Source organism: Lathyrus oleraceus, chromosome 4 (genome assembly GCF_024323335.1).
Source record: "Lathyrus oleraceus cultivar Zhongwan6 chromosome 4, CAAS_Psat_ZW6_1.0, whole genome shotgun sequence".
In the NCBI taxonomy this organism is placed as follows: Eukaryota; Viridiplantae; Streptophyta; class Magnoliopsida; order Fabales; family Fabaceae; genus Lathyrus; species Lathyrus oleraceus.
Genome location: NC_066582.1, coordinates 284,282,960 through 284,355,048, shown reverse-complemented (window position 1 = coordinate 284,355,048; position 72,089 = coordinate 284,282,960). Strand labels below are relative to the sequence as shown.

The 72,089-nt window shown below is 37.1% G+C and overlaps 4 protein-coding genes and 1 pseudogene across 4 annotated transcripts; 4 read left to right on the top strand and 1 right to left on the bottom strand.

The window, feature by feature from the left end:
• Window positions 1-4,625: 4,625 nt before the first annotated feature.
• LOC127077234 (uncharacterized) lies at window positions 4,626-4,725 on the bottom strand (annotated as a pseudogene).
• A 17,067-nt stretch (window positions 4,726-21,792) lies between these two features.
• LOC127135449 (probable serine/threonine-protein kinase PBL28) lies at window positions 21,793-23,908 on the top strand. The gene is made up of 7 exons (XM_051062156.1): window positions 21,793-21,869; window positions 22,137-22,239; window positions 22,328-22,515; window positions 22,688-22,886; window positions 23,022-23,185; window positions 23,252-23,356; window positions 23,445-23,908. The coding sequence occupies exons 2-7, from the start codon at window positions 22,170-22,172 to the stop codon at window positions 23,802-23,804; spliced, it is 1,086 nt and encodes a 361-aa protein (XP_050918113.1). The 5' UTR covers window positions 21,793-21,869; window positions 22,137-22,169; the 3' UTR covers window positions 23,805-23,908.
• Window positions 23,909-27,577: 3,669 nt separating this feature from the next.
• On the top strand, window positions 27,578-28,685 carry LOC127135450 (probable serine/threonine-protein kinase PBL28). Its single transcript, XM_051062157.1, has 4 exons — window positions 27,578-27,773; window positions 27,909-28,072; window positions 28,139-28,243; window positions 28,326-28,685. Exons 1-4 carry the CDS (start codon window positions 27,593-27,595, stop codon window positions 28,683-28,685), a joined length of 810 nt encoding a protein of 269 aa, XP_050918114.1. The 5' UTR covers window positions 27,578-27,592.
• Window positions 28,686-33,162: 4,477 nt separating this feature from the next.
• On the top strand, window positions 33,163-34,551 carry LOC127137130 (uncharacterized; the record flags this gene model as incomplete). The annotated part of the gene is made up of 1 exon (XM_051063615.1): window positions 33,163-34,551. A coding segment is annotated over exon 1 (1,389 nt), but the record flags the coding sequence as incomplete, so codon positions are not given.
• An 11,309-nt stretch (window positions 34,552-45,860) lies between these two features.
• On the top strand, window positions 45,861-46,895 carry LOC127075129 (MLP-like protein 423). The gene is made up of 2 exons (XM_051016575.1): window positions 45,861-46,267; window positions 46,419-46,895. Exons 1-2 carry the CDS (start codon window positions 46,081-46,083, stop codon window positions 46,688-46,690), a joined length of 459 nt encoding a protein of 152 aa, XP_050872532.1. The 5' UTR covers window positions 45,861-46,080; the 3' UTR covers window positions 46,691-46,895.
• The last annotated feature ends 25,194 nt before the right edge of the window (window positions 46,896-72,089 follow it).

Genomic DNA, 72,089 nt, shown 5'->3' with positions numbered 1-72,089 from the left:
TTTTTTGCATGAGATGACCTTTATATGTTAGGTTTCACCATGAATTTTTGTGGATTTAATTGATCCATTTTCTAATTGATTTGGATTTTTGATTGCTGTTTAGCATTTTTGGACTATGTCTTGAGTAGCAAACTTACATAGCTGGTGAAATGCTCATTTCTTATCCCATGAATATGAAAATTGATGGAGTGCTTCCTAACATGTATGGCTTTAATTTGGCTTTGGTCCCACTCATTTCTAATTTGATTTCACTGTTTTACAATGGATTGAAGTTGATACTCATTTGGTGACTCAATTTGGTTGTGTTTTTGCATGCCTTAACATGTTGATTTAATTGACATAGCTCCACTAGTCCAAATGGCATGAAAACTGATATGAAGCTTGTTGAATGTCCTCTATTTAAGATATAATTTTTGTGGAATTTACTGTGTTGTTTTGATATTTTTTTGATTGAAATCATTCTGGTTGTCCATATGTGATTCAACATTGCTTACTTTGCCTTGATTAGTGCATAAAATGAAATTAGTGCATAGTTTGGATATGAGACCAATTTGGATCTCTTATTATTTGAATTATCTTGACTTTGATCATGATTCACTTGCTGTTTTAAGATTTTTTCCTCCTTTGGACCCTAGGCTTGTCCTAGTGGTCTTGTTACTTATGTTTGAGCTTGACTTTGACTTTTCAGGTTAAAAAAGCTAATGCCTTAAGGAGGTTGATGCATATTTGAGTTGAATTCATTTGACTAATTGTTTGTTTTGTAGGATGCTTAGCTCATTTGAGCTTTGAGCCTTGTGCTTTGCACATGTTTGATTGTGATTGACTATTGGTTTATTACCTTGTCTGTTTTGTTTATGCTGGGATGCTGATTATATTTGATTGATTTCAGGTACCCTTTAGTCGCTCAGTTCTCTTAAGAACTTGCATTGCTTTGCTTGTATAAGCATTTGCATTGAGGTAGACTCTCTTGTCTCCATGTAGTCTGGAAGACCTGGCTTGTTATTTAGCCAGGCAACTGTCTGAAGTCCTCCTTAAGAGGCGATGTTTGTGATTGTTTATGTTTGTCCCTAAGCAGGCAAAGACCTCATGTGAGGCAGTTGGTGGATATAAGAGATATGTAGCCTATCTCCCACTATTCTGTGAGTCTTCTCCTTGCTCCCATTACATGGTTGTAGCATTGAGATCCAAACCCAAGATCTATCGAGTCTAATTTGTGGAGAGAGTTTCATCTTTTTGAACTCCCACACCTTCTGATATTTAATACTCTCCCTGACCAGGGATAAGAGTGATGAGGCACACCCCTTATATCCTTTCATCTGCTTCACCTTAGCCCCTCAATGGCAAGGTTAAGAGCGCCATTCACCTATTCCAGTGGACTTTTTAAGTCAAACCCTTTGATTGAGCCTCCTTGTTTGGTTATAGTGGGTGTTAGATGACTTTGTTTGCTTAATTGATTGTTGCATTTGTACATGCTTACTTGCCATTGTGCATTCATCATTATTGATTGTTAATTCTTATATGATCATTATTGTATACCCTTGTGGTTTGTTTGTTTACCCATTGAAGACAATTGTAAGACCATATTGATTGGCTTTTGCTCCCATGATATGGAAGGATAGAGTGTAAGACCTCATTGGTCACTCATATCTCCTTTGCTCTTATTTGTTGTATGAGAGGATGTAATTGTAAGTCCCTGTGATGTGGCATTTGTATTCCTATGACCATACTTTGGAGGTTGGTTTAAGTCCAGATAGATTGGCATCCGACTTCCAAGTTTTGCTTTACTTTAGGAGGTTGGTGTAAACCCAGTTATTGGTATCCGACATCCACTTTTGCTTTTGTGAGATCGGTATAAGACCATTGATGGCATCCGGTATCATTGTTTTATTTTAGGAGGTCGGTGTAAACCCATATATTGGTATCCGACATCCGCTTTTGTTGTGAGATTGGTATAAGACCATTGATGGCATCCGGTATCACCTTACCTTGTTTTGCTTATTTTGTTGCCTCACTCCTAAGGACACACTTGAATCATCTTCTATATGATTTCAAGAGGTGAACTTCTAGGAAGTTTTACACTTCATCCACACCCTTTTTGTTTCAAACCCTTTTTCACTTGTTGACTTTTTCAAACTTGTAAATGCATGTTGTGCAAACATTTCACTCTTTTCAACTTAGAAACTTCGACCCTGATAACATGAAATTATATCACATTTTAGGACTTAATTCAATTAGATTATATTATCATTTACTTTAATTTATCTCATTTTATCAGATATTATGCGGTATTTCCTTTCTATTTATGTCAGGTATCCATTTTGAAGCAAAAGTGAAAAAGGGAAGAAAAGGAGGTGTAAAAAGGTATAAAAAGGAAACAAATAACAAAGACCAAGCCCAGCCCAAAGAAAGCGCAAGTTGTGCCTGTGACGGGCGTCACAAAGGTTGTGACGAGCGTCACACTAAGCACACTCCTGTGACGAGCGTCACAAAGGTTGTGACGAGCGTCACACTAAGCACACTCCTGTGACGAGCGTCACACATGGTGTGACGGACGTCACACCGTTTCCCTATATTTTTGGCACTAGGAACGCAACTGACCACGTTGAAAGCTATTTCCACTCTTGACCCTCGGAACGAAAAGATCGTGTATACGGAAACCCTTGGAAAGCAGTTACACAAGTAGCAGTATAAATAGCAGCTAATTGGGAAAGCTCGGGGTTCGGAGATTTTCCACGCCTTTTGCCGTTTTCGCATTTTTTTCTTCCAGCAGTTTAGGCTCATATTTTTATAGTATTACTTTGCAGAATTTTTATTGTTTTACCTTTTTGCAATTCTATTTTCCTTTCTAGCATTTAATTAATTCTTTTCGCACAATAGTTTCTACACCGGAAACTATTGTGCAACTTTTACCGGATCTAACCTTACGTTAGAATCTAGTTTTTATTTCCTTCGTTTTAATTTGTTGTTTAATTGAAGAATCCAAGAACAAATCCTACCGGCTTGTGGTGGAGTGTTCAAGACTATTGTTTAACGCATTCAGGTTCTTAAATTATTATTTAATGCTTTATTTTATTACTTATTTATATTATCTGCCTGGGATGAGTCTGTTTATGCATGATATATATTTTTGTTTGTTTAGTATGTCTGGCTAATTCGCCTAGATATCGGTATGTAAAGTAAGCGGAATAAGGGATCAAGACCTAGTCGGTCTAATTAAATTTAAAATTAAAATCAATCTTTTTACGGTCTCAATTTACAGGTTTAATAACAAATTTTTTTTACAAAAGTAAAAGACATAAAGAAGTTAAAATCAACAGAGCGAGAGTTTGAGGTTTTAACTGGACAGTGTAAATTAGGCATTAATTCTAGATCAGGGCGAGAGCAAGTTTTAGAGTTAATTAAATTCTGACCTTTTCCAAAAAGTATTTTTAAAGATTGAATGTGAGGACGAGAGTTAAGCATTCGGGTTTAATTGTATAACCTAAGTCAACAAAGCGAGAGTTTGAGATAAGGGTGTTTAAAACGGTCAGTGTTTTCTTAAAAAGAGTTTCTGCAACTTTATTGCTTTCAAAAAGTGGTTTTTGACTTAATTATAAGTGACAGCTACATTAACATAAAATCATGGTTTATTCAATAGAGCGAGAGTTTGAGATAAAACCTTTAATCAATAAAGTTAACTGAAACGATTTATTTTAAAAACCAAGAAACCGACAAAGAATTGATTCCCTAATTACGACGAACTACATACCGATATCCGCTTTATTAATATTTAATCTAGATCTTAGTTTAGTTTTTAGCTTCGCCCCGAAACAATCAACCATTATTCACCTTAGCTTTACGAAGTAACCTTAGATAACGGTATATCGATTCATAAGTCCCTGTGGGATCGATATCTTTTAAAACTACGCGATAGAACTGTGCACTTGCAGTTTGTACCCCAATTTCGACTCATAAAGTCGCGATCAAGTTTTTGGCGCCGTTGCCGGGGACTTTTTTATTTAATCGATATCGTAACTCTTCCGTTACGCTGTAGAGACTAAGGTTTCTTTTTCTTCTATTCTTTCTTTCGTTGATTTGTATGCCACGCACTCGCTCACAAGGCGAACCGCTCTATTTACGAATCAACGATATCGAGCTATATCTCCGAGTCTTACGACGAATTCGGGAATATCGTGCTGCAAACAATCTCCCTCCTATAGAACTTCCTGATTTCAAAAACCTTTTTCCTTCGATAACCGAGATGGCAGAACCAGCTTGTGCTCTTAGAGATTACGCCGCTCCATCGCAAGATGAGCCGCATTCAAGTATTTCTCCGCCCGCAATCGAAGCAAATAACTTCGAACTTAAACCTTCGCTGTTGCAGGCAGTGCAACAGAACCAATTCTCTGGAAATCCTACCGAGGATCCAAACCTACATTTATCCGTATTTGTCCAATACGCTGATACTGTTAAAGCTAATGGTGTCACTTCAGAGGCAATTCGACTTCGTCTTTTTCCTTTCTCATTAAGAGATAGCGCTAGAAGATGGCTTCAATCTCTCCCTTCCAACTCAGTCACCACATGGAACGAGTTGAAGAAAGTTTTTCTTGCCCGATACTTTCCGCCAAGCAAAACAGCTATGTTAAGAGCCCAGATAAACGGATTTAAACAGAAAGACAACGAGTCTCTTTTCGAAGCATGGGAAAGATACAAAGACATGATGAGACTTTGCCCACACCATGGTTTGGAAGACTGGTTAGTAATTCACACATTTTATAATGGTCTCTTATACAACACAAGGTTAACAATAGACGCCGCTGCAGGTGGTGCATTAATGAACAAACCTTATGCTGATGCTTACCAGCTTATCGAGAGCATGGCCCAAAACCACTATCAGTGGGGAACCGAACGAACAACGGTGGAAAAACCTCAAACGAAAACTGGCATGTACGAGATAAGTAACCTTGATCACGTTAACGCAAAAGTGGATGCTTTGGTCCAGAAAATTGAAAGTCTAAACGTATCACCTCCAGCCGCCGTGGTTGCTATAACTCAGAATTGCGAGGTCTGTGGAATCCAAGGCCACACTCCTACGGACTGTCAACTCTTGACAGGAATCCAAGCAGAGCAAGTAAACTATGCTCAAGGAAGCCCCTATTCGAACACCTATAACTCAAATTGGAAGAACCATCCAAACTTTTCATATAAGAGCAATAACGCTTTGTACGCACCTGGACAGTCTCCAAATCAAGCCCCAGCTATACCTCCGGGATATCAGAAACCGAACCCATCCATGCCTAACAATAACGCCCCTAGGAAATCCAACTTGGAAATCATGATGGAAAACTTTATAGCTTCCCAACAACAAACCAATAAAGATTTCTTAAACCAGAATGTACACACTGGCGAACAACTTAAACAACTAGCAAGCAAAGTAGATGCCTTGGCTACCCATAACAAAATGCTGGAAACACAAATATCACAAGTAGCCCAACAACAAGCACCTACTGCTGCCCCAACTGGTACATTCCCTGGACAGCCCCAACCTAACCCGAGAAGCCACGCTCATGCAATTATATTAAGAAGTGGAACGGAAGTGGAAGGACCGTCTGATCCAAGGATAGAAAACCAAAACCCTAAGAAGTCAACTGAGGGAAGTGAACCTAAGGAAAAGGAAGAGAGTAATAAGGAAACCCTAGAAAAGAAGGAACCTTATGTACCTCCACCACCTTACAAACCACCTATACCTTACCCTCAAAGGCTTGTTAAAACCAAAGATGCGGGCCAATTTAGAAAATTTGTTGATCTCCTTAAACAATTAAACGTTACAATTCCGTTCACCGAAGCTATTACGCAGATGCCCTCATATGCTAAATTCTTAAAAGAAATCCTTTCTAATAAGAGGAAACTTGAGGATAGCGAAACCTTTACACTCCCTGCCGAATGTAGCGCTATAATCCAAAACATGCCCCCTAAACTCAAGGATCCAGGTAGTTTCTCTATACCCTGTCACATAGGAAAATTTGTCATTGACAAAGCCTTATGCGATTTAGGAGCCGGAATTAGCGTTATGCCTTTATCCATATGTAAGAAACTGGAAATGGGAGAATTAAGACCAACCAAAATGTCTGTGCAACTAGCAGATCGTTCCATCAAATATCCTGTAGGAATCCTTGAAAACGTTCCCGTACGCATAGGTCAATTCTACATTCCCACTGATTTTACAATTATGGACATTAGAGAAGATGATATTACACCCATTATACTGGGAAGACCATTCTTAGCAACTGCCGGTGCAATCATAGACGTAAAACGAGGACGACTCACCTTCGAAGTAGGTGAAGAGAAAATTGAATTCATTCTTTCCAAATTCTTGAAAGCACCTGCAATAGAAGATACATGTCACTTCATGGATATCATCGATGAATGCATAAAAGAAGCAGAGTTAGAAGAAGACAGATCATCTGACTGCCTTGTAGAAGATAGATCTAACCAATGTTTAGCAATAACACCGGATCCTACGCAATGTCTTAACAAACCAACCCCTGACCTGAAAACACTTCCCAAAAATCTGAGATATGAATTCCTAGACTTAGAACTTGAACGACCTGTGATAGTTAATGCAGACCTAGGAAGACTCGAAACAGAAAAACTCCTACATATCTTAAGGAAGTATCCAACCGCACTAGGGTACCACATCACCGATCTTAAAGGAATAAGTCCTTCTATTTGTATGCACCGCATCATGTTAGAAGAAGACTGTAAAACCTCTAGGGAACACCAGAGAAGACTAAATCCGATCCTGAGTGAGGTAGTAAAGAAGGAAATAACCAAGTTATTGGAAGCAGGTATTATATATCCTATATCTGATAGCAAATGGGTTAGTCCTGTGCACGTTGTACCAAAGAAAGGAGGCATAACCGTTATTGAAAACGAAAAAGGGGAAACTATAACTAAACGAATCGAATCAGGATGGAGAATGTGCATTGATTATAGGAAACTAAACAAAGCAACCCGAAAAGATCATTTCCCTTTACCATTCATTGACCAAATGTTAGAACGATTAGCAAAACATTCACATTTCTGTTATCTAGACGGTTATTCAGGCTTCTTTCAAATACCAATTCACCCTGATGACCAAGAAAAGACAACGTTCACGTGCCCTTTTGGTACCTTCGCTTATAGACGAATGCCGTTTGGTCTGTGTAATGCCCCTGCAACCTTTCAAAGATGCATGATGGCAATTTTCGCCGACTTTCTCGAAAACATCATGGAAGTATTTATGGATGACTTTTCTGTATACGGACAAAGTTTCGAAGAATGCCTTGAAAACCTGGAAAGAGTTCTTGAGCGATGTGTAAAAGTAAACTTAGTACTTAACTGGGAAAAGTGCCACTTTATGGTACAAGAAGGAATTGTTTTAGGACACATCATCTCGAACAGAGGAATTGAAGTAGACAAAGCCAAAATAGAGGTAATCGAAAATCTTCAACCCCCAAGAACCGTGAGAGAAGTACGAAGCTTTTTAGGACACGCCGGTTTTTACCGACGATTCATCAAAGACTTCTCTAAGATAACTAAACCTTTAACCGGACTGTTGATGAAAGATGCCGAATTCATATTCGACGATAACTGTTTAAAAGCATTTCAAACGCTTAAGCAAGCATTGATCTCCGCACCCATAATGCAGACACCAGACTGGAATGAACCATTCGAAATAATGTGCGATGCCAGCGATTATGCTGTAGGTGCTGTTTTAGGACAACGAAAGGATAAAAAGCTTCACGTTATATATTACGCAAGCAGAACCCTGGATGAAGCGCAAATGAATTACGCCACTACCGAGAAAGAACTCCTAGCAGTGGTATTTGCGCTAGATAAATTTCGTTCTTACTTGGTCGGAGCTAAAATAATAGTTTACACTGATCACGCTGCTATCAAGTACCTTTTAACAAAAAAGGATGCTAAACCTAGACTCCTAAGATGGATCTTGTTGCTACAAGAATTCGACTTAGAAATCAAGGACAAGAAAGGAACTGAAAACGTAGTAGCTGACCACCTCTCCAGACTTGAGAACCTTGAACCGGAAAGAACATCAATTAATGATGATTTCTCGTATGACAAACTTATAGCTACTTTGGAAGAGAACAACTCCGACATGCAAGTAGAAACTACCTTAGCTATATCTGCCACACCATGGTACGCTGATCTCGTCAATTATTTAGTTGTCGGAATAGTTCCACCTACTTTATCTTACCAGCAGAAGAAACGATTCTTCTACGACATAAAACACTATTACTGGGATGATCCCTTACTTTTCAAAAGAGGCCCCGATGGTATTTTCCGTCGATGTATACCCGAAGAAGAGGTAGAAAATATAATCCAACACTGCCACTCCGCTCCTTATGGTGGACACACAAGTACATCCAAGACCTGCTCTAAAATCCTACAAGCCGGCTTTTATTGGCCAACTATATGGAAGGACGTACATGCGGCTATTAAGGAATGTGACAGATGTCAACGCACGGGAAACATATCTAGACGTGACGAGATGCCACAAAAAGGTATTTTGGAAGTAGAGATCTTCGACGTGTGGGGAATAGACTTCATGGGACCTTTTCCATCCTCTTTCGGTAACAAATACATACTCGTGGCAGTTGACTACGTATCAAAATGGATCGAAGCTGTAGCCTCCCCAACAAACGACACCCAAGTAGTAACTAGACTCTTTAAGAATATAATATTTCCGAGATTTGGCATCCCAAGAATAGTAGTCAGTGATGGTGGATCGCACTTTATATCCAAGGTACTCGAAAAATTATTATTTAAATATGGAGTGAGACATAGGATAGCGACACCTTACCACCCTCAGACCAGTGGACAAGTGGAAGTATCTAACAGAGAAATCAAGCAAATACTAGAAAAAACGGTCGCCACTTCAAGGAAAGATTGGTCATTGAAATTACCAGAAGCTTTGTGGGCATACCGAACTGCTTATAAAACCCCCATAGGGACGACCCCATTTAAGCTCATTTATGGAAAATCCTGTCACCTCCCGGTAGAATTAGAACATAAAGCCTATTGGGCTATTAGAAATCTGAATCTAAACTATAAAGCCGCCGGTGAAAAGAGAATCCTTGACATAAACGAATTAGAAGAACTCAGAAGAGACGCCTATGAAAATGCCAGAATCTATAAAGAAAGAACAAAACAATGGCATGACAAGCGTATATCAAGGAAAATCTTCAAGCAAGGCGACGCCGTCCTTTTATTTAACTCTAGACTAAAGTTATTCCCGGGAAAACTACGATCCAGATGGTCAGGACCTTTTCATATCACTAACATCTTCCCTAGTGGAGCAATAGAAATTAAAGGCAAATCCACAGAACCGTTTACCGTAAACGGGCAACGTCTAAAACACTATCATTATGCGGAAACCAATGGAGATTCGCAAATCCTACACTTAGACGAAATGCCCCCAGGACCTATAGATTATACTTAACAGTTTCTTTGTCGAGCTTGCGACATTTAAACAAAGCGCTTAGTGGGAGACAACCCACAATTATTTTCTTATTCTATTATTATCATTTTCCTATTTTTTTTTCCTCAATTATTCTTTTAATTTCTGTTTAGTATTAATTCCTGATTTATTTTAATTCAAAAGAAAAAAAAAATATATAATAATTTTTTCTTCTTTCGGCATTTGGCCAAATCCTGACTAAAACTCATGTTTTCTTTTCTCTAGCTAACACTAACCAGATGGGACATTTTGATCGTATGGGTATCAAATTCAGAGGAATGGCTCAGAAACAAAAGTTTGAAGAACTAGCCACTAGAGAGATGCTACCTAGTTTATATGCTGATGATTGGGCTATGACTGCCCTTGGACTTAGACAAAGTGTCCTGTATTTGCTGAACCAGATAGGATGGGAGACATCCCCTATCCTGAGACTTTTCACCACCTACCGGAGACTCACACTAGAATTCCTTAGCTCATTAATCTATCTACCCAGCCATGGAAAAGGAATTAGCAGAGGTTTTATCCAGTTCAGAATGTTCAATATGGAGTACCAATTTAATATTAGAGACTTTACCAATCTTTTGGGTTTTCCTACCTCCTTTGACACATTCACAGTAAGCCAGGAAGAACTTTTTGAACATAGAGAACTTGAACACTTTTGGGGTAAGCTGACTGGAAATGATGAGCCTAAAGAACATGAGTTTCTCTCTGGAAACATACACAACCCGGCCTTTCGCTATTTCCATAAGATCCTGACCCACACTTTATTTGGGAAGAAGCCAAATAGTACTTCAGTTTCACGTGATGAACTCTTCATCATATTTTGTTCTTCCCAGAACCGTCCAGTAAACGGTGCCACTTTTATGTTAGCTAATTTGGACCACCTTATCCAGGATGAGCGAGCACCCATTAGAATAGGCGGTTTGATAACTATGATAGGTAATGCTATTGGATTACGTCAGCCTATGCTCGACCTAAGCCCTTTTTCTGGCATTACTACTATGAGTATACCCTTCCTCTTCAACACTATGTTTATAGCAAACCTAGGGTCTGACGAGTTTGAGCTTATTATTGATAACCAGGTTCTTTGCCTATTCACCATGCCCGATCCTAGGACTAGCATTCATAACCGCAGTAACTGGCTCTACAACCTGAACGAAACTCCCACTCCTGCTAGATCCACTGAATCCATCCAGGACTATGAGATTTGTGATGACTATGAGACTTATGATGACCAGATCCCTCATGCTGAATCTGACCCTCAGACACCATCCGGCTATTATGATATTGACCCTCCTCCTCAGCCTGTTCAGACCGAAGAATCAGCCATACCCGACCTCCGGCATCATATGCCCGGAACTGATTATCACACCGCCATTGAAGCTTTGATGTCAGAACAAGACGCCCTTAGAGGAGAATTTACTAACATGAGACACGAAGTTCTAGGATACATGAGCAGTATGACAGATCAGTTTCACGAGTTGATACATCGTGTTAACTCTTTTGCTCCTCCGGCCAGAGATCGTACAGAGGGATAGAATTTAGTTATTTTTCTAAGTTATTTAGTTTTAAGTTAGATCATGCATTAATGTTATTTGAATTCATGTTCACATTTATTTCTCTTTCATTTCATTGTTTTCCTTTCCTGTATTACGTTATGATCATTTTATTGAAGCTGTTTATTTAATTTTATTATGCAATAGCTATTATGCTCTACTGTTGCTACCTACGACTTATTATTATGCAAAGCAGATTAAGCGTGCACGATAAATTAAATTACAGAATAAACCAATCATAAGCAAAACAAAACAAAATAAATAACAAAAATAAAATCCTTTACCAAAGTGATTCTATGAAACGCTACTGAAACCTTGCCAAAATGGAATGTGTGACGAGCGTCACACAATCCATAACGGACGGCACGCTAAGTGCCTGTTACGAACGTCACACCCCTGTGACGAGCGTAACGCCCTTCAGACTAGTGAACGTTAAGGAGCCGTTGGAGACGAACGCTACACCTTTTTACTTTTTACCTTCCCCATTAATTTCCATTCAACCACACTTAATTACTTTTCAACCACTTTTTCTTTCCAACTTCCAAATTCTTCTTCTATAAATACCCCTCCAAACCTTCCTTCATTCACCACAAACCATTCTCTCCTACCAAATACATTTCTTTTCTTTCCAAATCACCCCTTCAAAATTCATTCATCACAATGGCGGGAAATCAGAATTTTGGAAATATCATCTTCCGATCCGAAGATGAAAATTATCAAAGGGAGCAATTCGAGCGTTTCTAACAGCGAGGCGTCGTTTCCACCAGGTACCCCGATTTAACTTGTTTACAACAATTAGGATTACTCCAAGGTATCGAATGGATGCTCCGTCAAGCCAACTTAACCTTCCTTTGCACTCATAATCAACCCACCTACCCATCCCTAACCTTAGAATTCTTAAGTTCATACGACTACACCACTCCCGCCGGTGAAGACGAATTTTTAACCGGTACCGCAACCTTCCGTATGTTTAACACCGAGTACTCCTTAACCCAAAACCAATTGAGTACCATGCTACAATTCCCCATAGAAGGTCTGCTACACCCCAGAATCCCTCCAAACTCAAACTGGAACACAGTTGACGTTTTCGGCCTTTTTAAGAAAATTTCCGGTATAGATACCTACAACTGGGAAGAGCTCCTTCTCTCCCATATACATAACCCCACTATCCGGTACTTTATCCGCATCTTGCAAAACACAGTTTTTGGAAGACCAAACAACAGCAAGGTCAACTCAAAGGAGCTATTCTTCCTCCAGTGCGTCTTCGAACCAGATACTCAGGTAAACGCCGCCTCCTTTCTATTTCATCATATCCGCACCTTATGTGCTAGAGGCCGGCAACCTTTTATAATTGGTGGATTAATCACCACCATAGCACTTGGCCTAAACCTAGGGGATAAACTCCAAACTTTAGAATCTCTACCTCCCCTATCTATGGATATCAGCTACTGTCGATCCAGCCGCTTGATTAAGAACAGAGTAGGCGGAGGATATTATCTTATGGTGAACAACCAGGCAGTCCCAAGCGTTGTTCTACCAAATATCGCCCTAACTGATGTCACAAACCCCGACCGCCACCTCTATGATCTAAACGCTCCCGAAGCCACCGAGCCTTCACAAACAAACCCGCACACAGACGAGTTTGAAGCAATGGAGCAAGGTGATCATCCGCCTACACAACAGTCAGTCCAGCTCAACCCTTCCGGCAATGCAACTGGCCCATCCTCCCAACGTCGTCGATGAAGAAGGCCTGCAACCAACGACGATATCATAGATGCTATTGAGGGTATGCAGGCACAGAATGTCGAGATGATGCAGATAATGCATCAAATGCAACAACAACAGGATGCTAGGAATGCCATAACCGACCAGCGGTTTACTGAGTTGTTCAGCAGGTTCGACGACTTAGACTTACGTCAGAGATCACCAGGTCCAAGAACCAGAGGCGGAAGACAACCTTAGTTGTAGTTTCTCTTTCCTTTCCATATTGTATTTCATTTCCTTAAAACATTGGGGACAATGTTTAGTTTAAGTATGGGGGGGAAACCATGTTCTTTCTATTTCCATTTCTTCAAGTATGTACCTTTCCTTTCATTGCTATTTTAATTATTATTTATTTATTATTACTTTAAAAAAAAAAATCTATTATCTTAAGTTAAGTCCCGAGTGTGAAAAAAATTTCCTATCGATCTTGAGTCGAATCAAGACAAAGACTACTACCGCCAAACACTCTAAACGAACCCAACACGTTAGATCAGGATAAGTACCTATTATACCAATCCCCTGAAGTTTTAGTTTTATAGTAACCCCAAGTAGTTTATACGAGAAGTCAGCACCATCTTAATAGCAAACTACGTGGAGAGCCGATGAATATAAGTGAATGTTTCCCAAAGTAACATAAAAAAATATATATCAGGAAATGCACTAATTAAGTTAGGTGATCCTTACCAGATCATTTAATCTAAAGGTTGCAGATCATACAAAAGCATAATATGAAAGATCCATTATGAGTTGGTTCAGCAGGTATCTGGTACTGAACTTGGTAGGGCGGACTACGGTTCGATCCCCCGCAATTTGCAATGGGCTGAATAACGAAGTTATCCGATTTATGTACCAGAACTTCCAGCTAAAAGGGAATCATAATCACTAACCGGTTACTCCACTATGTGCGCGAAAAGATAAAGGGCTTAATGTGATTTCGCTAGAATGAAAACGGGTGAAATAAGAGTAAAGGAACTAGGATAGCTATCATAGTGTACTTGAACTGATTTGCATAAGGTGGGGTTGTCTAGGTTGTGACGGTAGTTGTTGATATCGAGATTTAACTCAAGTTGCTTCTAAACAAAATCCACTTGCAACCTATTACGAATTGATGTGTGTTTTGAAATTTCATCTGGCTAAATTTCTAATACGAGTTCTATACTGAATTTTGCTTGAGGACAAGCAAAGATCTAAGTATGGGGGAGTTTGATAACATGAAATTATATCACATTTTAGGACTTAATTCAATTAGATTATATTATCATTTACTTTAATTTATCTCATTTTATCAGATATTATGCGGTATTTCCTTTCTATTTATGTCAGGTATCCATTTTGAAGCAAAAGTGAAAAAGGGAAGAAAAGGAGGTGTAAAAAGGAATAAAAAGGAAACAAATAACAAAGACCAAGCCCAGCCCAAAGAAAGCGCAAGTTGTGTCTGTGACGGGCGTCACAAAGGTTGTGACGAGCGTCACACTAAGCACACTCCTGTGACGAGCGTCACAAAGGTTGTGACGAGCGTCACACTAAGCACACTCCTGTGACGAGCGTCACACATGGTGTGACGGACGTCACACCATTCCCCTATATTTTTGGCACTAGGAACGCAACTGACCACGTTGAAAGCTATTTCCACTCTTGACCCTCGGAACGAAAAGATCGTGTATACGGAAACCCTTGGAAAGCAGTTACACAAGTAGCAGTATAAATAGCAGCTAATTGGGAAAGCTCGGGGTTCGGAGATTTTCCACGCCTTTTGCCGTTTTCGCATTTTTTTCTTCCAGCAGTTTAGGCTCATATTTTTATAGTATTACTTTGCAGAATTTTTATTGTTTTACCTTTTTGCAATTCTATTTTCCTTTCTAGCATTTAATTAATTCTTTTTGCACAATAGTTTCTACACCGGAAACTATTGTGCAACTTTTACCGGATCTAACCTTACGTTAGAATCTAGTTTTTATTTCCTTCGTTTTAATTTGTTGTTTAATTGAAGAATCCAAGAACAAATCCTACCGGCTTGTGGTGGAGTGTTCAAGACTATTGTTTAACGCATTCAGGTTCTTAAATTATTATTTAATGCTTTATTTTATTACTTATTTATATTATCTGCCTGGGATGAGTCTGTTTATGCATGATATATATTTTTGTTTGTTTAGTATGTCTGGCTAATTCGCCTAGATATCGGTATGTAAAGTAAGCGAAATAAGGGATCAAGACCTAGTCGGTCTAATTAAATTTAAAATTAAAATCAATCTTTTTACGGTCTCAATTTACAGGTTTAATAACAAATTTTTTTTACAAAAGTAAAAGACATAAAGAAGTTAAAATCAACAGAGCGAGAGTTTGAGGTTTTAACTGGACAGTGTAAATTAGGCATTAATTCTAGATCAGGGCGAGAGCAAGTTTTAGAGTTAATTAAATTCTGACCTTTTCCAAAAAGTATTTTTAAAGATTGAATGCGAGGACGAGAGTTAAGCATTCGGGTTTAATTGTATAACCTAAGTCAACAGAGCGAGAGTTTGAGATAAGGGTGTTTAAAACGGTCAGTGTTTTCTTAAAAAGAGTTTCTGCAACTTTATTGCTTTCAAAAAGTGGTTTTTGACTTAATTATAAGTGACAGCTACATTAACATAAAATCATGGTTTATTCAACAGAGCGAGAGTTTGAGATAAAACCTTTAATCAATAAAGTTAACTGAAACGATTTATTTTAAAAACCAAGAAACCGACAAAGAATTGATTCCCTAATTACGACGAACTACATACCGATATCCGCTTTATTAATATTTAATCTAGATCTTAGTTTAGTTTTTAGCTTCGCCCCGAAACAATCAACCATTATTCACCTTAGCTTTACGAAGTAACCTTAGATAACGGTATATCGATTCATAAGTCCCTGTGGGATCGATATCTTTTAAAACTACGCGATAGAACTGTGCACTTGCAGTTTGTACCCCAATTTCGACTCATAAAGTCGCGATCAGACCCTAAGTCCATGACTTTTCAAAATTCTTTTCATAACACTTATTTGAATCAATTTAACCATACTTTGACCATCCCTTTTGTGAATAATCATAATCCATTAATCCAACTCACTCAATTGTTTTGTGGCTTTGTCCATGCTTGCTAAGTTTTCATGCATTAGCCGTAGGTTTGATTTATCCTAGTTGGTTGATGTTAACCTCACCTATTTGTCCTTAGTTGATTGAATTGTAAGTCTTCCTCGCTTATTATAGGGTTAACCCCTCACTAGCGAGTGGAAGCTGTTCTCACATGGTGGACGTGTTGTTTCATAAGGTTGAGTTTTCTCCCGTGGATAACGTAAAACCTTAGTGCTATTGTTTTAAAATGAACTCACAAATGTTTTGGAAATCTTTTAGCCGAACTACGGCGTTTTGATCCTTACCTTTGATGGAAGGTACGTAGGCAACGGGTTCATCCGTTCGAACACAAAAATAATTAACTTGTATATTCTTTTCTCATCATCCCACTCATGTTTGCACAATATGTCAAAACAAATAAACATTTTTATACAACAAGTGTGAAAAGGGCTCCCTAGGAGTACCTAGGACGTGATGGGTGCCTAACACCTTCCCATTGCGTAATTTACCCCTTACCCAGATTCTCTGATCTTTTTCATTAGTTTTCTACGTGTAAAACTTCTTAGGTTTTTGTTCGCTTTTTAACCAGTCCTTAGGATAAATAAAAGTGCGGTGGCGACTCGAAATTCATTGTATGCTTTGCTTATGGTTTAACCAATAAATCATATAGCGACGAATACACCGCTACACCAACCCCTTGGGAGTTCTGTATATAGTACATATTCCGACATATGGGAAGTATAATTGGGCCTATGTAGGCCTATGTTAAAAACATTATGGGCCATGATTTTTTCAACCATGGCTGCAAGGTTATTTTATCCTGCCAGATTTTCTTGATGGACTATTTGGTCAGCATACTTTTTTCTATTAACCAATAAAACAGGTGGATTCCCTTGTTCGACACCCACATGTATCTATTGTTCTACAAATTGAGGAAAAAATTGCTAACCTTGGTTCACTATGTTTTCCTCTTTGATTATTCCTACATTCTGATTTGGCCTCACCATCTAGGGTTGAATTTGACCCTGAAGAGCACCAAAGAAATCAGCGATTCGAGACATTTGAGTCGTTAACTGCTGATAACTATGAATCATATTCTGAATCAAAGGGTTAAACATAATACCTATTTATAGGTTGAACATGTTAACCATTTCATGGTTACTCTCGTTCTTTTGTGGTCTCATAACCATCATAGAATTTGTGGTTATTCGTAGCATCACTGGAGGGGCGAACCCTGTTCTTAGGTGTGACTACAAATTTCGATTGGGATTGCTTATAGTAGACCCTGATGCCATATGAGGATTAACATAAGGTTGCTCTTGATTATCATATTCGATTTCAAACTCTCCATCATCGTTGTTGGCATACCATAAGGTTGATCTTGAGTAAACATAAACAATGTTAGACTTGGGACATACATTCTAAAGTCACTTGTCATAGATTGTGTAACCCCTGGTATTGTGGGGATACTCAACACTATTGATAGGGGAATTATTACCCCATCTTGCACAATTGAACGCGTGTTCATCGTACTTGTTATGGAGGCATTTTCTCCAGTCGAAGGTGCAGAGACCGTGCCTCCGGTCGTAGAATCAGATGTTCGTTCTTCATTAGTACTCGTATTTCGGGGATTTTCCATTCTAACGTATCTTCTAGTTGGAATAAGAACTTTTTTATAGCTTATTTTACCACTTCTCAATCTCATACATACAAGACATTGAAAAGTTTAATCAATGAAGAACTTTGCTTAGACAAATGTATGAATGAGTAAAGAAAGAAAAACACAAATTTCGCACAAAAAAACGTCCCACCGGGTGTGCTGATAAAGATAGGCTTGAATGTATTTCACGTCAGTTAAACGATGCTTCCATTGTCTAAATAGAACTACTTATGGGGAAATATTTTCTACTCTTGAAAAGAATCCATTTAACAGGAACTAACGTTTTCGCGTATTCAGAATCGAGTTTACCCTTAAATTAAGGCCTTTTATTGTCACTTATAAAAGGTGCGCAGAACGCTAAAGTAGTAAACCTATTTTTAAGAAATAAGACTCGTAAACTTAGTTGAAAAGTGATTTTGATTCAGAAAGTTTACCCAAGGAGTTTCCTGATTTTAAATCTATCAACACGTCCAAAAACAGTTTCAAAAATCGTTTTTCCTTAAAGTGATAAAAATTCCTAGTTAACTAAGCCAGGGTGCTTTCGCACTCCTTGAGTAGTTAAAACTAACCAAGTTTGTTTCAGAAAACTCGAATTAAAAATCAAAACAACCCCTAAAACATTTCTACAGATGCAATATGTGAAACATCTCTTTAACCGCGATCCTTACATTCTAACCTTTGAAAGATTTAGCCAGACATGGTAATACAAACAAATACAATGATATTGAACATGTTGAAAATAAGTTTAGAATGTAAGGCGTGAAGAACAAGTAAAGCGTGTAAAACAATTAAAACGATCAATAAAGATAATGGCGAGAAAATTAAATAAAGTAAAGACAATGGCAGGAAATTAAATAAAGTAAAGCATGACAAGAAATTAAATAAAGTAAGGCTTGGCAAGGAATTAAATAAAGTAAAGCATGGCAAGTAATTAAATAAAGTAAAGCATGACAAGTAAAATAAAAAAGCGATTAAATTAGAACCTGCTCCAAACGGAGGCTTTAAATCTGGTACAAGGAAGTAAATAAACCTTTGACTTTTAAAATAAAGACGACAGCAAAATCAAAGTGCTCCAACTTAATTACACTAAGGTGCGATAACCCCTCGATGTGATGAATTATCGCTTTTACAGATGATATTATAGTCTTAGTGTTGTAAACTAAGTTGGATGATTTGGAAATGAACTAGAACGACCTATTTATAGAGGAACTTAACAACATGCAAAAACCAGGATGCCCTTCAACTTCTCTTTAGTGGGAATGTGGAATTCAAAGGTAGCGCCCGCCACCCCTCCATGGCGCCCGCCATGTGAGTAAATGGGGAAATTCATGGGATCGTGGCAGTTTCCTCCTGGTTGAGGGCTGATGTGTCATGGCTTCTCCTATAGCGGCCGCCATGCAGAACGCCATGAGTACAATATTTGCCGAAAACCCTAATTTTTTTGTCTTTTTGCTTCGTTTCTACTAAAAAGGTCTTGAAAGAGCTAAATACCTAAAAACAACATAAAAGAGAGCATAACACAAGCAAAATGATAATAAAGACCTAATAAACATGTGTAATCGAGTCAAATATGCGGTGTTTTTCAGTGTGATCATGTGACAACTTGTTTACCGTGAAATTTGATAAACAAAGACAAGTTTGATTTTACTTAAGGGATTAAACTCGAAAATATCCTGAGACAGATTTGTGCAAAAATTGTATGTTTTGAAATATTTTGACAATTAACGTAAAAAACATTGAATAACAAAAATAGTGCAGTAAAGTGAATGGGTAAAAAGAAAAAGTTCGAGGAAAAATTAACTTTATAAATAGAACGCAAATACATACATCAAAAAATCGTTTCTCACTTTCACAGTTGGGTACTTTGAGTGTGTAATGCATAAAATTATGGACCTCTAAATCTACAAACAAACATTGCTTATATACTAGTCCTAATACAATCGTCTACAACGACCAACTTAGTAAAACTTGACACATCTTTGTCTTCATGCATCTTTCGTCTTTGACAGGTTTCCACGTGTTCTTGAATAAGTATGATCTTATCCATACTCTCTTCAATAAAAACATCATAGTCACGTTAATTGGAAAAACTCCCCAAATTTTACTAAGTCTTTTAACTCGGCTAGGGTCTTCAATGGACCTCTTGACTATCTTTCCCAACCTACTTTGATAGGATATGCTTATCAAATAATTAAGTGATCTTCTGGTCGAAAATGACCATTTTGACGATAGGTGAAACCTTAAATCCCTGTCAGCCAAACTTGGTCATGAATTCTCATCTTTATTACCTGTGTCGAAAATATGAGGTAACAAGTTAGGAGGGGAAATTCTCAAGTGGTTCAACATACCCTCCTCGAAGATAGTGAAGGGAAACTTGAATCCCAGCTTGGAAAAAAGCATTTGAAGAAGGGTATAAAGCACCATCCAAAGGAATTACATACCCTTTTTCTGAAATCGACATAGGAAATAGACCAATAAAAGGACAATCCCATATATCTATAAGAATCTTCCTATTTCTAAGTGTTGTTGAAGAAGGAGATTGTTCCTAATGACTCCACCTTAACCTAGTGTTATTAAGAAATATCAGTATGCATGAAGATACCTTAACGCTCCTTTTGAACCTTGTATTCCCAACTTTCATGAAAGAGATAATGCTTGTCATGAATAAGGGAATGGTTCAGAAGATGAGGTGATCCCTAACCTCCTTAACACCAGACTCTCGTCCGTTTAAAACTTAAAAAATTAATGGAGAGATGAGTTCCTAGTTCATCCTGGTGGGTTTCAACAAGATCAAGAGAATAAAGGCCATTGTTAGTATCCCTAATGAAGGGCCAACAGAACCATTCATATTTTCACTAGGATGGGAACTCGAAGGTTCACTGTCATTTTTGATAAAAAAATCATGAGAGCCAGAATTGTCACTAAGAACAACAGGGTTTGCAATTGGTCGACTAATTGCTAAAGGGACGAAATTTGGTATTTCTGGGTTTACTATTTCAGTGCGAGATGAATCATCACTCACATCACTGGAAATTTCTAGATCATTTGCAGGGTCGTCTCCTACATTAGTCATGACCAAAGCAAGGAAGGGAAAACAACAACCAGTAAGGAGAGAGAGAAAGGGTACTTGAAAAAGTTCAACCTTGAGGAAACAATTAAAGAAAATAAAAGTCATAGGAACGCGATGAATCGATAAAATGCATAGAAAATATAGGACCTAGAGATGAAAAGAAAGATATATAGAACACGAGTCATCGAAGCTCAAGGAAAAGCAATCGAAGTTCGAAGAACAAGAAGAAGAAAATGATTACAATTTGCGCTAAGAGTGGAAATATGGCTAGGAAAGTGAAATATCCTTTATATATTGGGTGAAGCAAATAAATCAGCGACCCCAAATAAAAGGAAATGTACATATTAAGAACAATAGTTAAATTTGTCTCGATACTGAAATGATATTCGAGTACAGTTGAGCACCCTAAAGAGAAGTGACACCCCCTAGTCTAAGGAATTAGGGTCATATGTAAAAGCAATCTTACAAAACATTTCAATGATGCCGACTATGAAACATTTCAATGATGTGACACGATAAGTCTTGGAAGAAACAATACAATCCTACTATGAGCTCCACACTAAACCCTCATCATGAATCACTACTTACCATTAGATGTCATCAAACTGTCTCTCATACTCCACGGCGAATTGGTAGGGAACTTTCATAGTCGGCATTTCTATATAACACATTTTTCTCGTGAGACTTGCAATATCTAAAATCATTCATTATTTAAATCTTCATATTTACGTTAGAAAATTAATATCTGATAATGCCACACGTATATTTTAATGATTTAAATGGATGAGAATATCTTGTAAAATTAAGTTTGAGATTATTCACAAATATAATAATAATTATAGATATATATCCAATCATAACACGTGTTGTAAGCAAGAACAAATCATAACATACATATGCTACACTAGAAGGATTAATATTTTAGGTAAAATAAAATAACAAATAAATTACCTGGTTATGTTGCCTAAATGAATCTCCTTTTTAAGACAAAGTTTATAATGTGACCTAACATATTCATTGAAGAATATGTTAACTGACCGAAAAGACCCTGCATCTAGATTCATTGACCCTAAAATAAAATTCAAAATCGCATTTAATTTCTTATGATGACAGACTTTAATAGTAACAATGACCGTTACACCATACATGATACAACAGAAAGATTTAGAAATCATAATTATTATGAAATTGAAAAGTGTCTCTCAGCATCTTCCAAACCAAAGGTAATCAAACAGTTTCTACTTTTTTTTTCTCTGCTTTTTCTTTTCTTAAATTCTTGTTTTGTCCTTCTCAGGAAAATCCATGTTGTTAAAGGATGTGTTATGAAGTATTCTTCTAATCTAACTTCACACTTTCTCTATACTTACTCCATACAAGATTCCCATACATGCTATAAAATGTACTTTTATAAATTATAAGAAAATAACTATATCAAATGCATACAAACTATTCTATTACAATGTCATTCACTTCATGTTTTTGTCTTGAAGAATCAAACACATACCATACAAGATAGAGTCACCATGCCGTTCGGTTTGGTCTCGGCTTGGAACAAGCGGCGACGAAGCAAGTCTCAAGATCATTCCGACCCTTGTAAACTTCCCTCTATCTCTCTTTTTTTTTTGTAAGGATTTACTAAATGGTGTGTCATTATAGATTTTGTACATGCAATGTCTTTCAGGGATTTATAAACCTGCAGAGTTTTGGCAACTTGAAGATCAATCACCGCAATCTACTAATAGGATGCATGGATCATCTGTTTTCACACTCAAGGAAATGGAAGATGCAACTTGTTCATTCAGTGATGATAATCTTGTTGGAAAAGGAGGATTTGGTAGGGTCTATAGAGGCATTTTGAAGTCAGGAGAGGTAATATGGTTTTAAATTGCGGTTGCAGAAATTTATTTACAGCAAAATTTCATAATTCGACTACAATTGCGGTTGCTGACATAAATTTTATTAGTGCGGCTACAATTGCGGTTGCAGACAGAAATTTTAAACTAGTGATAACAATAATATACATTGTTTTTTTTCCATGAAGGTTGTAGCTATCAAGAAAATGGAGTTGGAAGCAATTAAAGCGGCAGAGGGAGAGCGCGAATTTCGCGTAGAAGTTGACATATTGAGTTTGCTAGACCATCCAAATCTTGTTTCTTTGATAGGTTATTGTGCTGATGGAAAGCATAGATTCTTAGTATATGAGTATATGCATAATGGAAACCTGCAAGATCATTTGAATGGTTTGTCATGTACCCAAAATCTACATGATCTTATAATTTCTTACATTGCATCTAGCATAATGGTGTAAATCACTACTTAGTCCTTGAATTTGGATCATTTATTCTTCTTATATATAAGTGATATTTAACTTTTAGGGATGAGGGAAAGAAAAATGGATTGGCCTCAAAGATTAAGAGTGGCATTAGGAGCTGCAAAAGGCCTTGCTTATCTCCACTCAAGTTCTTGCGTTGGAATTCCTATCGTTCATCGAGATTTCAAATCCACCAATATTCTTTTAGATGCCAATTTTGAAGCAAAGGTATAGATACTTAACATAAAACCATGTATAGTCTTGAACGAGTAAAAACTAACGAGCGTTTTGTAGATATCTGATTTTGGATTCGCAAAGTTAATGCCAGAAGAACATGAAATACACGAAACAGCCAAAGTACTTGGTACATTTGGCTATTTTGACCCTGAGTATACATCGGTGCGCATAGATAAATTTCATTTGAAGCATCGTTTTGTTCTTACCATTTATTAAAGTAGCACTAATAACCATTTTATTTCATGAACAGACGGGAAAGTTGACGCTACAAAGTGATGTTTACGCTTTTGGTGTTGTTCTTCTAGAACTTTTGACAGGACGTCGAGCTATAGATCTAAACCAAGGTCCAAATGATCAATACCTTGTACTACAAGTAAGGCACTTACTGAATGACCGCAAGATGCTCCGTAAGGTGATTGATCCAGAGATGACTAGAAATTCTTACACTTTTGAATCAATATTCATGTTTGCGAATCTTGCATCGCAATGTGTTCGTCTTGAGAGTCATGTGAGGCCTTCAATGATAGATTGTGTCAAAGAAATTCAAATGATTATCTATACAAATGCAAAAGGGTTGGGAATGGTTATGCATAGTTTGAGAATGCTCTAGTGACAGAAATACGTAAATTATACATACTTTGTGAGTTAAATAATTCATGTTTAGATATCAAACTGAATGAATAATGTTAGCGAGAAATATTTGGCATGTTTGTTCACAAAACAATATGGATTTTGATAGTGTTATAAAAGATTATGACCGTGCTTGATTTCAGAGAACCTGCAAAACTAAGCTTCAACATTAGAAAATTAAGACTAATCTTGAATCCTAGCCCTTTCAATTGAGACTAATTTTAGAATTGAAAATTAAATATGAAATTAAAAACTTAAAACTAAAACTTATTTTAGTTTTTGTTCTGGGCCGCACGCAAAACCCAAATTGAAAGGTCCAATGATAAAGCAATGGTAATTCGCGCAAAGAGCAAGCAATAGACCTCTATTCTTCCTAAGACAATTCTGCTGATAGAATACATTAATGCTAAGTTAGATCCAGGAGTGCGAACACTTTGATCTTTCATGCAAAGTTGTACAACAAACATGTTACACTTAAATAGATAGGGTTATCTAAACATAAATGGGGTTGGACCTCTTTTGGAAAAAATATTAAAACATAGTAACTAAGAATTAGAGACAATTGCTATTGCACCCCATTTAAAATTGATAATAATCTTTAAGCTAAACTAGCTTCTTTGTCACTCTTTTTTGGACTTAAAATTGGACCTCATAACAATACTCCTGAGTCCATAAGGAACTTTGTCCTCAAGGTTCAAATCTTGGTTGCCACATGGCATGATGGGATTGGGTAAAGAGATAACATTTGGTACAAGATTAAATATGGCTTTGGAATTGAGGGGGAAAATTGGACCAATTTCCGTTGGCTATAATGGGGAGGAATTCGGGTTGGATTTTGGTGGGTAGGGGGTGAGGTGGAGAATTATGAGTGGTGGGGAATAAGGGTATGAATAGGAATAAAACAAAGCTCAAAAGGAAGATTGAGGATATGATGACGAACTCTTGACTGAAAGCAGGAAGAAAGTCAAGACCGAAGATGATCTCAAGGAGAAATATCAGGATGGCTTATCCCAAGCTGATATGGGGTTAACTTCACTTTGTAAGTAGCTAAAGTAAACATAGAAAAAATGTGAAAAAAATCACCGTTGGTTTGAACTAGCTCTTAAAGAGAAGAAGATCCTAAGGGATGAAACTGATGTTGAGATCAAGAAGCTCAAGCTATCTCTTCATAATGTCAATACCGAAGCTGATCAGGAGCGTCGTCTTAAGGAAGAAGTTGTGCGAACTTCCTATGTCACTCCTCATATTTGGAAGGATAAGTGCCAAAAAGTCGAGCTTGCCACAAAGTGTGTCGACACTGAAAACAATGGTTTGAGGCTCTGAATAAAGAGAGTATGGGTTGACTCAATGAGAAACCACATCATAATGATCTCTTGGACACCTATGCTAAGTCCATCAACATCTTGCAACCTGCTGCCACGATGTACCGTACTAAGTATGATTGCTTGGTAAGATTTTGCAACGAGTTGACCATAGAGGTTCCTTGGAGATTGGAAGATACCTTAAAGGATGCAGAGGAGAGCAATACTCCTCATTATATATTTCGGTTCGTCTACCTATGTGAGCGGAGATGAAGAGGTTTAAAGTCGATCTGAAGGAGTTGAAAGAGCGCAAGGCAAAGCGTTCTGTGTCATTATTGCTATATATCTTCCTTGTCATGTTTTGAATTATTGTATTATATCTAATGTAATTGTAATCTCAAATCATGAATACAAGTTTGACTTGTTTGAAATCGGTGTGCTTACTTTATTTGCCATTTTTAGTGCTTGTTGGTCATTATAAATCATATAAGGTTCCTTGAGAATTAAAAAAAATCATAAATCATGCATCGTTCATGCATTATCATGCCTTTCATTATAAAATTAATTGATCTCACTGGTACTTGGCCTTTTGTTCAGAGAACCCGTTTTCGCCAAGCTGATTTCCCGATATCCACTTTGAACTGGAAACCTATCTCAGATTACTATCGAAGAAATTCAGAGAGGTCCAGAGTCATTGAGGTTTGAAGTCAACCAATTGAAGACTCAGATGCGCCTGATCATGGAGATCCTATAAACCTTGTTGAGGAACGAAGGCAACCCCACACCAGCTGTTGTACCAGAAGTGGTCACTCCTGTGCATCTGCCTGACTCCACCTCACATCAGGAGATGCATCATGAATATCTTCCATAACCTGGACCTCCAAGATCTCCCTATCAGCAACCCTACACTCCTCATTAACCCTATGCTCCACAACAATAGAGTTACCATCAGCAGGGTAAAAAGGGACCAAGAAGGCCTCCAAGAAAGTTTGATCCAATTCCCATATCGTACAGTCAACTTCTCCTTCTTTTGCTACATAGCTCAGTGGTTCAGCTTATAGAAACTAGGCCTACTCCAACACCTCTTCATCCAGGGTATGATATGAATGCCATCTGTTAGTAGACTCCAGAATGCTAGGGCACAATGTAGCGGTAGATTTATGACCATTGAGTTATTGGTTAACTCAACGTTAATAAAACAAGAGTCGCCACCGCACTTTTATTATTTCCAAATGAAAAGGGAAAAAGTACGAACAAAACCCAAAGATAAGAAATTTTCAAATCAAAACTAATAAAATGTCAGAGATTACAGGTAAGGGGGTTGGTTACATAGAGGGAAAGTATTAGCACCCAAAGTGTCCTAGGTACTCCTAGGGAGCCCTTTTTGTGTGTAAGTGTTTTGGTTGAAAAAGATGTTTGCTAAAAAATAGAATGAGTGGATGAGAAAAGAATTCATTATTTACATTTTTTGTGTTTGACAAGACTTTTGGTCTTACACCTACATACCAACATAAAATGGGGGATAAAAACCTCGTAGTTCGTGGTAAAAATTTCAAAGATGGGTGGATTGATTTTAACAAAAGCTTAAAGATCTTTTGTTATCAATGGGAGAATACTCAACCAAACATCCACGGATAATGAAGACTTTACAATATTTATGAAGGAGGGCTCCAACTTGGATTCAATCAACAAGTATGCCACTAACCCCAAAGAAATGGAAAATATTATACTCAATATATCATGGAATGGGAGGATTATATCTCAACCAAAGATAACTTAAATCTAAATGCCTTCTTTTGAAAAAGTTTAAAAGGAAAAGGCACAAAGTGGCCAAAATGGTTAGATGAGGTTATTAGTTCTTTTTTGTCATTTTAAAAATAAAGTCAATATGATTAAGTTCATTTACAAGTTTGATTAAGAAAATATTTTGAAAATCAATGGCATAAGGCCAAGGTTTCTACTCATTAAAACAAGTCTAAGTTGAAAAACAACAAACGAAGAAGTTTTGAAAATGAGAGGGAGATTTTGAAATTAAAGAAGAAGGAGGAGATGAAGGGACTATCCCAGACAAGATTTAAAAGTTTAGAGTTGAAAAGATCTAACCCATGGGAAGCATCCACAAGACAATAATGTCAGATAGAAACTCATTTCCTTTGGATTGTCAAGCAAGCAAAAAAACCATAATCATCCAAGCAATTAATAAGAAGACCAATGGTATCAAATAACGATAACCAAGCATCCAAGCAAGCATTCCAAAGCAATCAATCTTCAATGTCCTTTAGATGTATCAGATGAAATTTATTTACTGCAAAATTTCAGAAAATATGTCTAATTCGTCTACAATTGCGGTTGCAGATAGAAATTTTATTAGTGCGGCTACAATTGTGGTTGTAGACAGATTTTTTAAACTAGTGATAACAATAATATACATTGTTTTTTTTCCATGAAGGTTGTAGCTATCAAAAAAATGGAGTTGGAAGCAATTAAAGCGGCAGAGGGAGAGCGCGAATTTCGCGTAGAAGTTGACATATTGAGTTTGCTAGACCATCCAAATCTTGTTTCTTTGATAGGTTATTATGCCGATGGAAAGCATAGATTCTTAGTATATGAGTATATGCATAATGGAAACCTACAAGATCATTTGAATGGTTTGTCATGTGCCCAAAATCTACATGATCTTATAATTTCTTACATTGCATCTAGCATAATGGTGTAAATCACTACTTAGTCCTTGAATTTGGATCATTTACTCTTCTTATATGTAAGTGATACTTAATTTTTAGGGATGAGGGAAAGAAAAATGGATTGGCCTCAAAGATTAAGAGTGGCATTAGGAGCTGCAAAAGGCCTTGCTTATCTCCACTCAAGTTCTTGCGTTGGAATTCCTATTGTTCATAGAGATTTCAAATCCACCAATATTCTTTTAGATACCAATTTTGAAGCAAAGGTATAAATGCTTAACATAAAACCATGTATAGTCTTGAACGAGTAAAAACTAACTAGCATTTTGTAGATATCTGATTTTGGGTTCGCAAAGCTAATGCCAGAAGAACACGAAATACACGAAACAGCCAAAGTACTTGGTACATTTGGCTATTTTGACCCTGAGTATACATCGGTGCGCATAGATAAATTTCATTTGAAGCATCGTTTTGTTCTTATCATTTATTAAAGTAGCACTAATAACCATTTTATTTCAGACGGGAAAGTTGACGCTACAAAGTGATGTTTACGCTTTTGGTGTTGTTCTTCTAGAACTTTTGACAGGACGTCAAGCTATAGATCTAAACCAAGGTCCAAATGATCAATACCTTGTACTACAAGTAAGGCACTTACTGAATAACCACAAGATGCTCCGTAAGTTGATTGATCCAGAGATGACTAGAAATTCTTACACTTTTGAATCAATATTCATGTTTGCGAATCTTGCATCACAATGTGTTCGTCTTGAGAGTCATGTGAGGCCTTCAATGATAGATTGTGTCAAAGAAATTCAAATGATTATCTATACAAATGCAAAAGGGTTGGGAATGGTTATGCATAGTTTGAGAATGCTCTAGTGACAAAAATACGTAAATTATACATACTTTGTGAGTTAAATAATTCATGTTTAGATATCAAACTGAATGAATAATGTTAGCGAGAAATATTTGGCATGTTTGTTCATAAAACAATATGGATTTCGATAGTGTTATAAAAGATTATGACCGTGCCTAGTTTCAGAGAACTTGCAATTAAGACTAATCTTGAATCTAGTTCTTTCAATTGAGACTAATTTTAGAATTGAAAATTAAATATGAAATTAAAAACTTAACTAAAACTTATTTTAGTTTTTGTTCTGGGCCGCACGCAAAACCCAAGATGAAAGGTCCAATGATAAATCAATGGTGATATGCGGGAAGAGCAATATAGCTCCATTCTCCCTAAGACAATTCCACTGAAAGAATACATTAATGTTAAGTTAGATCCAGGATTACGAAGGAAGAAAACATAAAACAAACTATTTGATCTTTCATGAAAAATTCTACAACAAACATATTACACTTAAATATATAGGGTTATCTAAACATAAATGGGGTTGGACCTCTTTTGGAAAAATATTAAAACAGAGTAACTAAGAATTAGAGACAATTGCTATTGCACCCCATTTGAAGATGATCTTAAGGAGAAATATCAGGATGGCCTATCCCAAGCTGATACGGGGTTAACATCACTTCATAAGTAGTTTCAGTAAACATAGAAAGAGCATGGGAAAAATCATCGTTGGTTTGAACTAGCTCTTAAAGAGAAGAAGATCCTAAGGGATGAAACTGATGTTGAGATCAAGAAGCTCAAGCTATTTCTTCACAATGTCAATGCCAAAGCTGATCAGGAGCGTTGTCTTAAGGAAGAAGTTATGCGAACTTCCTATGTCACTCCTCAGAATTGGAAGGACAAGTGCCAAAAAGCCGAGCTTTCCACAAAGTGTGTCGAACACTGGAAATAATGGTTTAAGGCTCTGAATAAAGAGAGTATGGGTTGGCTCAATGAGAAACCACACCAGAATGGTCTCTTGGACACCTATGCTAAGTCCATCAATATCTTGCAACCTGCTGCCATGATGTAATGTGCTATGTATGATTGCTTGGTATGATTTTGCAACGAGCTGACCATAGAGGTTCCTTGTAGATTGGAAGATGCCTTAGAGGATGCAGACGAGAGAACTACTCCTTATTCTATACTTCGGTTCGTCTGCCTTTGTAAGTGGAGATGAAGAGGTTTAAAGTCGAACTGAAGGATTTGAAAGAACGCAAGGCAAAGTGTGTCGTCTCATCATTGTTATATATATTTCTTGTCATGTTTTGAATTACTGTATTATATCTCCTGTAATTGTAATCTCAAATGATGAATAAAAGTTTGACTTGTTTGAAATCGGTGTGTGTATTTTATCTGCCATTTTCAATGTTTGTTGGTCATTATAAATCATATAAGGTTCCCTGAGAATAAAAACAAAATAAGCATAAATCATGCATTGTTCATGCATTATCATGCCTTTCATAATAAAACCAGTTGATCTCACTGGTACTTGGCTTTCTGTTCAGAGAACCCGTTTTCGCTAAGCTGATTTCCCGACATCCACTTTGAACTGGAAACATGTCTCAAATTACTATCGAAGAACTTCAGAGAGGTCAAGAGTCATTGGGGTTTAAAGTTAACCAATTGAAGACTCAGATGTGCCTGATCATGGAGATCCTGCAAACCTTGTTGAGGAACAAAGACAACCCGCACCAGCTGCCGTACTAGAAGTGGTCACTCTTGTGCATCTGCCTGACTCCACCTCACATCAGGAGATGCATCATGGATATCTTCCACAAGCTAGACCTCCAAGACCTCCCTATTAGAATCCATACACTCCTCATTAACCATATGCTCTACAACAACAGAGTTACCATCAGCAGGGTAAGCAGGGACCAAGAAGACCTCAAAGAAAGTTTGATCCAATTCCCATATCGTACAATCAACTTCTCATTCTTTTTCTCCATAGCTCAGTGGTTCGGCTCAAAGAAACTAGGTCTACTCCAACACCTCTTCCTCCAGGGTATGATATGAACGCCAGTTGTTATTACCACTCCAAAACGGCAGGGCACACCCTTGAAGATTGTAAAGGTTTCAAATCCAAAGTACATGACCTGATCGATTCAAAGGTTATTGTGTACACACCAAAAGGCCTGAACATAACGTACAATCCCATGCCTCCACATGAAGGCACATATGCAATGCCATGACCAATACAAGTGGAATCCATAATACATTATGATGAGCTTTTTGTGGGAAGAATCTTGAAGATTGTCAAATTACTTTCTGCAAGCAATAACTCCAGTATGTTGATGGAAAATAAGGCTGATTATGCCAGTGATCCTTTTGTCATTCAATCATTTTCATGTGTAATTTTTTTGTTTGTCATTTGTAATATTCACTTGTAAGAACTCATTTTTCCCGAATAATAATGACAATGAAATAAATATGCATGTTTTGAATCAATCCATTTCTGTTCAATCATACTTTATTTATCAGTATCAATCTTTTATTTAAGCACAGTCAAAAGGAGAATGACGAAATTGTAAAAAACACGAAATCACTGCACGTATGCTTTTTGTAACACCCCGATAATAATACGATAATTATTAAATTAAGTTAATAATATATTTATTAATTTAATTAGATAATTGGATTATTATTATTATTATTTTTGGAATTATCGAATTATTATTATTGGGATAATAATATAAATTGGAAAATTATATAAGTGTGAAATAAGGAAAAGGAATCCCATTTTTGGTAAAAAGAGTTCTACGTGAAACAGAGAAGCGGCTGAAAAGTGGAAAGTGGAGCAAGGGCAAAGGTTGGAGAAGAGAAAAGCTTGGAGCTCAAAGATTTGCCGGATTAATCAGGTAAGGGGGGTTTATCGTCGTTTAATGGGTATTATAGATTAACATGTAAGGGGTAGTGATAAACCGTTGATTTGACCCTAATTGGGATGTTGAATGCTGAGAAATTATGTTGGATAAGTGTGTTAAAGTTGTACTTAAATCTGTAATTGAGTGTATTGTGATTTTCCGAACGTATCGCTTCTTACGGAATTGGAATCAGAGGTCCGGAAGTCCTCCAACGGCGGAAAATGCGGAGAATTCTGCATTCTGCTTCGTGTTAGCGCAGGAACAGCTTTCTGTCTTGCGTTAACCGGTTAACCCAGGGTGTTAACCGGTTAACACTGTTGTAATTTGTGAAAATTGCTAATCTGTCTGCGTTAACCGGTTAACCCAGGGCGTTAACCGGTTAACACTGTTGTAAATGGCCAGAAAGCGTGTTCTGTCCTGCGTTAACCGGTTAACCCAGGGCGTTAACCGGTTAACACTGTTGGAAAAGTGATAAAAATCGAATTTTGCTCAGAATTTAATGGAATTCGTCGGGGTGAGTCGGGTGATATTATCGTTAATTGTGATGAGTAATTTTGTTGAGTTTATGTTATGAAGTGTCGATACAAGTATGTTGCTGAGTTGTTCCGTGTACGGAAAGTTGTTAAAGATACTGAGTTGTAGGCTTGGTGAGCCAAAGTTGATTATAAGTTGCTTATGTTGAAACCATTGTTGTGTTGCTATTATTATCATGTTGTCGAAATTTTAAGTCGTGCATGTCATGTAAATCCATATGCATTAAGTCGGAGCTTTGCTCACACCACGTTGGCCTGGATTGGCAAAAGTTGAAAGTTAAAGGCTTATGCCTTGATGCCCAATAAAATGGCAATGATTTTTAAGTTGGGAGTTTTACTCCGAATGGTACCACATGCATGACGAGTCGAGTCTCATTAGAGTTGCATTGTGTGGGTTGGTTGTATGGAATATAGTATGAATGGATGTATTCCAGTATTATATGTGTGTTGTGTGTTGTGTGTTGTGTTGATGTTGAGTATGATTGAGTTGGTATTGCCGTTGCTGAATGTGTAATCTGATTTGGGTGATGAAACGTGTTAAATTACTTAACATCGCATGATATTTTATAATGCTTATTATATCGATTGAGGAACTCACCCTTACAACTATTTTTCAGGTAACGAGCAGTGATTGAGTAGAAGCTAGTGCTTGGAGTCTAGTGTAGTCTCCTTAGTGGGTCATGCTCTGATAGATGTAACATCGGGACGGGATGTCTTTAATTGTTTTATTGTTGGTTGTGAACCAATTTACATGTAATATATTATATGTTTTGATTGGTTGATTTGATTTCTATCCGCTGCGAATTATGCAAAAATGTTATTTTGATTAAATAAAGAGCATGACAGTTATTATGGTGTGAAGTAGTCGTGTGACACCCTTGATTGCATATTTACTCTGATTGATATGTTGTTATTTTAATTATATACTCGGGGTATTTTAGAAGGGTGTTACATTAGTGGTATCAGAGCAGGTCGGTCTGTCCGGCCAGTTGTCGTGTCGTTACTGTGTAACAATTGTGTATTGTTACTAATCTAACTTTTAAGTTGTGTTGTATTGATAAGTTGGAATGGCTGGGAGGAATGATGCTGCAATGGCTGCCGCAATGCAAGCAATGGCACAAGCTGTGCAGAACTTGCCAAATGCTGGTGGAGATGCTGGATCACGTAGCTTGGCGACTTTTCAAAGAGAGAATCCGCCGGTGTTTAAAGGGAAGCATGATCCAGATGCAGCCTTGGGATGGTTGAAAGAGATCGAGAGAATCTTCCGTGTTATGGATTGCACTCCAGCTCAGAAGGTTCGGTATGGTACTCACATGCTAGCAGTCGAAGCTGATGACTGGTGGCTAGAGACTCACGAGAGGTTGACCGTGGCAGGTGAAGTCATTACTTGGGATGTATTCCGTAGGGAATTCATGAGAAAGTATTATCCGGAAGATGTCCGTGGTAAGAAAGAAATTGAGTTCCTTGAACTGAAGCAAGGAAACATGTCTGTCACTGATTATGCTGCAAAATTTGTGGAGCTGTCCAAATTTTATCCTCATTACACTGGTGCTGGTGCTGAGTTTTCAAAGTGCATCAAGTTTGAAAACGGACTGCGCTCTGAAATTAAGAAGGCTGTTGGGTATCAGAAGATACGCATTTTTACTGAATTGGTTGATAGCTGCAGGATATTTGAAGAAGACAATAATGCTCACTACAAGATTGTCAGTGACCGCAGAGGCAAGCAACATCAAAACCGTGGCAAGCCGTATGATGCCCCAGTGGGAAAAGGGAAACAAGGAGCTGCTCCGGCTCAGAGGACTAGTAGGGGAGGTGATCCTGCTGGTATAGTTTGTTTCAAATGTGGTCAGGCTGGTCATAAGAGTAATGTATGCACTGCTGAAGTAAAGAGGTGTTTTCGCTGTGGTAAGACTGGCCATGCAATAGCTGATTGCAAGCACAAGGAAATGATTTGTTTTAATTGTGGCGAAGAGGGGCATATTGGAAGTCAGTGTCAGAAGCCAAAGAAATCTCAAACTGGAAAAGTGTTCGCATTGACCGGAACTCAAACCTCCAGTGAGGACAGACTTATCCGAGGTACATGTTTCATAAATGGTACTCCTTTAATTACTATTATTGATACCGGTGCTACACACTGTTTTATTTCTGCTAACTGTGCTCGAAGACTGGGTTTAAAATTGTCCGCTTTGGATGGTGAATTGATTGTTGAGACCCCAGCTAAGGGATCAATAACTACTTCTTTGGTATGTTTAAAATGTCCTTTGTCGATCTTCGATAGAGATTTCTATGTTGATTTAGTATGTTTGCCGTTGGATGGGATGGATGTAATTCTTGGTATGAACTGGTTAGAGTATAATTATGTTCATATAAATTGTCATCATAAGTCGGTAAGGTTTTCCACTCCTGAAGAGGAAGGAGTTGACTTATTACCTTTCGGAGAATTGCGAAAATTGATGAAAGAGGGAGCTCAGATGTTTTCTTTGATGGCGACGTTGTCGGTTGAGAGTAAAGCTAAGATTGAAGAACTGTTAGTGGTGAAAGAATTCCCTGAAGTTTTTCCTGATGAAATTCCTAGTGTGCCGCCAGAGAGGGAAGTTGAATTTACTATTGATCTGGTACCTAGTACTAGGCCTATTTCGATGGCACCGTATAGAATGTCGGCACCGGAATTGTATGAATTAAAGAAGCAATTGGAAGACTTACTTGAGAAGAAGTTTATAAGACCAAGTGTGTCACCGTGGGGAGCTCCAGTGTTGCTAGTAAAGAAGAAAGATGGTAGTATGAGGCTTTGTATCGATTATAGACAATTGAATAAAGTAACGATCAAGAATAAGTATCCACTACCGAGAATAGATGATTTGATGGATCAATTAGTGGGTGCTTGTGTGTTCAGTAAAATTGATTTGAGATCGGGCTATCATCAGATCAAAGTGAAAGATGAAGACATCCAGAAGACAGCGTTCAGAACTCGGTATGGACATTATGAGTATTCTGTGATGCCTTTCGGTGTTACTAATGCGCCGGGAGTATTTATGGAATACATGAATCGTATTTTCCATACTTATCTGGATCATTTTGTGGTAGTATTTATTGATGATATTTTGATTTACTCTAAGTCCGAAGAAGAGCACAAGGAACATTTGGGATTAGTGTTGGATGTTTTGAAAGATAAGAAACTTTATGCGAAGCTGTCCAAGTGTGAGTTTTGGTTAAGAGAAGTCAGTTTTCTCGGCCATGTAATTTCAGGAAAAGGTATTGCTGTAGATCCTTCCAAGGTCGAAGTTGTTTTGCAATGGGAGACCCCTAAGTCGGCTACCGAAATTAGAAGCTTTTTGGGATTAGCTGGATATTATAGAAGGTTTATTGAAGGATTTTCTGAGTTAGCACTTCCGTTAACTAAATTAACTGGTAAAGGTAAAGCTTTCGTGTGGGATGTTCAGTGCGAAGAAAGTTTTAATGAATTAAAAAGGAGGTTGACGTCGGCGCCGGTTTTGACTTTGCCAAATCCGGAGGAACCGTTTATAATCTACTGTGATGCTTCATTGATGGGTTTAGGAGGTGTGCTCATGCAAAATAATAAAGTAATTGCTTATGCGTCGCGACAGTTAAGAATTCATGAAAAGAACTATCCTGCGCATGATCTTGAACTTGCTGCTGTGGTGTTTGTGCTAAAAATCTGGAGGCATTACCTTTATGGTTCCAGATTTGAAGTTTTCAGCGATCATAAAAGTTTAAAGTATCTATTTGATCAGAAAGAGCTGAACATGAGACAAAGTAGGTGGTTAGAATTGCTTAAGGATTATGATTTCGGGTTGAATTATCATCCAGGAAAAGCAAATGTTGTGGCCGATGCTTTAAGTAGAAAGACCTTGCATGTGTCAGCAATGATGATTAAGGAGTTGGAATTAATTGAGCAATTTCGTGACATGAGTTTGGTTTGCGAAGTAACCCCGCAGAGTGTAATGCTAGGAATGCTAAAGATTAATAATGATTTTATGGATAGTATCCGAGAGGCACAGACATTGGATGTGAAATTAGTAGATATCCTTAATCGTTGTGGTCAATCAGAGAAGAGTGGCTTTAAGATTGATGCGAGAGGTGTGTTGAAATTGGGGGAAAGAATTTGTATTCCTGATGATGCGATTTTGAAAAGAAGCATTCTAGAAGAGGGTCATAGAAGCAGTTTGAGTATTCATCCAGGAGCTACTAAAATGTATCAGGATTTAAAGAAAATATTTTGGTGGCCCGGAATGAAAGAAGATGTGGCTCGTTTTGTGTATGCATGCCTAACTTGTCAGAAGTCAAAGATTGAGCATCAGAAGCCGTCTGGGCTAATGCAACCGTTGGCTATTCCAGAGTGGAAGTGGGATAGTATCAGTATGGATTTTGTTTCTGGTTTACCGAGGACAAGTAAGAGTTTTGAAGCTATTTGGGTGATTGTTGATAGATTGACGAAATCGGCTCATTTCATTCCGATTAGAATGGATTATCCGTTAGAGAGATTAGCTGAGTTGTATATTGAGAAGATTGTAAGTTTGCATGGTATTCCGTCGAGTATTGTTTCGGATAGAGATCCTAGATTTACATCGAAGTTCTGGGAAGGTTTGCAGAGGGCTTTGGGAACTAAGCTGAGATTGAGTTCTGCATATCATCCGCAGACTGATGGTCAGACTGAGAGGACGATTCAGTCATTAGAGGATCTCTTGAGAGCTTGTGTTTTGGAAAAGGGAGGTACTTGGGATTGTTATTTACCTTTGATTGAGTTTACCTACAACAATAGTTTTCATTCGAGCATTGGTATGGCGCCGTTTGAAGCTTTGTATGGTAGAAGATGTCGGACACCTTTATGTTGGTATGAGTCCGGTGAGAGTGCTGTGGTTGGACCGGAGATTGTTCAACAAACTACGGAAAAGATTAAGATGATTCAGGAGAAGATGAGAATTGCTCAGAGTCGTCAGAAGAGTTATTATGATAAGAGGAGGAAGTCACTTGAATTTCAAGAGGGAGATCATGTGTTTCTTCGTGTTACTCCGATAACTGGGGTTGGTCGAGCTTTGAAGTCAAGGAAGTTGACACCTCGATTTATTGGTCCTTATCAGATTCTAGAGAGGATATGAGAGGTAGCCTATCGTATCGCTTTACCGCCGTCACTTGCGAATTTGCATGAAGTTTTTCATGTGTCTCAGTTGAGAAGGTACATTCCTGATCCGTCGCATGTAGTCCAAGTGGATGATGTACAGGTGAGAGATAACCTGACTGTTGAAACATCACCTATGAGGATCGAGGATCGAGAGTTGAAGCAGTTGCGGGGTAAAGAGATTGCCTTGGTGAAGGTAGCTTGGGGAGGACCAGCAGGTGGCAACGTGACTTGGGAACTGGAGACTCAGATGAAGGAGTCTTATCCGGAGTTGTTCGCTTGAGGTATGTTTTCGAGGACGAAAACTCTTTTAGTGGGGGAGAGTTGTAACACCCCGATAATAATACGATAATTATTAAATTAAGTTAATAATATATTTATTAATTTAATTAGATAATTGGATTATTATTATTATTATTTTTGGAATTATCGAATTATTATTATTGGGATAATAATATAAATTGGAAAATTATATAAGTGTGAAATAAGGAAAAGGAATCCCATTTTTGGTAAAAAGAGTTCTACGTGAAACAGAGAAGCGGCTGAAAAGTGGAAAGTGGAGCAAGGGCAAAGGTTGGAGAAGAGAAAAGCTTGGAGCTCAAAGATTTGCCGGATTAATCAGGTAAGGGGGGTTTATCGTCGTTTAATGGGTATTATAGATTAACATGTAAGGGGTAGTGATAAACCGTTGATTTGACCCTAATTGGGATGTTGAATGCTGAGAAATTATGTTGGATAAGTGTGTTAAAGTTGTACTTAAATCTGTAATTGAGTGTATTGTGATTTTCCGAACGTATCGCTTCTTACGGAATTGGAATCGGAGGTCCGGAAGTCCTCCAACGGCGGAAAATGCGGAGAATTCTGCATTCTGCTTCGTGTTAGCGCAGGAACAGCTTTCTGTCTTGCGTTAACCGGTTAACCCAGGGTGTTAACCGGTTAACACTGTTGTAATTTGTGAAAATTGCTAATCTGTCTGCGTTAACCGGTTAACCCAGGGCGTTAACCGGTTAACACTGTTGTAAATGGCCAGAAAGCGTGTTCTGTCCTGCGTTAACCGGTTAACCCAGGGCGTTAACCGGTTAACACTGTTGGAAAAGTGATAAAAATCGAATTTTGCTCAGAATTTAATGGAATTCGTCGGGGTGAGTCGGGTGATATTATCGTTAATTGTGATGAGTAATTTTGTTGAGTTTATGTTATGAAGTGTCGATACAAGTATGTTGCTGAGTTGTTCCGTGTACGGAAAGTTGTTAAAGATACTGAGTTGTAGGCTTGGTGAGCCAAAGTTGATTATAAGTTGCTTATGTTGAAACCATTGTTGTGTTGCTATTATTATCATGTTGTCGAAATTTTAAGTCGTGCATGTCATGTAAATCCATATGCATTAAGTCGGAGCTTTGCTCACACCACGTTGGCCTGGATTGGCAAAAGTTGAAAGTTAAAGGCTTATGCCTTGATGCCCAATAAAATGGCAATGATTTTTAAGTTGGGAGTTTTACTCCGAATGGTACCACATGCATGACGAGTCGAGTCTCATTAGAGTTGCATTGTGTGGGTTGGTTGTATGGAATATAGTATGAATGGATGTATTCCAGTATTATATGTGTGTTGTGTGTTGTGTGTTGTGTTGATGTTGAGTATGATTGAGTTGGTATTGCCGTTGCTGAATGTGTAATCTGATTTGGGTGATGAAACGTGTTAAATTACTTAACATCGCATGATATTTTATAATGCTTATTATATCGATTGAGGAACTCACCCTTACAACTATTTTTCAGGTAACGAGCAGTGATTGAGTAGAAGCTAGTGCTTGGAGTCTAGTGTAGTCTCCTTAGTGGGTCATGCTCTGATAGATGTAACATCGGGACGGGATGTCTTTAATTGTTTTATTGTTGGTTGTGAACCAATTTACATGTAATATATTATATGTTTTGATTGGTTGATTTGATTTCTATCCGCTGCGAATTATGCAAAAATGTTATTTTGATTAAATAAAGAGCATGACAGTTATTATGGTGTGAAGTAGTCGTGTGACACCCTTGATTGCATATTTACTCTGATTGATATGTTGTTATTTTAATTATATACTCGGGGTATTTTAGAAGGGTGTTACACTTTTGAATGGAACCTTGCCGATGATGTAAGGCATTGTTTTAAACCCCCAAACACTTGAGGTATAAGGAAGACAATCCCAACTCAACCCTTTCAAACCAAGGAGTGGGAGTTTCTTTCTAAACTATAAAAACCCTCAATCTTAACCCGGGGCAAGGTAGTCATCAGTTAGTTTGACGTTTCTATTCAAACATCAAAAGAGGAGTTTCATATCTGAGGATCAACCATATCTTATCCCTCACGAGAGGTCGGGCACCACAAATCTGTAACGGTTGACCCTCACCAACAGGAGCGGGGCAGTCACAACCCCTTCAAATCAAACAAACAAGTTTCACATGATTTTCTCTAACAAAAGAAATAAAAAAAAGGTAGCAAGAAAGCCCGCTAAGTCGAAAACTCAAAAACGAGTGACTTAGGCAAAAAAATTAGGGCATCCATCTGGATTGAAAATCTGAATCAGTTCATCAAAATTAGGGAAATCAAAAAATGAAGAAGCAAAAGAGGAATCAAAAGAAAAATCCTAAGCAAGAACAAATTCACGTGGCCACAAACCAAGAAAAAGGTGGGTGACTGCCACTCTGAAAACCTCGTTGGTTTATCACTTCCACCATTCAAAATCCTTTTTGAAAAATGAGTGTTTGTGTTGAACTAGCTGAACGTAGGACTGTAGAACATCAAGGAGAACGTGTGGGTAATAATAGGCTTCGAGCCTTATATCTTTTCTTTCTGAAACCGTGAACTAGACCACATTACAACCTTCAAAAGACCTAATTGAAGCAAGATTTATTTCGAAAGCATACTATGGTAAGATCGTGTTAAAACTGACTTCTAACGATTTTCTTATCATTTGTGTTGGTATTGATATGACATCTAATTAGTGATCCATTCACTATATGTCATCTTTCCAGTGAACAAACTCGAATTTCAAAACTAACATAAACATCACATTGGCATTATCATTTCCAAAATGAACATGTTTTACCCGTAAGTAAGTATTAAACATCAAGGAAGTTTCCACAACGAGCATGGATTGAGGAGTTCGATGATACCAATGGAACATAATGCATGAGGACCCCGTTGAGTAGGGGAAAGTCATCTTAATTGATCATACCAAAAGACATAATGCCCGAGAACTCCATTGAGCAGGGACAAGTCACTTTTGATGATCCCACCAAGGGGAAAATGTCTGAAGACTCCGTTGAGAAGAAAGGATAAGCCGCTTCAAGATTCAGTCAATCTAGGGCAATCACGTCGAGATTTGACAAATCTCTCCAGAACCAATCAAGGGCATTCCCTCAAAGATCAGCCATCCAGAGGCAAAGTTACTTCAAGGCTTGTACTGGGGAAGGCCACCCCAAGAGCCCAAGAAGTCAATCTCTCCGAGATGGTTAATCAAAGGAATACAATTCCAAGACACTAGAGTAAGTCAGATCGAGATCATCCTATGACAAAGTTGTTTCGTAGTTTGTGTTTGGGGAAATCCAAGCAAATACCCGACAGACTAGATCAAGGCTGTCCATAGAGGGGAAGTTCCTCTCTATGCTTTCAGAGCATCTCATACCAAGTCTGAGGCATCAGAAGACCCAGACCAGGCTCATCACTCTCCAGCAGTATCAAGAAACCGAGATGTCAGAAAGTCGTGCTAGACACATTCCATATCCTGTTAACCAAAAGCCTTGTAATCAAGCGAGTCTCTCCCGGTGTCCGCCACACCAGACCTAAACTTGAGGCATTTGTGGACCCTTAAAACCAATTCCATAAATTGTCATGCATTATTAATATCAATCCTCTCATGCATATCATCTGGAGTATCATGAAGCTCTCTCTAACAAGAAGAAGTAGGCCCAAACTCTTAGCCCACTCCTCAAGCCCAATTTTATTGGCACCTTTTCAAATCCCAATTCACGTTGGCATCCTAAAAGATAGATCAATTTCGTTTGAATCCTTGTAAAACTCCTAGTTGGCATTCCTAGCAGGGTTCCCAAGGTGTTTCCTTTGTACTTACCTTTTGTAAGTCCTTTTCGCCTTGTGTGCGAGAAAGCCATCTTTGTCAAAACTTTGCATTTTGATTGTTTTGAAATACCCGATGTAGGTTCGACTATATGCGAGAAGTGCACAACTGAGCATGGAGTATATGAAAGAAGAAGCAATAGTGAGTTGCTTATACCATGTCTCTATGTCGATGATCTATTGATAACATGAAGTTGCAAGAAGGAGATCGAAGATTTCAAACATGACCTAAGTGAGGAGTTTGAAACGTCAGACTTGGGAAATCTCTCATATTTCCTTGGCATCAAATTCTACAAGAGCAGTAAAGGCTTGATGATGCACCAAAGAAGACATGCAGGCGAAATGCTCAAGAGATTTGAGATACAAGATTGCAACCCAACTATGACTCCAGCTGAGCCAAAATTACAACTGCCGAAAGACACAGATAAAGATTATGCCAATCCAACGCAGTACAGAAGAATCATTGGATCACTTCGATACCTTTTTCACACAAGGCTTGATCTAACATACAATGTAGGTATGATGAGTAGATTCATGTAGAAGCCAAAGGTATCACATCTAGCAGCGACAAAGAGGATACTAAGGTATCTGAAAGGAACTTTCGACTATGGCATTTTGTTTTCTGTAGTTCATGAAGAAAAAGAAGGCAAATTAGTGGGATACACCGACTCAAGTTGGTGTAGTGATGTTGAGGATAGAAAATCCACAGCTGGTTATGTGTTTATGTTAGGTGGTGCACCAATTGCTTGGAGTTCGAAAAAAGAACCAATAGTAGCATTGTCGTCTTGTGAAGCAGAGTACATAATTGCTTTTCTTTATGCATGTGAAGCAACTTGGATGGTGATTTTGATCGAAGAGATTACATGGAAGAATCATGGAGCAATTACCATGAATAGGGAGTAACTCCTATCATTGTAATATAACACATACTTGCAGTCGCAAAGTAAAAATTCTCAGTTTGAGAGCAGAGAGAAACTCTCTAGAAATTTCTTCTTCTTCTTCTTCCTTATTCGAAAATCCTAATCTCTATTTCTTCCCAATTCAATTTTGTTTCTTTTCATTACCATTGTGCATCAAAATCTTGCAACCAAGGTTTGTTAATTCACTCGATTGAAGAGTGAAGAACAAAATGAGTAATCAATCAGAAAAATTGATTCTTATTCATCATAATTCGATTCGGAAATTTTCATACATTTTGATGAATTTTTTGAAGAGAAATTAGTGAATTTCCAACGAAAAATGTCCCGCAAAACAAAAGAGCCAAACATAATCGGTACAAAAATTATTGATCTAATTAATAAAATATCTAAAATCCATAATTTAATTTCACTTATCAAATGTGTTTCATACATGTGTGCTTGAGAATTTTTTTAAAGAGCATTTTGTGCTTCCTCACGAGAAACATATACCACAAAAGTAAAGCCTCAATGATTCCAAACTTTATTTGCAATCTTAAACTTTTAATCTGAACAGTTTTGAGCAATCAAACATGAGTGAAAGGAAACAAATTAATACTTGTAGGAAACCACTGAATATGCATATTTTTCTTGAAAGAATGAATAATACTAATAACTAAACCAAATAATCACTTTTAATACTAATCACTTAATCAATTTTAACATAGAAAATCAAACTGCATAAACATATGTTAAGAAACATTGAGATTTTTAACAGATAAGTTGTCAATAGCAATCCAATCACATGGTAAGCCATAAAGCTGAATTCCAAAAGGGTCTAGAGAGGGTCCACCCTTCTTAGAAAACACTCACATTATACATATATTCTTTATATCGTGTTCATCAACGAAAATTAAATCAAACATCAAAAGATAAATCTTCAGTTGGAATTCAATGATTAAAACCATATTGTTGATCATCATTATAATTCACTGTTGACACTGGTATGATGTTCTGTGCTTGTTTGAGCAGCTTGTAATTGCATTATACCTTTATCGAGTTTAAACTTGAACACATTTCCATTTTAAATTATTGTGTTTCAAGTTTAAACTTGTATCAAACTGAGATATATTTAATCAATTTTCATGCACATGTTTTTAGTGGTTACATTCTTGTGTTTGAAGTTTTTTTTATCTCTGTTGAACCAATAATATAGATTTTCTTTCTTGAAAATTGTTTTGATGCAGTGGCTAGTATATATATCTTGCTGAGAGACTAAATTTGTTTTTTTAGGCCAGCTTTTCCATTGGTATAATCAATGGTAAAACTCATGTATCTATAAGAGAAAATGAGACTTTTTGCCCACAGGAGCCCACTTTTGAAATGTATTTCCCACAATGCTCCAGCCCGAAAAGAAGTTTCCAGAATGCTCCACTTTTCTTTTTGGTCTCGTCCATTCGATGGACGAGTGGCGAGTGGCTGATACATTTGGTGTTATGGGAAGACTCGGCCAATGGTTGGCCGAGCTTATGAAAAAGAATGTTTATTTATTTTTTATTTATTTTAAATACAATTATAAAACTTATTAAAATTATTATTAAATAGTTTTCTAATTAATTCAATATTTAAATAATAAAAATGATTTTTTTTAAATAATAATAATATTTTTGTAAAATACTAATAATAGTTTTCTAATTTTTTTTAAAAAATATTAATAATAAAAATGATTTTTTTAAATACTTATAATACAACTATAAATATTATAATGAGACATATAATGAATTGTAATGATTAATAATAACTTTATTGATAATGGAAGACGTTGAGAAGGAAAAGAAAAAGTGTGGAATTTGCCGTGAAATAGGACACGTGCGTAGGAAATGTCCTAATGTTGCAGGACCGTCCAGATGATTATGTTGTTTTTTTAATTATCCGTCCTGATTATGTTGTTTTTTTAATTATTAACTACTATGTACGTACTATATATAAACCATTGTGTATTTCTAATGTCTTTTGGAAACAAACATTATGAAATACATTTGATAATCAAAGGCTTCTGGTTACAAAGTATGATCACATCAACTAAAATTCTTAGAAGTTATTAAAAAACTAATCAACAACAACAACCAACACAAGTGGACCTTCAACTCCTCTATTAACTTCACCACTATGTGCCGAAAACATACACTGAACATCTTCAGCATTTTCTAAACGATCAAGGTAATACATGTACGTACCATCGGGGTTTGCATCAGTCAACGTTATGTATGGACAACGATACTCTACTTTCCTCACCTTCATACGACGCCCGCCCAACTGTCGGAAGACAATGTGGATGACTGAAATCAGTGTTCTGAAATTTCATTGCGGATCGAGGCAAACATTGATTTTTTCACCATGTCCATAAAATATAAGACCCCAAACAGACATTTTTATCAAAATAAAGAATTTTGTGCTCTGAGTTATTTTTCTATAAGTCCTACTATTTATAGAAAATTAATACTTGAATACTCGATCAATCATTGGCCGAGACAGTACAAACACAAAACAATTACTCGGTCATTGAAAGTCTTTGATAGCAACATATTATTCAAAAAAAATATTAGTTCATTATCTTTTTTAAATTAATTAAAAATAAAAATACAACAACATAGACTCGGCCATCCATTGACAGAGTTCAAGCGTGAGAATATTATGACGTGTCTACTCGTCCAATCAAAGGGCGAGTTCATGCAGTCACACGCACAGCTTCAGCCACTCGTCCATTGAATGGGCGAGACCAAAAGAAAAAATGGAATATTCTGCGATTTTTTTTAAACTGGGACATTCTGGAAAATACATTTAAGAAGTAGGGTACTGTGGACAAAAAGTAAGAAAATGGTGCTTTGATTGTGTTGGTTGATGTTATTAGATTTATTTGATTGTCTTAATGTTATTAGATTTATTTATGTATGTTGGTATTTTAATATTTAGTTTTAGCAAATGATTACCCTACATATATGTCTAAATTATGTAAGTAGTTATTTTAATAAACACTTGTGATATATAAACATGTTGCTGATCTAAAGCAGTCCTAGATAGTACATTTTCCACATCTATGTCCTAGTACTACTATGTTCTAGCATAGTGACAGCTTTGTGTTGTCACTAACTAACTCTCTTTGCCAAAACACAGTCCCTTGCAAGAATAAACACCTTTCCAAAAATAAAACATTTAACCATATTTCACTACCACCCTCAATGTTGTTACAATTATTAATAAACTTCTTACCTCTACTGATAAAAAATGCAGATTCTCTATACTTATTATTTTTGTTTGAGAAATTAAGAATATCTGTACAAAATATTTGACATCAAATTGAATGACACTTTAAACATTTGTGTAATGCAGTTTAATTAAAGATTAAGAAATATAATAAGATGAGTTTAATTAAATGAGACTATCCCTAATAATAATAATAATAATAAATATTTAAAAATTTATTTTAATCATACATTCTTCCATTGACTAATTAAGCCATAGTACTTGTAAATGTACTTATTATTTGAAACCTTAAATTGAAAGAAAAAAGTTTCATAAATAACTTACTCTAGAATCTAAGTCCTTTGGGACCAAACTTTATTCTAGCATGTGAAAGACTGCATCTTCGTAAAATGTCTTCATGGTGGTAGATGAACAACTACCACGTGAATTAAATTATACATTAATTTCCTTTTGTTTCAAACCTGTTTTCTCTCTATATATACGAGTCTCAAACTTGATAAGCATAACATATTCAACACATATATTTTGAGCTTTATTTTGATTTTTTTACTTGTGTTTGATAAACAATGGCTACCAATGGAAAGCTTGAATTAGAAATTGAAGTAAAGTCCAGTGCTGATAAGTTCTGGAGTATCATCAAGGAGTCTGCAGCTATATTCCCTAAGGCTTTTCCAGATGATTACAAAAGCATCGAGATTCTTGAAGGTGATGGCAAGAGTGTTGGTTCTGTCCGTCTAATAACTTTTGGTGAAGGTGTTCAAAACATTCTTTCTTATTGATAATTTATATAATATATTTATATAAATATAAGGAGATACTTCACTCCCATATTTATAGTTTATATTATGATTAATATGATATTTGTTGTTTGCATTTTGAACTATATATATGTGGTCATTTTTAGGGTCACCACTTGTGAAGATAATCAAAGAGAAGATTGATGTTGTTGATGATTCAGAGAAGACACTAACCTATAGTGTTATTGATGGGGACATTCTTAATTACTTCAAGAGATTTAAGGGACACATCAGTGTAACACCTAAGAGTGATGGAAGCTTGGTGAAATGGTCTATTGAGTATGAAAAAAATAGTGAAGAGGTTCCTGAACCAGAGATAATTAAGGAATTTGCTCTTAAGACCTTTCTTAAGGTTGATGATTATATTCTAAATGCATAAAAAGTTGTATGCAGATGAAGAAGGGAATTAGTATTGTAGGGTTTGAATTATGAAATAATAAGATTATGTGTATTTTATCATTTCCCATTTAGTATAAAGGGAATGGTATAAGTTTATAGGACATAGTCCTATGTTTGGTTGGTTGTTGCCTTAATAAATTATGTACTACTTGAAAATGAAACTTTGTTGGACTTGAGTGTGTTAATCGAATCATCTTGTTAATTCAAAAAGTTTATTTTTATCCGTTTCTAGAAAAATTGTCAATAATACTCTAAACTTGCATTTATAAAAGTGTTATGTTTAAAGTTATACATGTAAGTACATTAATTGATAACTCTATCGAAATCAGACTAATAATTATGACCCGTCTGGTAGGAAAGCTCAATTGATGTCATTTAATGTGATTGATCATGCTTTTAAGGATGATTATGAATCACATTTGATTACTCATATTCTCATGTTTGATATCTGCAGACAATCATAAATGCTCCTCCAATCATGCATTTTTTAAGATTGAACCATGTCCAAAGTTGGATTATTACAACCCAAAACCGATCCAATACAACACCAATTCATTCACATTATGATGGGTTATCTGTATATACGGGAGGACTCTCGTCGAGTATGGGTTTCAGAACCCGGACTAACAAATGAAGGTACGCGATCCAACCAAAACCAAATATATAGAATGTACAAAGTTTCTCACGATTGAGGCTCGTAGAGGCGAGATGCTTAGTAGGTCTCAGATGTATCTTTAAGAAACTCGAAATGTCTATTGTCCCCTAAGCACATGGCTCGTAGAGATGACATGATTTGGGCGGGAAATTGGTTTTATCCATATCTTCATATATTATCTTGTCGAGGACTCTTATTGTCTCTTTGACAAGAACTCTCCCAATAAAGAGTATATGGCGAGATTCTCTCATCGTTATCATTATGGCAAAGAATGTTATAGATAATTAGCATAGAAGGGCTTATCGGGTCTTGATCTCACCGTTGTCCATGTCTGTGTGATACTCTTTGCATCTCGATCTTCTGTAGGGATAAAAATGCTTGGCTTTAATGAGTAACTTCCCCGGGACTCACATATAGTCTGCTTTCATCATTACCCTTTTTCATATAGCTTGTTTATCCTTTAATGTGGACACTATTTTCACACGTCATATAACTCTATAAATAAAAATCCCTAACGTCTCACATCTTTTCACATTCTCGGATCAAACTTTGAGCCATCATTTTCATCTTATTATCTCTATAGTCGATTCTCCCATAATTTATTTTTCTTGCTTCTAAGTCACCTTGTGTTTCCTTAACAACATGCTTGCCCATAACGCTTCACTCCTCTTCTTCAATATATAGTTGGGTAATAACTTGATCTCTTTTCCATTTTTGATTTTATTTTAAATGGTTAATATTCAAAAGAAAAAAGTTGTGGAGGTGGTGCGCGGAGGCATCCAAACAAAGCACGGTATGGTAGATTGGATTTTGGTGGAGAAAGAGGTGTATAACATCTCCCTTAATTCTTCTAGTTAGAGATAATGACACTCACTCGGTGTCTTCTTCCTCAATTTTGGTCGAGATCATCATGGAGCGTTTCTCCAGCTTGTTCAATGAAGATATTTTGAGCTTTGACTCCATTTGTCTTGATGACGACTTAACTGTCAAAGGAGAAAGTTTACATGCGGCGCCCTCTTTGAGTGTCAAATGATTATTTCTATTTTTACATTGAGGTCATTGTTGACTTCAGGGTGGGTATCCCTTCTACCCTGTTCTAGTTCGAGCTTCTTAAGGTACGCAATGTCGCCCCCTTCCAATTGCATCCTAACAATTAGGCCTTTTCTCGAGGATTCGAGATTATTTGTTGAGGTTTTGACATTATGCCGACCACCAATGGACATGTTATGCATTCTTCATACACTACAAATTGCAGGGTTTGGAAAGATATGTTTATTCGAGTTAAGGGAATTGCTTATTATCTTGAAGTTATTTATGAGCATGATGGGTCTTATTGGTTTCCTCTCAACTATACTGATGAGCCTATTATGATTATGGGCTCTGACCAAAAACACAGAGTGACACAAAGAAAGAGGCGATTGAGTTTTTGGAACAATTTTGTATTATATGGATACAATATTTGTTTATATACGAGGCCGGCTACCCCAATTGTTGGTGTTTTTGGGTAATGTGGTTTTGTAATATTCATTTTTCCATGATTTTATTTTTTCTCTAATTTTAACCAATTTCTCCGATTTTGCAGCTAGAATGACTTAGGTCTTAAGGGCTGAGAAATAGGCGCTGATGAAGAAGATGAAATCCCGTCGAGGTGTGACACAACTCGTGCATCAAAGGATCCTACTGGGTTTCAAACTCGGGTACCCAAGAAAAGAAGAATGTGGTGGAAGGGCTATGGTCAAAGTCGTGTCTTTGACCACCACTCCCTCCAGCTCTGCCCCTGAGAGGTCGAAGTTCCCTCCAGCGGAGAAAGCAATGCATGCTTAGGGAAATATTCAATGAAAAATTAGATACATAATAAATAAATAAAAGACAAAGATTTTCTAACCTTGTTTAGTGCAATTGTCACCTACGTCTGAAGGATTTTAGCCCAAAAGAAAAGAAAACTCACTACTTACAAGTCGTCAATAGTACACGACGGTCTCATATGAAATATCTCAATTTAGTGTGAATTTCAACTCATGCTCCCCCTAAATATGAGATACACTTATTTTAACTCAAACACCATCCCAAGTGTTTGTAAGAACAAGTTATTTAGGATGTGATAAACTTCATAAAATACATATTAAAAACCATATATGACTTAAATAGAAAAGATAACAAAGAGAGAGTTTTATACACAAAATACAATACAAACACTCAACTCAATAAAAGTCTTATTCAACGTAAGAATTCTCTCTTCAAGCGTGTCTTCAAAAGCCCATTAGGGTAGAACCATTAATCAACTGAATTCAATATTCAGCTAACCAAATCTTTTAATTATACCAAATCCAATTAAATCTTCTTCATGAAGATTTTGTTTTAATTGAATCTTTTCAACAATAATTTAGTTTAAGAAATCTTTTCCAAACAAAATATTATCAAAATAACCCATAATGGTATGATCAAAATAAATCTAAAACAAATCTTTTAATAAAATCTTGAAATAATCAAAGCGAACACAATACTTTCTAAACAACGCACATTAGTGAAATTAAGAGAAAATTATAGATAGTAAGTCTCAACATTATTCAAAACATCTTGCTAAACAAGTTTCCTACAAAAATATGCCAACCAATTGTAATAACATACTCCCCATTGGATATATTTTAGAAAAAGCAACGATGCAAATATTTTCAGCACATCTTCTAGATCAATAGATAAAATAGAACACACTCAGGAGATTAAACAAACAAAACATCCAGTAGTCGTCAAACATAGACCATAATTAATGTTCCATTTGTACCCCATTTGCCTAAATATTGACAAGGGCAAAGAGAATCTAGAGTCAACTGACACGCCACAAGTGTACGGTTGTGCGAAGTAGTAAAAAGAGTTATCAAACCACATAGACCAAATGTTTGATTACTTAATTCTATTCTATCAGTCTATATAGAGACTGACTAAAAATTGGTGTTTTGTGAAACAACTTAAATAAAAAGCACTTAAAATATTATGAGAAACACAAGACTTAAGGTTCATGATCCCTACTCTAACATATTCATATGATTTTTTCGCTTCTATTACGAGAATTTTGACACGGTTATAGAAAATAATAAATGTGGACAACACCTACTTTGTTCAGCGTGTTATCCTGTCTATGACGAATAATTCGTCTGCTTTCTCATGGCTGAATTATTCGTTAGAGGTTTTTTTCTTTACGCCACTATAAAAGATGAAACATTTCTTAATCGTATCTTAGCACTTTCGTTGTATCATACTCAATTTTTTAAAATCCCGTTTTCATGTACTGATGCATATTCTTTCATATAAGAGTTATAACCGAAAATCCAGGTTTTAAAATAACACGTAAATGATAATCGACTAGTGATGGATCATACAAACAATCATGGGGTAAATGTCAACCTTAGTCCCTAGTGGACTACTCACTCATGGTGAGAAACAACACAATTAGTGCAATATTTATAATAAAAAACATGAGTGGTCATAAAAACATAAATTGATAATGATATGTAAAGGTAAATGTAACATGATTAATGTGAGTGAACTATTCTTAGAGGTCAACTCCCTCTAAAGCATATTGAAAAGAAAATTCCATGTCCAATTTGAGTCGATACATAGGGGTTTAAGAGTCAACACACAACACTAAGGAGTTGACTCCCTCAAGTTGTCGGTCGACTCCCTCTGCTTCTTGAGAATCTCCCACGCTTCTTTAGGTTTTGAACATGTGTTGATTAACCTAAACATGTTCTTATCCACACCCTTGAAGATAGCATTCAAAGCCTTGGAGTTTCTAAGAGCTTCATCATCTTTAGCATTAGTCCATTCAACTTCTGGTTTCAAGCTAGTAGTTCCATCATCATAAGTAACCACTGGATGTTTCCACCTTTTAATCACAGATTTCCATGCTTTATTTCCCCTGCATTTCAGAAAGGAAACCATCATAGCCTTTTAATAATCATAATTGGTGCCATCAAAAACAGGTGGTTTATTGACCGATCCTCCATATTTAATTGTCTCCGTTTGAGTATAATTTGTCTTCCCTGGAGCTCACAATAGGCTAGGGTGCTTGCTTTGATGCCAATTGAATTTTGTTCCTCAGGGGGCAGATATTGAATGCAATGTCCTAAATAACTAGTTTGACAAGTTATATTATAATCACAACAATTAACACAAATTCGATTATACAATATGATGGAGCAGAAAATCAATAAAGAACAAAATAATTGGTAACCCAGTTCGATGCAAAAACACGTACGTATGGAGGGTTGGCTTCCAACCCAAGAGAGGAAATTCACTATTAATAGATTAGTACAATTAGTCTTACAAGCTACAATGAGCCATATCTTTCAATGCCTCTTCCTAAGACTATCCAATGACTTTCTATTTAGGTTTCCCCTAAATATAAGAACCCCTATCACTTTCTCTTAATCACTAAACCCTAGTGATTGGTGTTTAAAAAATACAAAGATCAATAGAACTCAACTAGACAATCCTAGAACTATGCCAAGTTACTGAAACATAGTGTGGTATACATACAACAATAACAAGGACTATAAACCATAACGCTCTTGTGATCTTCAATGAATATTTGTTACTTTCCAATATAGTTTTTGTGCTCCTTATATAGAAAAAAGTATTAAGATATTTTCTCTTTGGATCTTAGCTTTAATTTTGCTCAGAATCTTTGTACAATCAATTGGATATTATTTGTTCCATAAATATGTCCAACAGAATGATATGATATGATTTGGTTTGATTCAAATTAAAATATAAATCACATTTAAATCTGATTTGATCTTCACATCTACCCAAAAATTCATATAACCTTATTTATAAATAAAAGCAATAAACTCTGTTTGAATATTAATTAGAAAATCTCCCAAAAACGCAACAATATGGCTAGTTGAGCAAGGCCCAGATGCCATACCCACATGTTGTGAAATCACGTCTATTACATGTCCCTTATGCACTAGAAAATCATCTTGAAGTAGCTTGGAAAACTTGAATACTTCTCCATGATGTTGTTTTTCAAAATGCTTCCAAACAAAAAGGAACAACATCCAAACATGAATGCCCATACAAGAATTTGTTTAAAACACATAGTTCTATCAACAACAAGGTGTGTAATCTGATTGTGGATAATGGAAAGATGGAGATCTGGTGTCACAAAAACTGGTAGATTACTTGAAATTGTCCATATAACCTAATGAGAAGCCATACACCCTCGGTTGGGTATGCAATGTCTCCTAAGTTTAAGTAACATTATCCTACAAAATTCTATCCCCATCAGAAAGCATTACAGAGAAAAGGTACTTTGTGATGTTCTTGATATGGATGTTTTTCATATTTTACTTGGTAGACCTTGGTGGTTTGATCATGATATCACTGATGGAGGACGGGATAACATGATGATGTTTACATGAGGCATACTTAAAATTGTTGTGGCTCCTATTTTGAACTTTGATAAGAATCCAGGAGGAAAGAAGTCTAGCTTCTTGGTGATGATGCTGAGTGAGAACGAGCTTGATGATGCTGTTAAAGAAACTGATTCTTTTTGTCCAATGGTGATGAAAATGATGATGAGTGTTATTAACGAGGAAAAAACAATTCCAGAAGAAGTGCTAGGGACCCTAGATGATTTCAAGGAGTTGATCGCAGATGAAATACCAAAACAATTTTCCTCCTATGCAAGATAAACACATAAAAGTTAAAGTTTTCAACGTGGGAGACGACGTGATGGTGTTTCTACGTAAGGAGATGTTTCCATATGATACTTACAGCAAGCTGCAACCACACAAGTATGGCACATTCAAAGTGACTTGGAGGATCAATGATAATGCTTATATGGTAGCTCTCTCGAATTCTATGAATATATCAAATAATTTCAATGTTGTTGACATTCATGAGTATTAAGAAGATAAGGCTTTTTTATCAAGAATAGAACTCGGGGTCGAGTTCTTTAGAGGTGGAGGAACCCGAGTTAGGAAGGTTGGTTGTGCGTATCGAAGAAGAAGTCGTGCATCAGAAAGGTTCAGCAAGAATGGTGTAGGTTTGAGGTCTAATACCAAAATGACTATTATTATACCTTTACGGATAGGGAGTCGGCTCATGAGTCAAACTCACGGCTTCATAGAGAAATATGGGCCTTTTAAGCCATCCATGTTCATTTCATGCCCAAACACAACATTTTAATATTTTCTATAATTTTATATTATTTCTGTTTTAGATTAAAAGGCCATTAGGATTTTTTTTCTATTTTATTTGTATTTTGGATTAAAATCCCAACATGGTTTCTTTTTATATATTTAAACACCTTTGGGGTGTGGTTGTCAAGATTATCTTTTATCTTATTAAAATTCAAAACTTTTCTATTTTTGGTGGATTCCAAAGTTTTATCTTATAGGTTTGTTGCTTTCAAAACTTGTGTTTTCATTCTAGGCGTATCGCTTGCAAATCCTTCGTGATTTTGACTTTGTCACAATCACTTTTATTGGCAGTAGATGGGGCAATAATATCATGTAGATCCTTTTCTTCATAAATTAATTCCTTGAGAATATGACTTCTCACGTGTCCTTAAATGAGAGAAACATCTAAAATATCATCATTAATGCCGAGAACAATTTCATCAATTGGGGTTATAGTGGAAATGTAAATTTCAGCAACATGATTCCTAACAAAAAAACTTATGATTAAATTTCAATACACTTGGGGAAACACCAACCTCGTCCTCACTAGTAACATTATCATTCTTTTGTTGACTCAAAATATCACATAGGCTTAATATCCTTTTTAGTCCCATATTTTAATCTCAAAGTTCACTTTGGTCCCTTAATTTTAAAAAAATGTCTATTTTGTGCTTTAAATCTTCAAAACATACCATGTTAGTCCTTTTCTTCTAATTAGCTACGAAAAAACTCAAAAACTGATCGCTAAACTTGTCGGCAATTATACAAAATGACTAATATAGTATGTTTTGAAGAGGTAAGGAACCGATATGGACGCTCTTAAAGTTAAAGGAACAAAATAAACCCCTAGGTTTAGATATAGAACTAAAAAGGGTATTAAACCTAACATATATTAAAGAAGGAAAACTAATGGGTAGCTTGATAACATAAGACTTAACATGCTTAACAAATTGTTCACAGACATATCCTCCATAGTCAAACGCAACACGAGTTCCTATTTGGAACAAAATACCAAGAAGGTTAGAAGTGATACCTGATCCATGAGATGAAGGTACCCAATCAATTTCCCCAATCTTGTACAGGATGGCATTTCACACCCATATTTGTGGCTACTAAGGCCTTTTGAAGGTCAATCCTCATGCCTATTTCCAATAGTCTCTCTAAAAATGGTGTTCAAAGAGAGAAGATAATCAATATTGATTAGTATTTCACTATCAAAATAATCATTAGTTAAAATAGGAGAGAAAGATAAACCAATGTCCTCTAATATGGACTTTCCTCTATTCATAACCCTTAACATCATTAAAGTCACTAGGAAGATAAACAAAAATTTCTTCACTAACTTAGGATAATATGGTCCAACATTCTTCATTGTCTTCAATAACTAACCATCACTAAGGATCTCTGTTAGACGATAGACTTTGATCTAGAGCGGGGGGGGGGGGGGGGGGGGGGGGGGGGTGAATAGATCCTAAGTAAAAACTTAAACAAAAATAGTTTTGAAAATTGTTATGGAGAATGGAAGTAACCCGGATCGAATCTTCTATCCGAACCGCTATCAAAAATTTCGGATATGCATAAGTACAATCAAAGTATGATAATGAACATAAATTAATCATCAAACTTTCAACCACAACCAATTGAATGCTATTCTAAAACTAAAGACTAATCTCAATGATAAAACACACAAAAATACTATTGAGACAAATAATCGAACACCTTGTGTGCAATCAATTTTGTTTAGAATTTTGTATGGTTTTGTTAATCTTCAAATCCAACCATAATCTAATATATTGTGAACAACTCAACAAAACCTACTCCAAATGGTTTTCAAAATAATTAACCAAACGTATTGATCTCACAATCGATGAATTCAACAATTTTCAAATTAAATGTAATATATATATATATATATATATATATATATATATATATATATATATATATATATATATATATATATATATATATATATATATATATATATATATATATATATATATATATATATATATATATATATATTGTAGCGGGGTTTTCGTTACCTTTAGGTTTATTGACTAAACCAAAAGTCAACATACAATTCGAGTCGCCACCGCACTTTTATTTGTCCAAAAGAAAGGCTAAAAAGCGAATAAAATCTAAGTAAGGAGCTTTTCAAATCAAAAACTAATAAAAATGTCAGAGATATATGTAAGGGGGTTGGTTATGAAATGGGAAGATTTTACGCACCCAAAACATCCTTAGTACTCTAAGGGAACCCTCTTTGTAAATATGTGTTATAGGTTGGTATTTGTGAAAAGATTTGTACAAAAGATTGGGGGGATGAGAAGAGAATTATATTTACAACTTTTGTTGTTTGAATGGATGAACCCATTGCCTACGTACCATCACAAAGGAGGATCAAAACCTCGTAGTTCGGGGTAAAAATCTCAAGATTGGTGAATTGATTTGATCAAAAGCCTTAAGGTCTTTTGTTATCAAAGGGACAAAACTCAACCTAAATCAACAATCCACCATGTGAGGAGGGCTTCAACATGATAGTGAGGGGTTAACCCTATAATAAGCATGGAAGACTTATAATCCAACGCTAAGGATGAGGTGAGATTTACATCAACCACTATGATAACTCAAACCTATGGCTAATGTTTTGAAAAGATTTTAGGAAAGTGGCCATTGGAACCACAAAACAACTTGAAATGGGTTGTATTGACAAGTTAGACTTGAAATGGAACCACTCTAAACAACTTGAAAGAGTTTGAAAAATCAAAGGCTTAAGGCCTAGGTTTCTAATTTGAAACAAAGTCAAAGTTTGAATAAAAATATTTTTGGCTTGGTTAGAGTTGGGAGAAGAAGAGAATGGCTAGTCTTAAAGTATACAAAGATAAGAGGGGAAAGATAAAACCCTTGGAGTTCCTTTTCTTGAAGTCATAGAGATGACTCAAGATGCTCCTTTCCTTTGGACTTATCACACAAACAAGCAATCAAACAATTTGAATTCAAGCTCCTAGGATCTCCATTTGACTTGGCTCTTAACTTGGCTATTCATGACAATGGTCCTCTTTTCACAATCTCAAGATGGGACCCTATCACACAAGAGCAAACATCAAAAAGTTCACAACACAATAAGGGGAATGGACAAAGAATAAGTTTGGAGGAGAAGTCCTTTGAGGTCAACTTTGAAATTTAGCATTCTAAAGGCATGAGGCCTAATTGCTCTTCAACAAGTTTTTGCATTCTAAAGGCATGAGGCCTAGTTGCTTTTGAACTCCTTTAAGCATATGTAAGTCCTAATTCTAAGTCATTTCTCCTTTTGCATTTGGGTTCAAATCAAACAAAACACAAAACAACACAAGATAGCAATATATTTATGTACAATAATGGGCTCAAATGAGTAAAAGAAAAATGACATAAACATAAAATATGTGCTCAAGTGAGCAAAGTGAAAATCAATATGAATAATGAGCAAGAAATAAATGACATTAAAAGTAAATGACAAGAAATTAAATGCTCAAATTAAAGTTAGTAGTTAGTAAAGTTATGTTAGCATGTCATGAGACAATGTAGCGCTATGTTAAGCAATCGTAAGTGGACTAATATAGTAGTCACACCTATCCGAGGCCGGTCAATAAAAATATAAGCAAAGAACACAAGTTAGAGATCATGACTAGTAAGCCAAGATCCATAAACTTTCCATGCCAAAACAAAAGGGTAAGAGCCTTGTATTAACTTTAGGTTATTTGCTTGACCAAGAAGGAACCTATCTTTGACACAAAATAACTCACTTGATCTTGGATCAAGTTGAGTTTGGTTTTGATCAAAGAAGGTTAAACTTATCATTTGTCAAGACCAACCATAAGACTTTAACTCATTGGCCATTGATGGAAAGAAAGGGATGAAGATGAAAGGGAGGGAAAAAGAAGATCACAATCAAATCCAATTGATCAAATGTGAATCAAATCATAATCAATCAACACCAAACATAAGAGAAATGAAAATAACAAGCCAAAGAGTCAATGGTATTTTTTTGAATTAAAATAAAATGCAAATAAAAAAAAACAAATAAGGTCAAACCTCAAATTCAATTCAAAACAACTTCAATGAGTCCAATTGAATTCTCATAGGTTCAACATAACCAAACAAGCTTTGACTAATTTTCTCACAAAATTTTGAAACCAGAAAGTATTTAAAAATAATTAAAAACAATTAAAAATAGCCCAATATGAATTAAAATCTCAAATAATCTCAAATCAAATAAGAAATTGATGAGACTATTTTTCATTAACTTATCATGATCCATAAATGCTATGAAAATATTTTTGGATTTTTTAAAAGTTAGAAAGTATTTTAAAATGAATTAAAACTATTAAAAATCAAATAATTCATGAAAAATATCAATTGAAGTCAAAAAAATAATTAAAAATCAAAATATGAAACTAGATTTTTCAAGAAATTTTTTGGAGTTGGTCTCATATTTTTATGACTACAAATGATTTTTTTTATGAATTTTTGAAAATCAAATGAATTAACTGAAAATAAAAGAAAATTGAATAAATGGAAAAAACCACAGTCGCGTGATGGAGCTCATTAATTGACGTGGCGCTCATGGATGGTTCAGATGTGAGGGCACACGATGCATCCAAGTCAAACGCGTAACAACATGTATTAAAATAAGTAAACACAATGAATGATCAAGATTAAAACGTGGAATCCAGATCCAATGGTTCAAGTGTGCACACGTGGTGGTGGTGGTGGAAACCACCATCTTCTCCGGCCAGACAACCAATTCCGATCACCAGTTGGAGAGAATTTTTTTTAATGAAAATGGAAGATAAGGACATGGAAATGAAGCTCGTGTGACGAAGATCATCACTGTACCATTGGATCTTCCTCACTCTTCATATATTGAGAGAAACGTGAAGAAGAAGATCATGGTGTTCAAACTGTAAGCTCTTGAAATGATGAATTGAAAGCACCAATGGCTTGCCTCAAGTGTGAGGACTTCAGAAAACCACACAAACACAAGAATGCGACATTGAATTGAGAGTTCTAGATCCAAAAAGTTTGAATGTATACCTTTGAATTGAAGCACTTCAGGCCACGAATCCTTCAAGATCCTTGCTCCTCTTTGATCTATGGATGCAGTAGAAGTGAAAGGCTAAGGAATTAGACTTTGAAGCTCAGCTAATGATGCTGAATATCAAGTTCGATAGTGAGAACAAAATTTGAACAATTCCTCTGGTATGGCTATGGTCTTAATGCTGCAGCAATTCATATCTCCAAAAGGTTACCAAATGAATGAGAGGGAATGGTTATTTATAGGTGAATGCATCAGTTGATCACACTTCTTTCACGTGCATGGCAAATTGAAAATTGGATGCATGGGCCTGTACAGACGCGTGAGTGGCCTAATGATGAATGCAAAAGCTTGCTGAGATCAAGTGAAGGGAAGATGGTCGTGTGCATTGGACTGAACAAGCTTGCATACTCAAGTTTCATCATAAAATACCAAAATGCACTTAAATGAAGATAATTTTGAAACTCACAATTGGTAGGTCCAAATAAGTAATGTGAGTAATGGTTGGAAAGCCCTTGAAATAAGGAACAAAGTCATGTTGGGAAAAAATTAATTTTGGCATGTGAAAATTAATGAAAACTGGCCTGGAAAATCCAATTACAAAACATGTTTAAGTCATTTTGAAAATTTTCCCCAAAAGCAAGCTCAATCCAAACCCCTCTGTTTTCATGATAAAAGCTTCAAATAAAACAACCTTCAACATCAAAGTTATATATATTTTCAATATGATCAATTTAGACTCAAAGTTTGCATCATTTGTATTTTCTATGACAAAGTTATTGGCATTTGAAGTTGGGTACTTTTTCAAATTCAATGAATTAGGTCCAAAATGACCTATAATATTTTGTATTATCACATGTATTTATTTTAGGATTATGAAATTTTGTTCAACATAACATTTAAATTAGACATCGCAAGCTTTCCAATGAATTTGGTCTCATCTTAAAATCACAAAAATTAAGGAAGTTATGTCCTTGGTAAGTTGACCCAAAATTAGGGTTTCAGTCAAAATGACCTATAATGTTTTGAAATGAATGATGACCTTACAAGTTTCAAATGGATTTTTGATGAACATGAAAGTTGTGCATATGGTTCGTAGGGTCATGTTTTCGCTTGGGGTCATCTTCATTTGACAAACACATCAAAAGTTATATCTCAATGGTGCTCAGCTTAGTCAGATGACTTGACTGGTCAACTTCTCAAGGCCAAACTTCCAATCTTGATGAATGAATGATTGAGGGGCCTCAAATAGGCTCAAATATGCATAAAATGATGAATGAAAGAACTTACCTTAATTAAATCTGATTAGAGATTGAGATTGCTTCATGGGCAAGGCACAGTCAAAGCATAGTGGAATTAGGGTTTCCTTGGGAAACAATCCTCAAGCCCTTTGGGTTATCTTGATAAAATTGGAAAATTGAGATACTTGGGGAGACACATATGATGATTAGGAACTTTTTGGACCATTTTCATGCTTTTTCTCATCTTTATCTAGCCATTTCATTGGGCTTAAGAGCCTCCTAGGAGCATTGGAGCACATGATCACTTGAGCTTCAAAACAAAAAGAGTTAGTGACATATTTTTGTGCTTTTGGTTAGTAATCAAATAAGAAAAGCAATAATATACAATACAAGCATGCTTGGTGACCTCAAAACACTCAAACAAGTCCCAAAACTAGGGTTAAAGAGCCAAACATGCTATGATCCTTGAGGCAATGCACTTGTGCAATAACATGATGCCATGAGGGATCTTAGGGTCAAAATTAGGGTCTTACAGATGCCCCTATTTAAGATCGTTCTATTCGGAGATATGAAGGTTAAAATCTTCATCTCGACGAGATAGAATGAGCTTAAATAATAACAAAGAGACGAATTTTGGTCCCTAAGAGACCTCATGATGCAAATGTATGCATGCAAAAAGTAAAATCTTCATGGTGAATAATTGCCACAAAGAAAAAGAAATCGGGAGAAACTGAAAATGCGTAGGAGTAGCACACTCACTAGGGAAACAAAGACTCTGGGGGAAATAAGGTAAAACATGCGTGAGCAGGTCACGGCTTCAAAACTTGCTGGGAGACACGAAGGGATTCCACGAAAAATAAATCGATGGAAAGACTCGAGCTGACGCAAAGATGCATGTATTGGGGAATACACTAATACAGCAAAACTATCCACAAAGGATACATCGGATAAAATCCGGACTCAGATGGGGAGGTCCACACAGGACTCAGCTGAGAAAGAAACAACGAGATATTACCGGTTACTAGGTAATAAACTCAAAGTGAGACATGTTATCAAAACACCGGTTACTGGGTGAGAGAACAACAAGCTTAGGGAGAAAGACTATCTAAGACCGGTATAAGGGTGAAAAGATATCAATCCTCCGAAACACCTGAGAAAGACCCAAAAGGTACATCTCTACTCAGGAAAATCTGACTCTACAAGGTACAAAAAGTCATAATAGGGAGCAGAAGGAAGGAACACCAGGGATACCGGTTACTGGGTATATAATAGGTGACCAACCAAGCGTGAATTGGGAACATATCCAAGACACTCATCATCCGAAAGGAGGGCTGAAAAAGCGAACTCGACTTACAGGATGGACATTCGATTCCACAAGGAAATGCGAATCTTATTCGACTGAGGAAGAAAAAGACTTCAACTGAAGAGCGCATGAGACATATTATCTATTACCGTCATAACATAGATAACATACTCGCATGTAAGATTATCCGCAACCGGTTACTGGGTTAATGAAGGATAAATCATCTGAAAAGAAAGGATATCAGGATACCGGTTACTGGGTATAAAATAATGACCAATCAGGATGGAGAAACAATCATTACCAAACAAGGGTAAATGAAAGATGACTCTCTAGGGATGAATTTCTTGAAAAAAGCAATTATCCAAGAGATATATCACCGGTTACTGGGTGGTATACTCAAAAATGAAGGAATATCAATACCGGTTACTGGGTAAAGATAACCAACAAAGAGGGGATTACATCTACCGGTTACTGGGTAGAAAACCACAGAAATAGGACTTACAACTACCGGTCACTGGGTAGAAGGCCACAACATTCGCTGGGGAAAAGATGAACAACTATTGGTTACTGAGCAATTGAACAACTAAACCACAGGGAACTGTAGGGGAATAACAAGAAAGGAATCAATCTAGGAACAAACTAGAAAGACACAATCAAACAAGACTCAATCCAATGAGGATATAACTCAGGGGAGTAATTCCATCCCGGTACATAACTAGGGAGGAAACTAAAACAATAATCATCCACAAGGACATAACTTAGTGGGGAAGAAAGAAGAAACGATAAACACTTTCTGCCTATGGGGCTGACTCTATATGGAGAGATCAGACACAAACATCTGCTTGGGGAAGAACATTTCACCAATAGTAGCGGATAACAAGCAAAGATATATGGAAGAGAATGCAATCATGAATATCTGAATGCTATGATTATGCATGTATATGCATAATTTGTATATGATTAATGCTGACAAACAGACATATCTAACACAAACAAGTTCGAGAATCATGAACGGACACCCGACACAACATCTCAACAAGAAGGGTAAAGCCTATTGGAGAACTCAGTTTGGGAACAACCCAAGCAGGATGAAAATAGATCATCGCGGATATCAAACCCTATCCCAGAGCTACACTCGCTGAGGATACAAAGAAGATGTATTCAGGAGCAGCAAAAGAAGATGATCAAACAGAGGACTCAACTCTGATGGGGATATGTGGTTGAATAACAGTAAGATCCATCGGAGAAGAAACTCTACTGGGGAAGCTGCAAATATTCTCGAAGGAACTACCCTGGTTGAGGAAATCGGAGATGAATCCGCTATCAACAAGCATTATGCTAGGGATGAAAAGGGAAATAAGCTTTTCATCAATTGCTCTAGGCAACTTCCTGCTGAGGAGACAATTATCTGGAAAGATAGCTCTGCAGGGAACACATGCTTACTCCGCTGGGGACTTCTACTCATGCAGGGGAAAGACAAACTTCCCCGTGAGTAGATATCATATCAATTTTTATCAATCTATAAGGGATTTTAGGTCAGTCCACACAAGGAATGACAACCATATAATTGATAAAACACAAATGCTAGTGCCTGATATAGAGGGGTACACGTCTAAAAGATCAAGACAAGAATTGGAACAGAAGGGATCACCTACGGATCAACCATACAACCAATCATGGATTGCTAAGACTCCGTAGGGGAAACAAGCACGTATGCACAAATAAACTATCCGGGAATGCGTTGGATGAACATCCACAAATTCTACTAGGAGAAAACCATCCAATATGATAGATCAATCTACTGCCATCAAAGATAACTTCTCATATTAGATTCTCTGGGAAGCTGATGATTTATCATTCTTCCTACGCTTGCTGGGGAGACAACTAAAAGCTGATGAAGAGGATATAAGAATGCCAGAATATGAACACATGTCTTCCCCTTTTGGTGGTCATACTATCCTTGGGAAAGCACTGAGGACATCCTACTTATCCTTTCAGTCATTGTGAATGTTCACTTTGTTCAAAATAGTTTATTTGTGAAAAATTTATTTGTTTAAAATAAACGATATTTATCAATTAAAACATGCAAACATTTGTTAAACAGAAACAAATAAGAGTGCCAAGAATTGGGTAAAGGCTCAACTTTATTTACGAGAATGATAATCCGCAAATGGCGAGACTCCATGGATCTTTACAAATTTGAAATTGGTGATATACATGGAAAAAGGGCTACACTGAACATAATGACCGTTTCTCCACCAACTTCGAATCCATTGTATTCGAAACTTCAGTTGATGATGACTGAGCGAGAATCTTTGACAGACAACAGTTGTAGAACAAAGTCTTGTCAAGATGCAGTTACTTGCCAAATCCCTAATTTTTGCCTAGATAGCGGGATATATATATTCATTTTTTTCATGTCTCTAACTTTTGCCTTGACCTCCCTTTCGGGTTTTCAATCCATCGAGACGCTTATTTTTGCCTAAGCCGTCCTTTCGGATTTTCAACTTAGCGAGCTATTCTGTTTTTATTTTTAGGCGAAGTATTTCTTGACTGCATCTGAATTTACAGGACGAGTAAAATCCTCCCCATCCATAGTTGTAAGCAACAAAGCACTGCCTGAAAAGGCTCTCTTAACAACGTATGAACCTTTATAGTTTGAAGTCCACTTTCCCCTAGAATCGGGCGTGAAAGACAAGACTTTCTTGAGCACGAGTTCACCTTCTCGGAACACAAGAGGCTTGACCTTCTTATCAAAGGCTTTCTTCATCCTCTGCTGATATAACTAGCCATGGCACATGGCAGTTAGTCTATTCTCTTCAATCAAGTTCAGTTGGTCATAGCGACTCTGAACCCATTCAGCCTCGGTCAACTTGGCTTCCATCAAGACTCTCATTGATGGGATCTCGACCTCTACGAGGAGCACTGCTTCCATTCCATATACAAGAGAGAAAGGGGTTGCCCCTGTTGAAGTGCGAACAGATGTACGATAGCCATGCAAAGCAAATGGCAACATCTCATGCCAATCTTTGTACGTCACAACCATCTTCTGAATAATCTTCTTGATGTTCTTGTTAGCATCTTCAACAGCCCCATCCATCTTGGGTCTATAGGGAGAAGAATTATGATGTGCAATCTCGAACTCACTACGCAACTCTTTCATCATCTTATTGTTCAAGTTGGATCCATTATCAGTAATGATCTTGTCTGGCACACCATATCGGCATATGAGTTGGTTCTTAATAAACTTCACAACCACCTGCCTGGGCACATTTCCATACGACACCGCTTCCACCCACTTGGTGAAGTAATCAATGGCTACGAGAATAAAACGGTGACCGTTTGACGCCTTAGGTTCAATCATGCCAATCATGTCAATTCCCCACGTGGAGAACGACCATGGTGAGGAAATAACATTCAGAAGTTTCGGGGGAACATGAATCTTATCCGCATAAATATGACACTTGTGGCATCTCTTCACATACTTGCAGCAGTCAGACTCCATTGTCAGCCAATAGTAGCCTGCTCTCAGCATCTTCTTTGCCATGGCATGTCCATTGGAATGAGTACCAAATGAACCTTTATGGATTTCAGTCATCAACATGTCTGCTTCGTGTCTATCCACGCATTTGAGAAGAGCCATGTGAAAATTCCTCTTGTAAAGCACATCACCATTAAGGTAGAAACTGCCAGATAATCTCCTCAAAGTCTTCTTATCTTTAACAGATGCCCCAGGCGGGTAAGTCTGATCTTGGAGAAAACACTTGATATCATAATACCACGACTTATCATCTTTTACCTCCTCAACTGCAAACACGTGAGCTGGTCTATCCAAGCGCATCACGGTTATATTGGGGACTTCATTCCAGTAATTCACAACAATCATTGAAGCAAGCGTAGCGAGAGCATCCGCCATCCGATTCTCATCTCGAGGAATATGATGAAAGTCAACTTTAGTAAAGAAAGTTGAAATCCTCCTCACATAATCTCTATATGGGATGAGGCCAGGCTGATTCGTCTGCCATTCACTCTTAATATGATTAACAACAAGGGCCGAATCTCCATAAACATCAAGAGGTTTGATCCTAAGATCAATACATTCTTCCAAACCCATAATACAAGCCTCATACTCCACCATATTATTCGTGCATTTGAAAGTTAGCATTGCTATAAAAGGAAAACGTGTGCCTTGAGGAGTAATAATCACTGCCCTAATACCATTTCCATACTGATTGACAACACCATCGAACACCATACCCCATCGAGAACCAGGCTCTGGCCCTTCATCGAGCGTAGGCTCATCACAATCTTTCATCTTCAAATACAAAATCTTCTCAAAGATATACTTGATCGGATCCATTTTGGATATCAACCAAGTCGTATGATTCAACATATACTGGTGTAAGCGCTTAGCGACCCAAGCCAAAGCACAACATGTCTTCTCAAGCATTGAGTACCGAGACTCACAGTCGGTGAACTTCTTACTCAAGTAGTATATTGCATACTCTTTCTTTCCTGATTCATCTTGCTGACCAAGGACACAACTCATGTAATCATCAAGCACAATCAAGTATATAATCAAGGGTCTCCCTTCAACAGGCAGAGACAGAATCGGAGGCTCAGACAGATACTCTTTGATACTGTCGAAGGCCTTTTAGCAATCCTCGGTCCAATTATGACGCTGATATTTCTGGAGGAGCTTGAATATAGGCACACATGTGGTAGTCATGTAGGATATAAATCTCGAAATGTAATTCAAGGGGCCAAGAAAACCTCGGACTTGCTTCTCAGTTTTGGGCGCATGCATCTCTTGTATTGCTTTGACCTTGGCAGGATCAACTTCAATACCTCTCTCGCTGACAATAAATCCCAACAACTTGCCGGAACGGACTCCAAATGTACACTTGTTCGAATTCAAGCGGAGCTTGTACTTCCTCAAACGCTGGAAAAGCTTCAGCAAGTGTTCTACATGTTCAACTTCCGTTTTCGACTTTGCAATCATATCATCAACATACACTTCGATCTCCTTGTGTATCATATCATGAAACAAGGTAGTCATAGCACGTTGATACGTGGCTCCGACGTTCTTCAAACCGAAGGGCATCACTCGATAACAGAATGTTCCCCAAGGTGTGATGAATGTTGTCTTCTCCATATCCTCAGGTGCCATTTTAATCTGATTATATCCGGAAAATCCATCCATAAACGAAAAGACTTTGAATTTAGCCATATTATCTACCAACATATCAATGTGTGGTAGAGGAAAATCATCTTTCGGACTAGCTTTATTCAAGTCACGGTAATCCACACACATTCGGACTTTTCCATCTTTCTTAGGTATAGGCACAACATTGGCCACCCATTGAGGATATGTAGAAGTCACCAGAAACCTCACATCAATTTGCTTTTGAACTTCTTCTTTAATCTTCACTGCCATATCAGGATGAGTTCTTCTGAGCTTTTGCTTCACAGGCACACACTCAGGCTTCAACGGCAAGAAATGTTACACGATATTAGTATCTAGACCAGGCATGTCTTCATACGACCAGACGAAGACGTCGACATATTCTCGTAGCAACTCAATCAACCCCTACTTAACAGACTCTTCAAGGAGCGCGCCAATCTTCACTTCACGAATGCAGTCTTCAGACCCTAAGTTGACTGTTTCCAGATTCTCAAGATGTGGCTGAATGATCTTCTCCTCATGCTCAAGCAGACGGGTAATCTCATCAGGAATCTCTTCAACATCATCTTCTTCTACCTCAAATACAGGTAACTCAAAGTTGGGAGATGGTGTTGGATCATTATGTTCAATGGGTTTGATCAACCTGCATAATGATTTTGAGTATAAAAGAGATTTCAGAATTCAAACAAGGCAAATCTTTATGCAGATGAAAAAATTGATTTGATTCTCTTTTTTAGGGTTTTATGATGATCACCAATTTCATGCAAAAAGAAAAAAGGAAAAATAATTTGAGAAAAATAAACATTTAACATGCGATTATTGAATGAATATCATTGTATTAATCAATTATGCCAACAATGTCTTCACTTCTCCTTTTGGCATGGGAGAAGGGTTTTTAATCAAAATGAACACATTACGTTGACTTATGGATAACTGTTGGAACATCAACGACGACCCAATTGTTGCAGATTCCTCCAGGTATGACAAAGTTGCCAAGGTCTTCCTCTTCATCTTCTTCAAAGATGGCAGCAGCTTCCTAATCTTCAACGGTGTGGATGAAACCTCCACTCTGGAACAACCCAAGATCATTAGAAACACCAGAAGAGTACCCTATACCGTCCCGTGACTTATTATCTTCCAACTTGATCATTTTCCCCAAACCAGTAGTTGCACCACGCTCAATGGCCAACTTCGCATCATTATAGGAGACAAATGAAGAAAGTCCTTTCCTAGAAGGCTCAGCAATAGATAAGGCTTGGAACGGAGTCCCAACGTCATCCTCAGCATCAATGTAGGAAAAGGAAGATAAATGGCTGACCAAGAGAGCCTTCTTTCCCCCTATCACCACCAATTTCTTGTTCTTAACGAACTTTAACTTTTGGTGCAGGGTGGATGTCACGGCGCCTGCCTCTCGAATCCATGATCTACCAAGCAAACAGCTGTATGACGGATGTATATCCATGACCTGGAAAGTGATATGGAAATCACTAGGTCCAATCTTGACCGGGAGTTCTAATTCACCGATCACGGTTTTACGCGATCCATCAAAAGCTTTCACTACCACTCCACTCTGCCTCATGGGAGGCCCTTGATATGAAAGTTTAGCGAGAGTGGATTTTGGCAATACATTAAGTGACGACCCTGTGTCCACCAACACATTGGACAAGGCATCATCTTTACAGTTCATGGAGATATGTAAAGCCAAACTGTGGTCTTTTCCCTCCTCGGAAAGATCATCATCACAAAAGCTCAAATTGTTGCAGGCAGTTATATTTGTAACAATGCTATCAAACTGCTCAATTGTGACATCGTGATCCACGTATGCCACGTCCAACACCCTTTTCAATGCTTCACGGCGTGGCTCTGAATTCATCAACAAAGATAGGACATATATCTTTGATGGAGTTTGAAGCAACTGCTCCACAACATTGTATTCACTCCTCTTGATGAGCCTTAACATCTCATCACCATCTTCTCTTAACATGCCAGACTGGCCAACTAGGACATGAGCTTTAACAGATTTATCAACAATAGGGTCAACACTCTTCACAATAGGAACAAACTGGTTTGAAGAAGAAGTCCCCACGAGACCGGCAGGATTGACACCATCTTTCTTCACAACGTCTTCATGGGATTTCGGCTGAGCCGAGAAAACACGACCACTACGGGTCACTCCACTAACGTCAGAAATGCTTACCATAGAGGTTGAGGGCAACGAAACCTCCTTCCCATCCTCTAGCATAACGGCATTATAACGGTACGGGACCGCTTTATCTGATACATACGGGACAGGGCCCGCTGGCTTGATCACAATAGTTGGTGACACTTTTTTCTTGCTGCCATCGTACTTAATGATAATAGGATCAGGAATTTTGAATACAGGAGTGATAACATCGACTTCATCCTCATTACGATTCTGAAGTATCTCAATCATCCCTTGGTCCAACATCTCTTGGATGTCCCTTCTCACTTGACGGCATCCTCTTTCATTGATAGTAGACACCTGGCACCTATCGTGATCATGCTCATAATGACTGTGTTCACACAACAACTTATGCATCTCTACCAAGGATTGCCTTATGTCATTCATATAAAGGACTTTGTATTTTCCAGGGCATCCCTGAACCATATTGACAGCTGCTTTCCCATGCTCGGGCAATGGGTTCTTCTTAACATTTTGGCCTACGTCCTCAAAGAACAGTATCCCGCTCCTTACAAGGTCTTGCACCTTGGTCTTCAAAGGAAAACAATTCTCCACGTCATGTCCAGGCGCACCGGAATGATACACACAGTGAAGTTCGGACTTGTACCACCATTGAGGATTGGCTGGCACAACAGGAGGATTGTAACACCCCGATAATAATATAATAATTATTTAAATTAAGTTAATAATATGTTTATTAATTTAATTAGATAATTGAATTATTATTATTATTATTTTGGAATAATAATTATTGGGATAATTATTTATTGGAATAAAATAAGTTGGAATAATAAAAAGTCCCATTTTTTTGGTAAAAAGGGTTTGCACGTGAAAAGGAAAACACAGAGAAGCGGTTGAAAGTGGAAAAAGGGCAAAAAGGCAGAGCAAGAGAAGAGGAAAAGCTTGGAGCTCAGAGATTGCTGGATTAACTCAGGTAAGGGGGGTTTTATCATCGATTAACGGGTATTATGGGATGATATGTACTGGGTAGTAAGAAACTATTGTTTTACCTCTGATTAGATTGATGCATGATGAATTGTGAACCCTTTGGATGAACGAAATTGGGGTATAATTGAGAAAGAATTCGTAGGAATTAGATGTAAAAGTGTCAAATTTTGTGTAATCGAATAAGATACGAATTGTGTTGAAAATATGAATGATTTCTGTGTAGAAATTGGACTGTGGAAGGTTGGATTGGGTAGATCTCGTAGCAGAGAAAGCCATGGCAGATCTGAGAGTTCTGGTCCCTGGTCATACGCGTATGGCACTAGGCAATACGCGTATGAGATGGCTGATACGCGTATGGCACTAGGCAATACGCGTATGGATGAGGAAGATGAAATTTTGAACGTGAAATGGTCTCTGGTGGTACGCGTATGGGGAAGTGATACGCGTAGCATACGCGTATGAGACAGGTGATACGCGTATGGGTTGGGCGAGGAAATGCGCAATACGCGTATGAGAGTGGGCATTACGCGTATGGATTTGGTCAGGCGTGGGCAATACGCGTATGGGCATAGGCAATACGCGTATGGGCAGAATTGTGTATTTTCTGTGCTGTTGTTGTGCAGTTTGGTTGTTTAGGCTGAGTGTTGTAATTCAGCTGATGTATGACATATTAGGGATCATTTCCCGTGGCTTTGAGTAGTATAGGTATTAGTAGAGTGTACTAATACTGTGGTTGTTGTGTGTCATGATCTGATATGCTTATGTGATAAAATATTGAGGATGTCTGATGATATGCATATCGTTGTGAATGTATATATTATGCATGGCATAGCCTTTGGGGCTGTAGCTAATTCCCATGGTGAGGAATTAGTGAGTGAATCATTGTGGATTTGTTGTTGATGTTTGCATGCTAGATGATTAGTGTGCATAGTCTAGCCTTCGGGGCTGTAGCTAATTCCCACGGTGAGGAATTAGTGAGTGAGTCATTAGATCTCAAATGAGTGGGACTAGTGAGCTTAGTAGCCGTATCTGGATTTGATCGGTGAGCTTGAACTGTATGTTCAAGAATAGTCGGTACCGCATGTGTGGAGTCTCATTTCATAATGAATGTATGGCATATAATATGAATGGATGTATTCCAGTATTATATGTGTGTTATGTGTTGTGTTGTTGATGTTGAGTATGGTTGAGATTATACATATGCTATATGTTACTGTTGAATATGATGTTTGAACGGATATTGCCGTTGCTGAGTGCGTAGTCTGATTAGGGTGAATTGATGTGTTATTTACTTAGCATTACATGTTGTTCTATAATGCTTATTATATTGATTGAGGAACTCACCCTTACATCTATTTTTCAGGTAACGAGCAGTGAGTTGAGTAGAAGTTAGTGCTATGGAGTCTAGCGTCGTCCTTAGTGGGTCATGCTCTGGTAGATGTAACATCGGGAGGGAATGTTTGACTATGTTTTAATTTAGTTGTTGATTCAACTTTACATGTAATGTAGTACATGATTTGAATGTCGATGTTTTGTACCCGCTGCGAATTATGCAAAAGAGTCTTATTTTGATTTAATAAATGAGCATGACAGGATATTTGATAATTGTTGTGAAATGATTGTGTGACACCCTTCGGGGCATAATTACTCTGATTGATATTTTATTATTTTAATTAAATATTTTGGGGTATTTAGAAGGGTGTTACATTAGTGGTATCAGAGCATAGTCGGTCGAGTCGAGTCGTAATTATTCTGTTTCCCCTGTACGGTATAGGTGTTGTGTAACCTATCAGTACTCATGGTTTTAGTTTGTTTGGGTTTTCAGAATAGAGATGGCTGGAAGAGGTAGAGATGATGCTGCAATTGCTGAGGCTCTGGGTATGCTAGCTGGAGTACTTGGAGGAAATCCGAATGTTGTGGGAATGGGAGCTGCTCGTCAACTGAGTGAGTTCCAGAAGAACAATCCTCCAATGTTCAAGGGAGCATACGATCCAGATGGCGCTCAGAAGTGGTTGAAGGAGATCGAGAGAATCTTCCGAGTAACTGAGTGTGCCGAGAACCAGAAGGTCAGGTTCGGTACGCATATGCTATCAGAAGAAGCTGATGATTGGTGGGTTGCTACCCGCACTGAGTTGGAAGCTGCTGGAGGTGCTGAGATCACTTGGGCTGTGTTCAGAGAGAGATTTCTGAGGAAGTACTTTCCAGAGGATGTCAGAGGGAAGAAAGAAATAGAATTCTTGGAATTGAAGCAGGGTAACCGGTCTGTTACTGAGTATGCTGCTAAGTTCACAGAGCTGTCAAAGTATTATACTCCCTACAGTGAGGCTACTGGGGAATTTTCCAAATGTGTGAAGTTTGAGAACGGGCTGCGTCCCGAGATCAAGCAGGCGATTGGATATCAGCGGATCAGGGTGTTTTCTGATTTGGTTGACTGTTGCAGGATTTTCGAACAGGATTCCAAGGCTAGAGCAGAGAGCTATCAGCAAAGGGTTGATAGGAAAGGCAAGAGTCAGAATGACCGTGGAAAACCGTATGCAGCTGGCAAAGGTTTTCAGAGACAGAGTGGGATGAAGAGGCCTAGT

Bases quoted from the DNA above. Each gene is read 5' to 3' on its own strand.
- LOC127135449 (XM_051062156.1), top strand. From the start codon at position 22,170: ATGCCGTTCGGTTTGGTCTCGGCTTGGAACAAGCGGCGACGAAGCAAG. The intron at 22,887-23,021 runs GTTTGTCATGTA...TTTAACTTTTAG, and splicing joins CCTGCAAGATCATTTGAATG to GGATGAGGGAAAGAAAAATG. The intron at 23,186-23,251 runs GTATAGATACTT...AGCGTTTTGTAG, and splicing joins ATGCCAATTTTGAAGCAAAG to ATATCTGATTTTGGATTCGC.
- LOC127135450 (XM_051062157.1), top strand. From the start codon at position 27,593: ATGGAGTTGGAAGCAATTAAAGCGGCAGAGGGAGAGCGCGAATTTCGC. The intron at 28,073-28,138 runs GTATAAATGCTT...AGCATTTTGTAG, and splicing joins ATACCAATTTTGAAGCAAAG to ATATCTGATTTTGGGTTCGC. The intron at 28,244-28,325 runs GTGCGCATAGAT...ATTTTATTTCAG, and splicing joins TTGACCCTGAGTATACATCG to ACGGGAAAGTTGACGCTACA.
- LOC127075129 (XM_051016575.1), top strand. From the start codon at position 46,081: ATGGCTACCAATGGAAAGCTTGAATTAGAAATTGAAGTAAAGTCCAGT. The intron at 46,268-46,418 runs GTGTTCAAAACA...GGTCATTTTTAG, and splicing joins TCTAATAACTTTTGGTGAAG to GGTCACCACTTGTGAAGATA.